General features: G+C 39.4%; 1 protein-coding gene across 2 annotated transcripts; it reads left to right on the top strand.

The window, feature by feature from the left end:
- The first annotated feature begins 22,775 nt into the window (after window positions 1–22,775).
- On the top strand, window positions 22,776–69,005 carry nr4a3 (nuclear receptor subfamily 4, group A, member 3). 2 transcript variants are annotated; one of them, XM_062062901.1, is made up of 8 exons: window positions 22,776–23,016; window positions 26,297–26,449; window positions 33,685–34,526; window positions 40,659–40,788; window positions 45,624–45,787; window positions 45,868–46,067; window positions 59,807–59,985; window positions 67,875–69,005. In XM_062062901.1, the coding sequence occupies exons 3-8, from the start codon at window positions 33,687–33,689 to the stop codon at window positions 68,132–68,134; spliced, it is 1,773 nt and encodes a 590-aa protein (XP_061918885.1). In that variant the 5' UTR covers window positions 22,776–23,016; window positions 26,297–26,449; window positions 33,685–33,686; the 3' UTR covers window positions 68,135–69,005. The 2 variants fall into 2 exon arrangements, with proteins under 2 accessions (XP_061918885.1, XP_061918884.1); XM_062062900.1 differs by lacking the exon at window positions 22,776–23,016 and adding an exon at window positions 26,738–26,819 and having other exon boundaries at window positions 26,321–26,449.
- Window positions 69,006–72,089: the final 3,084 nt, after the last annotated feature.

Below are 72,089 nucleotides of genomic sequence, written 5' to 3'. Positions count from 1 at the left end.
AGGGGAACATTATTACCTCCACCAAGACATGGAGGATTAGGATGGGGCATAACATGCATGGCAAGAACACATACATTTTTACTACACCTCCCACCAATTATAAATCCTAACTCCCACCTTTCACAATATGAATCAACAGAACAACTTAGAATAAATCAAAAAGTTTCCGTCACGTAGTGTTGTATTATGACGTGTGTAAAATGTGTCTTGGAATGTGCTCTACCAAGTTTGAAATGTATGTATAAGCAAGATGTCTGCGTAAAAGTATTAGTCATCCAGGTCACAGTAACCCGTGAAGATTAAGCAACAAGGCAAATGGATTTCTTCTAGTTAACTGAAGACTATTTAACAAGTATTTTCTCTAATTCAAACAAACCAACCAGTGTATTTTCAAAAAAGAAAGCTTTTAAAACGTACAAATTGGCGATTGGTCAAGGTTTGTGTTGTTGAGGGGGAAAACATAAAATTATTTGCAGATCATTACAATGGTCTTTTAATGAAGAAACAAAGAGACATTGTTAATACCCGTGAAAGTGGACCTCCTGACTTCCAATGTTGATCAGCTGCACGTTCAATTCTATTTTAAGCATGCGGTCATAATCTCTTTTTACTCACAGGTCTGGTGGAATAAAGGAGCAAGATAATCTGGATTATACGTCACCCATTGTGAGGTCAATGACGAGGAAACAGAACTCCAGGTGAAAGGACAAACAATTAGCACAAGCAAAGTAGGAAAAGGTGCTCCATCAACACATTCTATGGACAGGGAGCCATGCGTTTATCTCCAGTAGACTTGACTATTGTTATGGTCTTCTGACAGGACTCCCTCAAAGAAGCATTTAACTGCTGCAGCTTGTGTTCTGATAAGAACAAAAAGATCAGAGCATATTCCCCGAGCTCGAAAGAATTTACACTGGCTCCCAGTCAGCTATTGGATAGACATTGACTACTTTTACACTGCAAGCCAAAGTGTACCAAATCAGATTGATTCGAAATCTGTTTTTTTCCAGCTGACCGTTTTATTTTACAAGTAAAATGTGATCTTTATCAGACTGCAGTATGAACGTGCACAGGCCCAAAAGTGGCCTTAATATGGCCTCGACATCACTTGCATGTGCAGTTGGATAAAGTGAAAACAAAGGAAGTTGGTTGGTTTGTGCTAAAATAAAATAAAAATTCCTAACTAAACCGTCAATATAATTAAAGTGCAAATGCTTCACCACTTTAGTCATATTTTTTGCGCTTAAGATCTGACTTGTCCAGGGTGTACCCCGCCTTCCGCCTGAATGCAGCTGAGATAGGCTCCAGCACCCCACGCGACCCCAAAAGGGACAAGCGGTAGAAAATAGATGGATGGATGGATGGATGGATCTCCAAACTTCTTCTGTTTGAGATTGTCATTTGTGCCACTAGGGGTGAAAAAGTGTATTACCACTGAGTACCGCTGCAACCAAGATAGGGACCACAGCTGAGGAACAGGTATTTTTTGGAGGCCCATTAAGAGGCACTGGCAGCCCAATAAATAGTAGTACAAGAGGTTAGTTCCAAAATATAAAGGAATTGTGCATTTTGTGATAAAAGCATGACATTTGGTACACTTATAGCCAAAGGCATTCTCAAAAGATTTGGATGTGGAGCCATCATGAATTTTCAACATGGCGCCCATGGCAGCCATTTTTCAAAATGTCCGCCAGCAACAACTGTTTTCTTATGAATGATGGATTTAATATGATATTTCAGACTTATTTACCATTCATACTACTTGGTAAATGTGTTTCGGATAGTGGAACATTTTCATTGAAAATTCAAAATGGCCGCCAACTGTTTAGATATGGATGATCTCTATGTTTAATTATACATTTATCTTGATGCAGAATTTGAATTGGGAACTTTGGAATTTCTAAGAATCTTCTTTCTATCTCCAAATACTCATGTTAAGCAAGGGAAACCTAGGGTCTATCCCAGGGAAGACTAGTCACACTCGCCTTCACAGACACAAAGGACTGTGCACTGTAAGTGGGATATTTTGCACTTACACTGCCCAACACAACCCTTCTTGCATTTGCATGAGACAAGTTCATAACTTGACTGGCCTGCATCTGGTAAGCATGTCCAGAAGGGTTCATAGTCCCCCTCAGGTGACTTTGACCAGCCCCATTCGCACGGTGAAGGTAGTTCTGGTGTTGACACCAGGACTGTACCCCACACGTGCCCTCCTTTGTATACAGCTCTCTTAAAGGCCTACTGAAATGATTTTTTTTTATTTAAACGGGAATAGTAGATCCATTATATGTGTCATACTTGATCATTTCGCGATATTGCCATATTTTTGCTGAAAGGATTTAGTAGAGAAAATCGAGGATAAAGTTCGCAACTTTTGCTCGTTGATAAAAAAGCCTTGCCTGTACCGGAAGTAGCGTGACGTCACAGGAGGTAATATTCCTCACAATTTTCCTTTGTTTACAATGGAGAGAGAGAGATTCGGAGCGACAAAGCGACGATTACCCCATTAATTTGAGCAAGGATGAAAGATTCGTGGATGAGGAACGTTAGAGTGAAGAACTAGAGGCAGTGCAGGACGTATCTTTTTTCGCTCTGACCGTAACTTAGGTACAAGCTGGCTCATTGGATTCCACACTCTCTCCTTTTTCTATTGTGGATCACGGATTTGTATTTTAAACCACCTCAGATACTATATCCTCTTGAAAATGAGAGTCGAGCACGCGAAATGGACATTCACAGTGACTTTTATCTCCACGACAATACATCGGTGACACACTTAGCTACTGAGCTAACGTGATAGCATCGTTCTCAAATGCAGATAGAAACAAAATACATAAATCCCTGACTGGAAGGATAGACAGAAGATCAACAATACTATTAAACCATGGACATGTAACTACACGGTTAATAGTTCTCAGCCTGGTAAAGCTTAACAATGCTGTTGCTAACAACGCTAAGGCTAACTTAGCAACCGGACCTCACAGAGCTATGATAAAAACATTAGCGCTCCACCTACGCCAGCCAGCCCTCATCTGCTCATCAACACCCGTGCTCACCTGCGTTCCAGCGATCGACGGCGCGACGAAGAACTTCATCCGTGGGTTTGGCGGCTAGCATCGGCTAGGCGTCTGCTATCAGGGTAAGTAGTCCTTGTTGTGTTGCTACAGCCAGCCGCTAATACACCGATCCCACCTACACATTTCTTCTTTAAAGTCTTCATTGTTTATTAAACAAATTGCAAAAGATTCACCAACACAGATGTCCAGAATACTGTGGAATTTTGTCGAAGAAAACAGAGCTCTGTGTATTGTGTCCAAACACTTCCGTGGACCTTGCGACGTCACGCGCATACGTCATCCTCCAAAGGCGTTTTGAACCGGAAGTTCCCCAGGAAATTTAAAATGTCACTTTATAAGTTAACCCGGCCGTATTGGCATATGTTGCAATGTTAAGATTTCATCATTGATATATAAACTATCATACTGCGTGGTCGCTAGTAGTGGGTTTCAGTAGGCCTTTAACATGCTCTTCTATGGCAGCCTTGGTAGGGGGGATTGTTTGCACATTGTGCCTCTTTGCAAATAACTTCCTCCTTGCCGTATTGATTTCTGTACATGTGCTGGTTCGGTCATAGACTAACATAACAAACCTCTCAATTGTGGCCATTACCTCCTGTGGTATGTCATCTGGGGCTGAAGACACTTTCAACAGGGCATGTGTAAGTTCTGGAAGCACAGACCATACAGCCCATGCAGTCTTTTTCCCATGGCCAACAAAGCTTGACACAGTGTCACAACCCGTCAATGCATGGAACACTGGTAGTGCACATGCTTTCTCGGGCCCGAGCCCTGCTGCAATTTCATGGGCTGCCAAATATCGAAAATTCTTACCAGTACCGAAAGCCAACCAAAGCTCATCCTCTGGTTGTAGAGTCTGAGCCACTGCCACAGCCAGCACCACAACATCAGTATCAACTGTTTGAATCATAATTTAGTGGTGGCTGTTTCTGGCTGCATGGGCTACGTGCAATAACATGCGACTATCCGCTTCCTCATGCGTGCAAGGAGCAATCAATGCCCTATCTGGGAGAGGTGGTTTGCTAAGGACTTCCATGTCACTTGTGATGACAAGCTGTTTATCCTCCAGCACAAACCATCTGAGCAGAGCCTCCGAGAGAAAGGCAAACAACTCAGTCTTATTGCTGTCAACTCTAAGAAAGTTTTGCCAGTTCCTGGGAATGGCTGCATCACCTACCACACGTCTCTGAATTCCAGTGCCACGCTTTGCTCTCGTAGCAGCTTTCAGAGAGTCAGACAAGTAGTGGTCCCACACCAGATCAAGCCTGGACACAGTTTCAAACTTTCTGGTCAGATTTTTAACCATTTCTGAGTTAGAAGGAAGCTTCTGGCCAATTGTAAAGTTCCAAATTTGAATTCTGCACAAAGAAAAGGAAATAAATAAAAAATAATACTGGTTTGACACCTGGATCACCCATATCAGACAGTCATAAAAGTGATGGCTGCAATCTTGAAGATGTCAGCCATCTTGGATATTTAATGACACATTTAGATTATCCAAAAGACATTTACCAAGTACTATGTATGGTAAATAAGTCTGAAACATCATACTATATCCATCATTCATAAGCGAACAATTGTTACTGACAGCCATTTTGAAAGATGGCTGCCATGGGCGCCATTTTGAAAATTCATGATGGCTCCACATCCAAATCTTTTGAGAATGCCTTTGGCTATAAGTGTACCAAATGCCATGCTTTTATCACAAAACGCACGATCGTTCTGGTTACCAGCTGCACTATAGCCCCACCCCATGGTTAAGAAACTCTAGTGTAGAGGAAGGAGGCAGATGATTAAAAACATCTGCAGGGGGGGAACGAAGAAAATTGCAAAAAGGAAAGTGATCGTGCTGCGCACACGAATGACGTAGCTCGACCAAAGGTTAAAAGTCGCAAACAGGTCGCATTGCCTTATAGACTGCAGCCATATTTGAAAAGATAAGATTCCAAACGGATTCAGACTACCTCCTAATGTGGCCCAAATCTGATGCGAAAATATCCGATTTGAAGCACTTTGGAGCCCAACTCATCACAGGGCCAACACAGACAGACGGACAATCGTTCACACTCACATTCACACACCACGGACAATTTTTCTGTGTTGCCAATCAGCCTTTACCAGCTCCTCATGTATTTTTAAGTGTTAAATTTAGTTTGTGTTATACATATATTACAGTGTACTGTTTGTCTTATTTTCTAATAATTATACAGTGGCGATACTGTAAAAATATTCACCAAACCGTTTTTCAGGTTAAACATTACAGTTAACAATAGGCAGCTAATCTTGTTGCTACTCCATCTTTACTGCAACAATCTCAAGTTAACTTTTGGCAGAGCAACTTTTTTATGGACTTAATCTCCAACCCCTGCCTCATCAATAACACATCGCCGCACTGGCAAGCCTTTAAATGCAAACAATGTCGAATAAGAACAGCTGGAAGTGGCATCGGACTCGAACAGTGGAGATGAACTCTTTTGATGCACTTAATCTTCGACATCAATAACAGAGATTTGACGTGATCGAAGTGGAATGACAACGCAAACACAAAATGCTAACATCACAGCTAATGGTCGTACTTACGACTGTGAAGTTGACCAGCTTTGTGCAGAACAATTTATGCCTGTGGTTTCAGCACCCACAGCCCAGTTCTAAAATAAAGGAATTACTCAATATGTGACAAAGTATTTCCACGTTGTTGTCGAGTTTTAGTGGCTAGGCAACGCAATGGCAGTAACATTCGGTCAATCTACTTACTGTAAGTGCAGAACAAACTCAAGGCTAAACTCTGTACAAACTCAAGGCAACTAAATTGGGTAAAACGTGCGTAAAGGTGATTATATGGGTTTTATTAGCCTCTGTTATGATTTGCATTGCTGCAGTAGTTGTGACCCCACGACGTGGCTACGGGACATGACGTGCGTGTAAAAAAAAAGTAATGACAAAACAAACACTCGGGACTAATGCAGCAGGGAAGTGCAAAGGGAAGTTTAACAAAGCTTGACAACATGTAAACAAACAATTACAATGAAACAGTGATCCAGCCCTGTGTGAGGGGCTGGATCACAAACATGCCTGATTGGCAACCCAGAACAGGTGCCCAGATTGCCAATCAGAGACAGGTGAAGGAGGCAGCGCTCAGGCCCGAGGAGTGGTGGAGCCAGACAGGAAGTTGAACACAAATAAGAGCGCTAAACGGGAAAGAACACACCAAAGTAGGAAATACAGAACAAAGTCAGACCAGACGTGACAGGTCCTGACCATAAAATTGTTAAACAATTGTCCTGAAAGGGTCATAAACAGTTTCTGTAAATATTCAATTAATTTAACAAAATCATTACCGGTCACACTTAAATGCGCTAAACAAGGGTAAATAAAACTGCCTTGCCTTTCCTATATGACACTAGATGACCTAAACATGCTTCTAAAAACAAGAACTTAAGCAGGGTCAAGCTTGTAACTTTAACATGCAAATACTAAAGTCCTCTGACAAAATAAAGCAACCATTTTATAAGGACTTGCCTTGTGTGACCCAGAACATTCTTTACACATTATGGTAGGAGAAAGAGTACAGGACCAACCAAAGAAGAACATGTGATGTATGCCTGTAGGACATGTTTTGGTCAAAAAACACAAGGGGTAGTGTAACCAAATTGAGAAAATTAGTTTGCTAGAAAACATTATGTTTATAATAGCTGTCCATGTCGAAATGTATCAATGTATGCACAAATTTGACCATTGTTACATCGGTTAAGTGTGCCCCAGTGGCACGTGATGTTGTAATTGACCGTGGTAAAAGTAAGCTTATCACAGACTCATACACAGCGTCTCACAAACAAGTCATGTCAAATTCGTGGAATGTGGATTTCCGCAACTTCCAATCCACACTTTAATGGCAGATATTCTTTATGGCTTATGGGGTGAATCTGGGTCGTCTGGCCAGTGGACAAGAAGGACTTTTTTCGCGTTTGTTCAGGCACGTGCAGCATGCTGATGATGAAAAACAGATTCATGGTACCATAGACTATTAAAAAAATATTCTATTTATAGGTTTCCCTGGCTGTCATTGTACTGGCTGTATTTGCATTCCACCCTTACGTACTGGTTTGTATTAATCATTTACTTGGGTTTGGATTGTTTCTGCTTATCCGTCTCTTGTTGCTGTATGTCATATGTATGTGTATGCTTGTTAGAAGGGGTAAAATAGAGTTTCTCAGTAGAATTTTCCAGTGCATGTAAAAAAAAAAAGCGCTATCTGCACATACGGCATAAACACTCAAAAGAGATACCAAGTCCACCTGGCAATTGTTTGCCTACACAGGTAGTATGAAGAGTCGTACCAATGGTGGGACTGAACCTGTGTGTAAGGGTAACCCACATTGTTAAAGAGCCACGCTAATGCTAAAACATTGGAACTTATTTCATAGCTTTGGACCTAGAATTTATGTCGACAGGTAGATTCCTCCCAAAATAAACAGAAGTAATTTAGGCTTGTTTTCTAAAGGATTTCAGCACATTTTGGAACGCCCACTTTTACATGCCTACATCAGCCTGCTGACATCCCCTATAGAAAACTGGAGGTCATTTCATATTGTGTTGTATGTGTTTTTGTAGCATCTTCATTATTAATCACCATATGAATGATCAAATGTCTGCCAGATGCATTGTTGCAGGTTGTAGCAGTACAACTAAAGAAGACCATCCCGCATACATTTCCAAATGATGGCAATATGAGGAAAGTATGGACCTCTTCGCTCAAAATGGCAAGAACCAAACGAGAGGAAAGTAATTGGCTGCGATCATTTCATGATCCTGACTTTGAAGAAAAGAATAAGCGTTTTGGTCAGAGTTTGAATGGAAAAAATGGAAAAGACTAAAGCCAAATGCAATCCCCAAATCAGGAGTACCCTCAAGGGTAGAAAGACTGAGTCAGAACCTGCAGAAAAACAGAAAAAGAGGAGCAGAAACAAGAGAGAAAAAAGTAAGCCTCTAGTAAGTTATTTTGCGTCCTCTTCTACTGATGTTGTCCTAAAGATGCTTGAGGAAATGCTAAAAAAGCATGAGGAAACAGGCTATGGTGTCTATGAAGGAGATGGCAGAGCAAGAAGTACGAAAATGAAGATTATTTTATATTTATTTTTTGCTCATAATATTAACCATATCAGTTTAGAAGTAATAATGGACAAAGGCGACAAAAACATGCAATTAAGTGATGAAAATAATAGTTTTGTCCTTAGCCACACTATCTATGAGGTGAAATGGGCTTCGGTTCTGTGGATGATGTCACACCAAGAGGGAGCGGCAAAATCGAGTCTGCCGATGGTCTACCAATTACTCCAAAACTAATTGATAATATGCGAAATGACTGCCAGATTCATTTTCAGGAGCAAAAAATACATTAAGCAAACCTGTCCGTGAAATTTCGGTCATCTGGACGCTATGGAGGATTTCAGTTTAACTTCTCTTGTCGTTGCTATAGTTAATAACAATTGTTGCTAAATATTTTGTATGTCAAAACTGATATTATGCATCTAATACTAGATACTGTGTGGTATTTGTGAAAATACACAGTTGCAGCAGTATTCAGTTTTGCGTATTCTGTGTAAAAGAGGTGAATAAAAGCTGGATCTACTGTTAAGGCTCAGATTCGGTTGTTTTGCAAGTTCCATAGGAGTAGAGTATAGTGTGGTTACTGGTTTTATTTTACAAACTTCATTTATAATTTTATACCTTTGGCTTGATGGGGCTCCTTTTTTGGTTTATTGTGTCATGCGTTTGAGTGCCTTCTGTTTGGAAACAAGAGAAGATGGATGTAGCTTCTGGTAGATCTGGTAGCTTCTATCATGCTTGTGCCCTGCCATCCAAAGGTAGTGTTTTGTGTTATGTTTTCATATGTTGTGCAATTATACCTTGTGCTTCTGTTGACGTTAAAGAACAACATTTGTCCCAAACATACAATATTGGTTTCACTGCCGGCCTGCGTTGATTTTGCTTTGTTTGTGCTATAACTTCTAAAATGTTGTTTAACTTAAATTGTGCGGATTATTTTTGGTTACTTATGCTGTCATCAATTACTTGACATGTCTTCATTAAAGGCCTACTGAAATGAAATTGTTTTATTTAAACGGGGATAGCAGATCCATTCTATGTGTCGTACTTGATCATTTCGCGATATTGTCATCGTTTTGCTGAAAGGATTTAGTAGAGAACATCGACGATAAAGTTTGCAACTTTTGGTCGCTGATAAAAAAAAGCCTTGCCTGTACCGGAAGTAGCGTGACGTCACAGGTTGAAGGGCTCCTCACATTTCACCATTGTTTACACCAGCAACGAGAGCGATTCGGACCGAGAAAGCGACGATTACCCCATTAATTTGAGCGGGGATGAAAGATCCGTGGATGAGGAACGTGAGAGTGAAGGACTAGAGTGCAGTGCAGGACGTATCTTTTTTCGCTCTGCCCGTAACTTAGGTACAAAGGCTCATTGGATTCCACACTTTCTCCTTTTTCTATTGTGGATCACGGATTTGTATTTTAAACCACCTCGGATACTATATCCTCTTGAAAATGAGAGTCGAGAACGCGAAATGGACATTCACAGTGACTTTTATCTCCACGACAATACATCGGTGAAGCACTTTAGCTACGGAGCTAACGTGATAGCATCGTGCTTAAATGCAGATAGAAACAAAAGAAATAAGCCCCTGACTGGAAGGATAGACAGAAGATCAACAATACTACTATCAGGAGACACCGAACCAAACACTGGACCTGTAACCACACGGTTAATGCTGTGCCGCCTGTCGAAGCCTAGCAATGCTGTTGCTAACGACGCCATTGAAGCTAACTTAGCTACGGGACCTCATCAGAGCTATGATAAGAACATTAGCGCTCCACCTACGCCAGCCCTCATCTGCTCATCAACACCCATGCTCACCTGTGTTCCAGCGATCGGCGGCGTGACAAAGGACTTCACCCGATCATCGATGCGGTCGGCGGCTAGCGTCGGATAGCGCATCTGCTATCCAACTTAAAGTCCTCCTGGTTGTGTTGCTGCAGCCGACCGCTAATACACCGATCCCACTTACAGATTTCTTCTTTAAAGTCTTCATTGTTTATTAAACAAATTGCAAAAGATTCACCAACACAGATGTCCAGAATACTGTGGAATTTTGCGATGAAAACAGAGCTGTTTGTATTGGGATACAATGTGTCCCAATACTTCCGGTTCAACCATTGACGTCACGCGCAAACGTCATCATACCTACACGTTTTCAACCGGAAGTTTCCCGGGAAATTTAAAATTACACTTTATAAGTTCACCCGGCCGTATTGGCATGTGTTGCAATGTTAAGATTTCATCATTGATGTATAAACTATCAGACTGCGTGGTCGGTAGTAGTGGGTTTCAGTAGGCCTTTAAGCGCACATATTCAAGTGAGCGTGAGTGCCGTGGGTTGTAAATTTGTAAACTTACAAACAACTGAAGAAGCAACCACATTACAGTTGTTCTATGACTCGGATATGCAATTGTGCCGTGCCTTGGCTCACCTCTTTCAATCATGCCAAAGTAGGGGATTTGTACTTAACTTGAGCTCCCACGCTGGGGCCTCCCCTACTCTTCTAGAAAAACATTGTTTTTGTTTGTTTTGCAGCAGCAGCAGCAGCATGCTTTTTGAATTTTCTCTTCAACCTTAAATGTTTATTCTCTCACTGAACTAAACTTTTGCCTTAGAAATAACCAACAGGTTAAAAAATATGTTTTTCTTTATTTTTGCAAGCTTTTACTTTGAAACCCCCTGCTCTAACATGCTAGTTTTCAGTTGTACAGCTTATAGGTCCCTAAAAAAAGGGGTTTTACAGGAGATCTTCGGTTTACGTCGTATCGCGGTTATGACATAAAACGTAGTTACAACCTAGGCAGTTTAGTTCATAAATATGAACCTTGCTCCAGAACAAGTTATGTACGAATATGAAGTTGTGTGTAGTAACACTGAGGAAGAATAAAGTCGCTTTTGTTCTTGAACGTTAACTTTTTGCTATGGGTGTCAAAATTAACACGTGTTTTGTGATTAATTACAAAAAAATTATCGCATTAATCATATACACACTTAGATTAATCATGCAATGTTTATTTTGCCTGTACAAGCTCTTTTACCTTAACCCCTATACAGTTACCGTAATTTCCGGACTATAAGCCACTACTTTTTCCCCTCGTTCTGGTCCCTGCAGCTTATACAATGGTGCGGCTTATTTACGGCCTGTTCTTCTCCGACACCGACAAAGAGGATTTCGGTGGTTTTAGTACGCAGGAGGAAGACGATGACACAATGATTAAAGACTGACTTTTCATATACCGGTAGGCTGGTTATTTTGATAACGTACAGGCGAGCACTTTGTATTACTTTGCACCGTTGTATTATTTGTACTCTGCACGAATGCTGTTCGCCATGTCAAAGATGTGAAAGTTTGATTGAATGATTGAAAGATTTATTGTTAATAAATGGGACGCTTTGCGTTCCCAAACAGTCATCTCTGTCCCGACAATCCCCTCCGTGGTAGCAGGAACCCCTATATACTACGCTAATTACACATCAAAACCCTGCGGCTTATAGTCGGGTGCGGCTTATATATGGAGCAATCTGTCTTTTCCCCTAAATTTAGCTGGTGCGGCTTATAGTCAGGTGCGGCTTATAGTCCGGAAATTACGGTAGATCAGATCAATGCATAAATCAGTACAAAAATTAGTGAGGAGACCCCGACTGGTGTACTCGCTGGTAAATCCAACCATCCATTGTTTACTGCTTGTCCCTTTCTAGGTCGCGGAGCCTATCTCAGCTGCATTCGAGCAGTAGTTGGGGTACACCCTGGACAAGTCGCCACCTCATCACAGGGCCAACACAGATAGACAGACAACATTCAAACTCACATTCAGACACCAGTGCCAATTTAGTGTTGCCAATCAACCTATCCCCAGGTGCATGTCTTTGGAGGTGGGAGGAAACCGGAGTAACCGGAGGGAACCCACGCAGTCACGGGGAGAACATGCAAACTCCACGCAGAAAGATCCCGAGTCCAGGATCGAACCCAGGACCTTCGTATTGTACTAACCCCTGTCCCACCGTGCTGCCCCGACCTAGGCAGTTTAGTTCATAAATATGAGCCTTGCTCCAGAACAAGTTATGTACGAATATGAAGTTGTGTGTAGTAACACTGAGGAAGAATAAAGTCACTTTTGTTTTTTAACGTTAACTTTTTGGTATGGCTGTCAAAATTAAAGTTCACTGATGTGATTAATTACAAAAAAATTATCGCATTCATCATATACACACTTAAATTAATCATGCAATTTATTTTGCCCGTACAAGCTAATTTACCTTAACCCCTATACAGTTAGATCAGATCAATGCATAAATCAGTACAAAAATGAGTGAGGAGACTCCGACTGGTGTACTCGCTGAAATTTCACTCCAAAATAAAGCATGAAATATTTTTTTAAATGTAAGTACCACTGATAGTCACACACACACTAGGTGTGGTGAAATTACTCTCTGCATTTGACCCACACCCATAGCCTGGGAGGTGAGGGGAGCAGTGAGCAGCAACCGCGCTCGGGAATCATTTTGGTGATTTAACCCCCAATTCTAACCCTTGATGCCGAGTGTCAAGCAGGGAGGTAATGGGTCCCATTTTTATAGTCTTTGGTATGACTCGGCCAGGGTTTGAACTCAGGGTGGACACTCTAACCACAAGGCCACTGAGTAGGCTAGATAAAAATAAAAATTTAGATAAAACTAGTTCCAAGTTTTATGCAAACAAATTAAATACATTTAAGTAAAACATATAAAAACGTTAAGCAAACTTTAATTATGCAAGCGAGTAATCACCTGTGATTAATTATGATTAATCCAAATTAGATGCTTTAAAATGTAATATCGGAAATCATCGGTATCGGTTTCAAGAAGTACAATTTATGACTTTTTAAAACGCCGCTGTACGGAGTGGTACACGGACTTAGGGAGAAGTACAGAGCAGTTGCGTCTCCCAGTCATACTTGCCAACCCTCCCAATTTTACCGGGAGACTCACGAATTTCAATGCCCCTCCCGAAAATCTCCCGTGGCAACCATTCTCCCAAATTTCTCCAGATTTCCACCCAGACAACAATATTGGGGACGTGCCTTAAAGGCACTGCCTTTGCGTGCCGGCCCATTCACATAATATTTACGGTTTTTCACACACACAAGTGAATGCAAGCATACTTGGTCAACAGCCATACAGGTCACACTGAGGGTGGCCGTATTAAGAACTTTAACACTCTTACAAATATGCGCCACACTGTGAACCCACATTAAACAAGAATGACAAACACATTTCGGGAGAACATCCGCAACGTAACACAACATAAACACAACAAAACAAATACCCAGAAACAATGTTCCCTTTAATTGTTCATGTGTCTGAGCAAACACAAAAACTCCCTGAGCATTCAGTGGAGCACATGTGAGCAACATCACACGTGGCAATACCAGCAGCACACCTGTCTCAAACCAATCTTTTATAATAACACTCAAATGAGAGGAGTCATATTCATGAGATTATTTTGTAATATTAGTGATTTGGCCCACTTGTAATGAAAATAAAAGAAATATTGTTTTTCATAAGCTATGGATTAGTATTGTACAATATGTCTGGGTGGGGGTCCTGCTTTGGAAATCATTTGTACCCCTCTCAGAGATCACATTTAGTTCCCCTTAAACATCCTCATGTTGCACAATGAAATGTAAGCATAGGATGAAGTGTGCATTCCTGTAACTTTCTCTACTAACAGCATTCCATGATTAATATAAATAAATTAACATTAATAATAAATGACAGTAGAATAAGCACACATATGACTGAGGAGTCATAGTGTAACTTTGTGTGGTGTTTGACTTGTCCGACTTTTTGTGTGGCCATAAACGCACCAGTGGCTTAGTGGTATGCGTGTTGGTGACAGATGACAAGTTGGTTTTGGCCTGGTTTGTACGGCAGAAAATGACTAGTTTTTCGAGATAGAAGTTTTTTACTCATGTTTTTGGTGTGGTTATGGCCGAATACAAACAGTTTTGCTCAATAAAGTGATCGATATAATTCCTGTCCTCGAAGCATCTCGATAGACGTTACAATAATTGAACGGTGTTCAATTGGACGGCGTTGACGAACACCGTTAGGGCCGCTTGTTGTCACTGTCACTCAGAGAGTTGCATTGCAAAATTACACAGAATAAATGTGTTTATTTTGTTTAGAATTCAGATGGGATTTGATTTGGTGCGCGGCACATATTTGCTGTGCGCAGAGGACGCTTGAGCAGTGCGCAATTGCGCAGACGCGCACCTTCGAGGGAACGTTGCCCAGAACCCCTTGCAGCACTAACTCTTCCGGGACACTACAATATACACCCCCCCCCCCCCCCCAACCCCCCAACCTCCTCATGCTCTCTCAGGGAGAGCATGTCCCAAATTCCAAGCTGCTTGAGGCATGTTAAAAAAAAAATAATGCACTTTGTGACTTCAATAATAAATAAGGCAGTGCCATGTTGGCATTTTTTTCCATAACTTGAGTTGATTTATTTTGGAAAACCTTGTTACATTGTTTAATGCTTCCAGCAGGACATCACAACAAAATTAGGCATAATAATGTGTTAATTCCACGACTGTATGTATCAGTATCGGTTGATATCGGAATCGGTAATTAAGAGTTGGACAATATCGGCAAAAAAGCCATTATCGGACATCTCTAATCCAAATTCCAAAATGTGATTAATCTGATGAAAAAAGAAGCATTTGACAGCCATACTTTTTGCCTTCCATTACGTCTCTCACTAGACAACTTCCCAATGAAATATTTTGAATGTATTTTGTACTTCATCTTTCATGTTACTGTGTTTTCTTAATGTGTCCCGTTCTGACTTAAATGGATTTATCTTCTCCGAACATGCATTACCTCATTTAAGTGAAAACAGTTTGTAGTGTTTTGTGTTTTAAAGGTTTAACGCTGAAAATAATTTGTAGATAATATTTGGTGTTCCACAGAACTGTACAGCAAGAATGCTTATATCTGCAGCCTGTAGAAGATTTCCATTGGAGTTGTTGACAAGGCACCATGTTGATGCTCAGCTATGTGCCTCAAGCTTGAGACTTCTCCTCTCCTCATTACTCTGAGGCGGCTTCGGCTGGTGGTCGTTCACAAACCTGCCGAGTGTGTCTGCCTGGCTAACGGAGCCGCGTTCCCAACACTTATCTCGTGGTTCCTCCCCTGGACAGCCGCTGTGCTTTTTAATCTCACTAATTGTGTTTACTCTGAATAATGGCGGCGGCGGCGGCGTCACGTCAGCTGACTGTGTAAAGAAGCCACTTTAAGAAGCGGTATCCCGTATCAACCTCGGGTCGAGTGAAGAACGGGGACACGCTGCAAGGCTAAAAATACCTGTCTACGACTATATTTGGCTTGGCTCGATCACAATTGCTGCCGCTGAAATAGTAGCGCCCGCCCCGGTACAATGAATGGACTCCCTTTCAACCTCCAGCCTCCGTCTGCCAGCTGCTAAAATTAGCAACAAAGCTTGCGTCAATCACGAGCCTCAGTGCGTCAAGGCTTTCCCCGCCCACCCGTGCCTGTCATTGGCCAAAATTAGGAGTTGTCGGAATAATACGCGCCTCCTGATTGGCTGCTTGGGATCTTTTTTTTTTGCTCCATACAGGGGGGGACATTTAATTTTGTGGTTGTCGTCTCCGCCGAATGAGATATATCACCCTGCATAGGTTTGGTTACATTTATACAGGGGTGTCCAAAGTGCGGCCCGGGGGCCATTTGCGGCCCGCAGTTAATTGTTTACCGGCCCGCCACACATTCTGGAAATACTATTGTAAAAATAAAAAATAACATTAAAAAAAGTGGAATGAGGTGAAATCTAACGAGAAAAAGTTGCAATGTTGACACAAAAGCTGCCATGCAGGCTGTTTTTTTTTTTCTATTGTCTTTCTTCATTTTTCTTTTTTTTGCCGTTGCTCAAAAAAAAAAAAAAAAAAATCCATGTTATAATTAATTTTTTTCAGGGCTCCAATTACTTCAAATATTTCACTTTAAAATGTTTTATGTGGTAAATATTGCATATATTGTGTAGTAGCCATATAAAAACATCAACGTTTTCTTTGACAAAAGCGCATAAAACAAACAAAATAATAGTTCCAGCATAAAATCGACAGATATATCTGAAGTTGATCTCGTAACTTAAGTGTTGAAAGTAAAAGAAAAACCTAATAAAAATGTATCACTTTATGAGTGGGGCACCTTTTGGATCCCAAATATATTTAGTGATATTTGATTTATCTTTTCACTGTGATTACTCAAAAATATGAAAGAATTCAAATCAATGGTGCCTGCATTATTGATCTTTTAGGGCTCTAATTACTAAATACTGCATATTTCAGTTTTACTATAAAAAAACTAAGTTGTTTTTGACAGTTAAGCCAAAAAAAAATGTTTTTAATTTGTAATACTTTATATCAACTACAAGTTGCTATAGAGATTTACTGTAAGCGTTAAATAGTTTAAAAAAAATAATAATCTGACTTATTTTTAACATTTTAATGACTGAGACCCTTTATGGTCCCCGGGACCCCTAACGGTAAAATAAATAAAAAATGCATATATTTTGGTATGGTTTGAAAATGAAAAATATCAAAATGGCCCCCACATGCTTTAATTTTTCCATGTGCGGCCCTCAGTGGAAAAAGTTTGGACACCCCTGGGTTACAAGCTCTACAGCAGACCTGGGCAAGTTAAGTCCCGGGGGCCACATGCGGCCCGTTAAGCTTTTCAATCTGGCCCGCAGGACATTCCCCCCAATTTTTTTCCTGATATTTAAGATCCATATTTACCCTTCGCGTTCATATTTCGCTGTGTTTGTTGCACTTTTGTTGCTTGATTGTAAAATATGTGGATGGAGAGGGGGTGTGACGTTCATATGTTGTCAATATTCAGTGTTCTATCCTTCATAGTTAATGTTGTAAATCCCACATTATTTATTTTCATGTACATTCTGGGTGTCTCATTCAGTAAAAAAATTCTAAATTCCATTCCGTTTTTTAAGGCGGTCGGTCGTAACGTTTTTAGCATTCAATCAGACATTATTGTGAGGTTTTGTATTAGTGATCCTAAAAATCTGATATAATTTTTTAGATCATTAAGATGGAAACTGTAGCTGCCGTTATGATGTATAGTGATGTTTTCAAATTACCGTAAGTATTGAACTATACAAAGTATTTCAATGGTTGGAATCTGCGCTTTTGCATGATATGTTGTCAATATTCATTGTTTTATCGTTCGTACTTAATATTGTAAATCATGCATTCTTTATTTTCATGTACATTCTGCGTGTGTCATTCAGAAAAAAAGGGAAAATACCCTTCTGTTTTTTTTTAAGCAGTCTGTCATAATCTTTTTAGCATTCAATCAGACGTTATTGTGAGGTTTTGTATTAGTGTTCCTAAAAATAGATATACCGGCCCCCAGACATATTTTTTTCTCTAAATTTGGCCCCTCGTGTCAAAATAATTATCCAGACCTGTTCTACAGGGTCACATTTTTAACTGCATCATCCATCCATCCATTTCTACCACATGTCCTTTTTCAGTCATATCATAAACATCAAAACATCAGGAAACAAGCAATACGTTTGAGATGGACAAATATTGAATAATAGGAATGCATTGATTTTTTTTTAAGGACAGCAAAGGTGTTTTTTTTAAATAAAAAAGGCATTTATTTTCATCCTCCATCCATTTCCTACCGCTTGTCCCGTTCGGGGGCCAACACAGATAGACAGACACATTTATTTGTATTTATTTAATTTTACTTAGAAGTCATATCGGGGTTTAAGTGAAAACAAATGAAAACCAAAATGAAACCAAATTATCAAGCTTTCTAAATAGGGGAACTTGAAAGAAATACATAGAACATAATTGATTGATTGATTGATTGATTGATTGATTGATTGATTGATTGATTGATTGATTGATTGATAATGTGACAAATAGGGCTGGGGGATATGGCAAAAAAAAAAGTCTATCACGATATAAGTGTTTTATTTCAGTCTATATTGATAATTATTGATATGTTTTATGACCTATGGAAAATAAGAACTAGGAGAAAAATATAGTAACTATAGACATTTTGATTTCAAACGTAACCTTCCTCTGATTATAATCCCCTCAGCTATCAAGGCAGAAATGAAAGGAAATGTCAACACAACCTTGGAAAATACTCAATCAATGTAAACCAAATTCTCAAATTACATTGAATACTTACAAATAACCTCTTAAAATGAAGGTGCAAAAATAAGGAATATTTAAGAAATGCTTAAGAAAATGTATGAAATAGTGCAAATTGTGAAAATGTGAACATAGAAATTAGTATTTTGTACAGGTTTGGTGCCGGTTTAGTGCCGGGAAGTTACGGCTGTGCTCTAAAGGGTGAGCGCGGCTAAGGTGGTGTGGTAGTACCGGTCTTGGTGGGGACGAGTGCCTTGCATAATTTACGGACCACATTGGTCTGACTACGGTCCTTTGGAAAAAAAATCCAAAAAACTGCCATACAGTCCACAATTTATTTGCTCTCTGCAGCACTCATTTTTAGTTTCTTTTCTGACTCAATGCAAAGAATCAACTGCCAGGCAACAAGATGGTGCGACCAAACGTGATAGTTGATGCTGTTACCTGATTGGCTGTTAGCATGTCACTCCCACTGATCAGTGATCACTTCCTGCGTTGCTCGGTTACCAAAGAACGAGCTCCTTTAATCCAACTTTTTTTATTGGCATTTTCAAATACAGAGAAAAGTGCAAGTCGAAACAGTACAATTTTAAAGTCAGAAAATTCTTCACACCCTTTCCCTTAAAACCCGAATCCCCACCCACCCTCCCACCCCACTCAGGTCACACCAACAAGGGACATATGGCACAATCATATGACAAGTAAGACGACAAAGACAGATATCCTCACATACACACACACATACGAGGCCAGAGACAGACAAACAGGCTGAAAGGAGAGAAAGGGAGAAAATAAAATTAAAATTAAATTAAATTAAATTAAAATAATAATAATAAATAAAAGGGAGATTATTCCTCATCTGCGTCTGGGGATAAATCAAGAGAGTTGACATACAGCAAGAAAGGACTCCATGAGCTTTCAAAGAACGAGCTCCTTTGTTCATGCAACCAACCTTGCTTCACAACTTCCGCGTTCTTGCGACGAAAAAAAAAAAAAAAAAGACCGTTTTATTGAACTGATTTGAATTGCTATCAATTACCTGTCTCTTGCGATATATATTGATGTCGTTTTATCGCCCAGCCCTAGTGCCAAACCACTCGTGCGTTTTCTTTGCGGTTTTGTCATTTTGTACAACAAGAGGGTTCTGGACCTGCTTTAAAGACACGGCTTTATGATCTTCAATGTTGTTTTTAGGCACCTCCTGCAAAAAACAAATTCTTTAAATTTAAAGCGTTCTAGTAATTTTAGGTCATCGCAAGCCATCCATTCCACAAGTTGAATATTACATACTTACAGTGTCATCAACCTGAAACAAACTTTAGAAGAATAGAATAGAATGGACTTTATTGTCATTATATTTGCATATAATGAGATTAAGGACTCCAATTTAAGGTGCGGTAGTGGGAACAAATATGGGGTAAAAATAAATTACAGAAAAAACTAACAATTGAAATAAACAGACTACTATCCAATACAAATAATAAGCAATCCTGTACAATATACAAAACACTGTAGAAATACAAAATACTGTACACTATACAGAACAGGACAAGAGTACCGGAGTAATAAATAGCAATCAGTGTCGGACGTATTGCACTCGAAGGGTAATATTGCACATTAGGGTATTAGGGTAGGATATTGTATAGGGATTTAAGTTTTGATGTTGTTGTTTCTATTTTTTGACTATTCAGATGGCTTCATTATCAGCCTTTATGTTTTTGTGTTTGTGTGTCAGTGCCTTTCACCACATTAGTGCCAGTGTCCATTCACTGCTCATCTGAAAAGGTCTGATTTGACTTGTATTGGAGAGAACATGTTCAATATCTGAAATCAACATCAAGAACATTATCTTGACTTATGGAGTATACAGAGAAGAACTGCTGGAAACAACATTTATGCATCAAGTGGTGACCGTACTAAGCATCCTTCTTTTTGTTACATTGTAGCACTTTTAGCAAAACAGTGACACCTCCAAATCTGAGACCATGGCTCTCAGATTGGACCCTTTGAGTTCATAGTGAGGCCTTGCTCCAGGAGTTCAAGTCTCTTCTGATCGGGGATGTTTTTCCCAATACGCAGATCACGCACTGTGCATAGAGCCCCGAAAACGCATTACCCACATTACTTCTGCTAGTAAACAGTTGTAATGGGATCAAAGTGAAGTGTCAGGGAGACTATATTGAACAACGTATTTCCTATGGAATCGTTTTAGTACAAAATATGCATCAAAGTAAATTCAAGTTTGAATAAAAAAATTAAAAAAACGTTTCACATAAATAAATACAAAATTTGGAAAATGTTGTTAAGGTCGGGCCCCTAATTTAGCGTTAGGTCGCAGTCCATACACTCAATTATGTCATGAGCTTTGGGAGGCTAGTGGAACAACATTTTCCTTTTCATCTGGAAAGTCTCCCTTGTTTTGAAATGCAAATTTTGACAGGTATGCAAAACCTGTTGGAGGGATTATGTGTCACAGCTGGCCTTGGTGTTCCCCTGGTGGGAATGTACGAGGGAGATTTAGCGTCCTCTTGAAAGGATGAAGTATAACTTATTAGTATTACTTTACAGATATGCTACGTTAGTAGAAGCATTCAAGTCCCGCCTTAAAACTCATTTATATATTCTAGCTTTTAGCAAGACCTCTTTTAGACCGGTTGATCTGCTACTTTTCTGCTATATCCCCACCCCCCACCCCCCTCTCTCTTGCCTGGAGATAATACCCCTTGTACTGTACATTTTTGTGAAAATATAATCTACTCACACCGATACTGATGCCCGTGGTATCAATATTTGAATGATCTATCTCAGTGGCCTAGTGGTTAGAGTGTCCGCCCTGAGATCGGTAGGTTGGAGTTCAAATCCCAGCCAAGGCATACCAAAGACTATAAAAATGGGACCCATTACCTCCCTGCTTGGCACTCAGCATCAAGGGTTGGAATTGGGGGTTAAATCACCAAAATGATTCCCGGGCACGGTGCCGCTGCTGCTCACTGCTCCCCAAGGGGATACATCAAATGCAGAGGACAAATTTCACCACACCTAGTGTGTGTGTGACAATCATTGGTACTTTAACTTTAATCTGCCCAGCCCTAGGGAATGATGAAACCAAGGTATCCCCCAGTAGTTTAGTCACTGAATTGTGTGCATTTATGGCTCACTCACATGCTTTTACAATAATCTTTGTCAATCTCACATAAATGTGTATTTGACCAACCCTTTGTTTACATTCTATACACGGCTGGAATTTGACATTTTTTCCACTATCTGAAATGTGACTTGCCATTTTTGAATGAATTCCTTTTTTGTAAATAGTGGCTTTTGTAATGTGTGTGTGATTGGTTGTCTGTCTATCTCAGGGGTGTCAAAGATGCGGCCCAACAGGTTTTATCCGGCCCGCGGGTTGAGTTTGCTAAGTATAAAAATGAACCTGAAATTTTTGAAAGAAAGAAACAGCTGTTCTAAATGTGTCCACTGGATGACACAATAGCAATTATTTGCATCTTTGTAGATGATACTACATATGTAAAAACAATAAACCACATGATGTTAGTACATCAGCCGAGTAAAATGATCAAACTACATAAATAACATACTGTAATTTGATAATGATATAATTTTTTTATTTGTATCTTAATAGATTGAAAATGAACACCAATGAGTTGACTGATGAACATTATCATATAATTTATTCAGATAATATATAAATGACGACAAATAAAGATAGAATACTATTAACCGCAACATGTAAGTGTAAAAAAAACAACAACAACATTATGATTTGTACAATTTCAGAATGTGCTTGTTCTATGTTTTGAACAAAGAAAACAATCTGAAGTTGTCTTTATTTTTAAGTTATCGTGCCGTGATTTTACCAGTCCGGCCCACTTGGGAGTAGATTTTTCTCCATGTGGCCCCCAATCTAAAATGAGTTTGACACCCCTGTTCTATCTGTTGGCCCTGCAATGACGTCTTGTCCAGGGTGTACCCAAAGCACCTGGGATAAACTCCAGCCCCCCAACTCCGCGACCCGGACAGGGATAAGCGGTAGTAAAAAGGGATGGATGGGTGGCTTCTAAGAAATACAGGAAGTGACAGGCAAGCCCGACCGCCTATCGGATCTCCCTGCGTGTCAGCGAAGTCTTCCCCATGTAACTGCAACCATCAAACCAACCGGTCCTGGCTGCCTCCCTCGCTCTGCTCCTCTGCGAGAAAGTGAGAGAGTTTTACTCGGTGACGTCACCTAACCCATGGCGTCACATTGACGTAGCGAATACCAGGCGCTCTAGTGGAGGCTGAGCCCACATAAAATGCACTATTTGACTGTCTCCCTTCAGACGGCGCGCATAAACAAACTGCACACTTTGCAAAGTGGCGATATCGGCTTGACGGGGGACGACACCCAGCCTCTCACGACCCACTCCAGTCCTCTTATTTCTCCTTTCGAAAACCACTTTCACTTACAACAAAAAAGAAGCAGAAAGGAAACTTTTTTTTCTACAGTGTTACTTTTTTTTGGTTTTTTGTTTTTTTACATATTCAACATTTCTCGGTGATTATTGCGGACGGGGGAAAAGGATATTTGATGCGAGCTTGTCATCGCAAGTAAAGACGGAACTGCCACAGCAAAGTAAGTCACTTATCAATGAATAACATCTTAATATTATTATTACTAACAATAATAATAGTGAATTTCACACTTTTATACGCTCTCATTCTGACGCTCGAATGTGGTTGTCATGGAAATGAGATGTCGCATCTTTAAAATATCACTTATGGTCCTTTTTCGCTGACTTTTCTATCTTAATCAGTCCTTTTTTTAAATCCCCACGCAAGTTTAGTTCCACTTTTACTTTCTCGGACAGTCACGCACGTGCACTTTACACCACTTTTCTGCACTTTTTTTTGCTGGAAAAGATGTGCAGTTCCCCGGCTTTATTGTTGCTGGAGAGGTGTGGGTGTGGGTGTGGGTGTGGGTGTGGGTAGGGGGGACCGCTCCAGGGTGCGTGTTTAGTACTTCCTTCGCGGCTCTCTTGGTTACCGGCACCCCCCCAAAAAAAAGAAAAAAAAAAGATGATACTTGTTTATAATCAATTTTAATGAAACTAAAGTACATTCAATAGTACTTTTTTAGTGAGGGTACGTCACGAGCAGGTGCAGATTCAAATGGAGGGGGAATAAAATCACGTTGTTATTATATTTCTTATTTTATTTTGTATTCCATCCATCCATCCATATTCCCCTGGGGGTACTTGAAGGTATGCCAAGGGGTATGTGAGATTTTTTTTTTTTTAATGTCTGTCAATAAGAACTGTGAAAAGAAATGCAACAATGCAATATTCAGTGTTGACAGCTAGATTTTTTTGTGGACATGTTCCATAAATATTGATGTTAAAGATTTCTGTTTTTGTGAAGAAATCTTTATAATTAAGTTCATAAATCCAGATGGATCTCTATTACAATCCCCAAAGAGGACACTTTAAGTTGATGAGTACTTCTATGTGTAGAAAGCTTTATTTATAATTTAATCACTTGTTTATTTTTCAACAAGTTTTTAGTTGTTTTTTTTTGTTTTTTTTCCAAATAGTTCAAGAAAGACCACATCAAATGAACAATATTTTGCACTGTTGTACAATTTAATAAATCAGAAACTGATGACATAGTGCTGTATTTTACTTCTTTATCTCTTTTTTTTTTTCAACCAAAAATGCTTTGCTCTGATTGGGGGGTACTTGAATTAAAAAAATGTTCACAGGGGATACATCACTGAAAAAAGGTTGAGAACCACTGTTCTACATGATCAACTCTACAAGCACACCAACATTAATATAAGTCTAATATCGTATTCGAGCGTTTAATATTGCAACTTTTTCTCATCCCAATATGGCTCTAAGCCCCCTTCAAGGCGCTTAACTTTATGTAAAGAACAGCGGTGCCCAAAATGCGGCTCGCGGGCCACGTTGTTCTATTTCACCCGCCAACATGTCATGCATGTTCATACTCTCTTAAACTTGCATGTCCAACAAGTTGCCATATATCAAGCGTGATGACCTCCTCTACTTTAAACCAGGGGTGTCCAAACTTTTTTCCACTGAGGGCCGCGCACGGAAAAATTAAAGCATGTAGGGGCCATTTTGATATTTTTCATTTTCAAACCATAACAAAATATATGCATTTTTTTTTTTATTTTACCTTTAGGGGTCCCGGTGACCATAAAGGGTCTCAGTCATTAAAATGTTAAAAATAAGTCAGATTATAATTTTTTTTTAATTATTTAACGCTTACAGTAAATCTCTATATCAACTTCAAGTTGATATAAAGTAATACAAATTAAAAAAAATGTTTTATGGCTTTTCTGTCAAAAACAACTTAGTTTTTTTATAGTAAAACTGAAATATGCAGTATTTAGTAATTAGAGCCCTACAAGATCAATAATGCAAGACACCATTGATTTTGATTATTTCATATTTTTAAATAATCACAGTGAAAAGATAAATAAAAAATCACTAAATATATTTGGGATCCAAAAGGTGCCCCACTCATAAAGTGATACAATTTTATTAGGTTTTTCTTTTACTTTCAACACTTACTGTAAGTTACGAGATCAACTTCAGATATATATGTCGATTTTATGCTGGAACTATTATTTTGTTTGTTTTATGCGCTTTTGTCAAAGAAAATGTTGATGTTTTATATGGCTACTACACAATATATGCAATATTTACCACATAAAACATTTTAAAGTGAAATATTTGAAGTAATTGGAGCCCTGAAAATAATTCATTATAACATGGATTTTTTTGTAATTATTTTTTTTTTTTGAGCAATGGCAAAAAAAGAAAAATGAAGAAAGACAAAAGAAAAAAAAACAGCCTGCATTGCAGCTTTTGTGTCAACATTGCAACTTTTTCTTGTTAGATTTCACCTCATTCCACTTTTTTTAATGTTCTTTTTTATTTTTACAATAGTATTTCCAGAATGTGTGGCTGGCCGGTAAACAATTAACTGCGGGCCGCAAATGGCCCCGGGGCCGCACTTTGGACACCCCTGCTTTAAACCATGGGGTTGAACTACTCACTTCATGTGCAGCTGCATGCTTAAAGTCACATTCTCACTTTGGCCCTTGGAGGGCAAAAAGTTTGGGCACCCCTGGTATAGAACTAGGATCCATACTATTTTAGCTGCAGGGCACAAATGGCCCCCACAAGCCACTTTTTAGACACCGCTAATCTATTTGGACGCCTAAAGTGTCCATAAATCCTCATTTAGTGCATTTAATTGCAGTGTTGATGCTTAAAAAACTCATAAAAGTATTCATGCTCACGTATAAGGTGACCTATCCAAGAAATGCTTGGCGAGAGGGCGCCTGAATGTGTGCGTGTGTGACAGACAGGGGGCGCTGTGCAACCTTGAAATCCAGCGTGCATTGCGCGTCCGGCTGCAGTGAGAGGCAGCTGGAGGCGCACCGTGCACCGGAGCTCCTTCTGCTGCGTGCATGACTAGCACGCACATATAGAAATATACATATATGCGTACATGTGTCCCCCAAAAAATACGATTCTAGGTTGATGCTGGATGAAGTCACAGCAGAAGAAGACCTGCGTGGCGAGCAGACGCGATGACCTGCAGGCTTTTATAAAAGTCCTCACTTGTTTGGGTTTGTATTCTTTTCCAGCTTTTTATGCAAGCTTTAATAATAGAAGTTTGAAAACTTTTTTTTTTTGGTTTGCAATGTGATTTTTGGAATTGTGCGCGCGTTTTTTCCCCCTACTGTTTATTTAAGCGCAGTTCTAAAACTGCACCCACGCCAACATTTTAACTCCTGTCAATAAAAATGTCAAATTAGGATATAAGCGCAACGTGCATGTTTGGACTATTTAACCAGAAAGATATCTCGATCCCCCCCGCAGACACAGGTTCGGAAAAGAGCTCCGAGTCCCGGCGATTGGACCCTTACCCTGCCGAGCCCTGCCCGCTCCAGGATCAGCCCCGTCCCGACCGGAGCCACGCAAGCCTTCACGCCCGGACACCCAGCACCATTCAGCGCGAAGCTCTCTCACCAGGTAAGCAAAACTTTTGGATGTCTTCCTCCCAGCACCCCCCTTGCTCTGTCTTGATTTACAATATGTATGCCTTCAGAATAAAATACCACCCTTTATCATACATATGTATATGTATGCATTTTTACTCTCATTGTCTGCTTTGCATGAGTGTTTGTGTGTGTTTTATTTTCTGTGTTAAACCTCGCAATTCAACTGCAAACAACCCCCCCCCCCCTTCAAAAAAAAAAAGTGGTGTTTAATTGTGTTGTATTGATGTGTGCAACCTCCATGTTTTTATGTATTTGTTAGATCTATGGCATTGTGACAATGAACAATCGCACTCAGTTATTGGAACAGCTGCAGTTTGTCCAGTTGAAATGCACACCTCGAGGTTAGAGACTGTCTATACCTTCACGCTATCACACTGCTGCACAACTTGTGTGTCGCTTGGGTTGTCTATCCTCTTGCTTACCCCCACACACACACACTACACACACACACACACTCACATGCATGCAAGTGCAAAACAACCCAATATCTGAGTGTGGTGTTGGAGTGTCAAAGGTGTTTCTTTACATTTGCTTCTATAGTCGTGTGTGTGTTTGTGTGTGAGTGAAGGCACCAAATTGAAGCCCAAAGCAGAATGAAGCAGTTTTACTGGTTCTCCCTGAGATGCTGGCGTATGTTTTTGACAGAATAATCATATGCGGGTTGATGTTTACATCCTTAACACCACCCTGACCAGCAGGAATGTGTGTATTTGCATACACACACGGACACACATGTGTCTAGTTTATACTTACTGTAAGCACCTGACTAACAATCAGTTAAAAGTAAACTGTCTTGTTTTTAGTTTGTATAGATAAGACCATAAAGCGATGTGACAGGTGCAGCACTTGTACGCACAATCCACCTGAGGCTCGACCTTCTGGCACAATTCTTCGCCAGCCTTTCCTCCTATTTGTTTTTTGCGGTACTAAACAACACACTCTGCACCACAAGCCTCACATTTTGCCACAAATATATTTTCCTTGCATGTGAATTACTTTGGTAAACATCATTTTTTACATTATTCTTAAGTTAGTAGACAAATTTCCCCATAATAAATATTGGTAATGTTATAAATGGCATCACAGTGCATGACATGACTGCACACAATTCATCATGTCCGAAAAGGAATAGTAAGAAGCGGAACTTATTTAATTCTACACCTTTTCCATGTTGCAATTACAGTATCAGTTTACAAATATGTTTTTTAGCAAACAATTGTAAAAAGAAGTCAAGCCCTGTCAGGGTTTGTCTATCACTGAAATGGCTTATTTTTTACGTTACCATTTAGCCTTGCCTGGCCCGGGAATCAAACCCTAACCTTCTGCCATGAAAGGCACAACCAGGGATACTAAACCGTATAGTAATATTGCACGCAGTAAATATTCTTCATGAACCCGTTTAATGTGTTGCCATTGCATTTTTCCTCTGTTGCCTTTTCCCTTGTGGCTGTATTTACATAAAAGTATCATTTTTTTTTTTAAAAAGCTAAAGAAAAAGCACACTTGTAGTGTAGGTATTTGTTTATATTTGTTTGGCTCAAGACCTATTGTTAATATTGTATTGTCATATTAATAACATTCAAATTGAAAAAAATCGCCAGAAACATTAATTGAAATGTATGTTTTACTCTGAAAAAAATCTTCATTGTAAAGTCCCAGCAAATTGCTAGTGCATTACTTTTTGCAGTTTACAGTATTTTACTGGGAAATAAAGGATAGCGTCATTTTTTGTGATGTTGCAGTACATTTTTACTGTAAATAAATACTGTTAGATGCAGTGAGAAATGTTTACATTGTATGTTCATAATGATTTGGAGTGCATGAGAAAGTGGAAAGGAAAATGTGCCTTTCACGACACCAGCAGCAACACAACCAATGTATACACTAAATATTGTTATGCAAGGTACTAAGTTCTAAGTGACTCCGAGGACATTATAAGCGTATGCTTCTTCCTGCTCCTTTACGGACACACATCATGTTTCTTTTTTTTTTTTTAATGTGCTTTTAATATCACTACTGTTTTTGTAGTTGACAATATTGTATTGGCGATGCTTTTTTGTTTGAATTGTGTAGATATTTTTTTTTGGTTTGTTGTGTTCGAAATTAATTAACGCAAAAAAAAAAAAAAAAAAAAAACATTACAACGGTGAGGAGCAAACTGCTCAGTCAGCAACAATAGCGCCGATGTAAACAACAGCACTACAAGTGTAACACAAATTGCAGAGGTAGACCAAGCGGCTGGATGCTGACCACCTTATGCAGCTACTGTCATTCATCTAAAAAAAATTTTAAAAGTACATCAGGAGGTTGCCTACAGCCACAGCTTTTTTTGACTAGGGGAGTTAATTGCAGTTCATTAAATATAGTCGTTAATTGGAGCATTTTCAATTTTTAGAAGTTGTAGCTTGACTTGGTTCGTCATCTTATTGAATATGTTTCGTTTCATATATTGAGACAAGTTTTTAGGTATGCTAGATGGCATTCGACCTTCTTGCCATAAGTGAAAGCTAAAACATTGTCTAAGAATTTTTTTTTCTTTTAAAAAAAAAATCATTTATTCATTTATTTCAAGCAATTACACTAAAAAAAAATACAAGGTAGACAACAGATAATAATATAAATTAATATAATGCAAAAGGTAATGTACAGTATGTAAGCATGATGATCCAGTTTTGCCTGAAAAGTAGTGAAGAAGATAACATATTTAATCCCACCCTCAGTTCTCCAATCAGTGATTAATACATTGAGTTTTACTCTTACTTTGTTTAAGGATTATAATACAAATGTTGTATCGTGGTGGCATTACCACCGGTACCAATAATTATTACACTGTAACAATAATCTGTATCATAAATGTAGGAACATAGCTACAAAGAAACCAAACATATGTTTTGTGTATATCTGCACTCCCTCTTGAAAAGGGCTTCCAGGTCATCTTGCTCTTGACCTTTGGCGTCTCTTAGGGAACATAAAGACATTTTCAATATAGATATAAAACTACTGAAGCTATCTACCCGCATCATTAACTGTGTGTGTGTGCATGTGTGTGTGTGTGTGTGTGTGTGTGTGTGTGTGTGTGTGTGTGTGTGTGTGTGTGTGTGTGTGTGTGTGTGTGTGTGTGTGTGTGTGTGTGTGTGTGTGTGTGTGTGTGTGTGTGTGTGTGTGTGTGAGTCATACTTTTTAAAAACAAAAAAATGTCCTTCAGGAATAATGTCTGTTAAAGACTGTGCCCACTTCCTCTGTGATTAACACTGATGTCGGGTGTCACAACTCTGATCCTTTTGTGTCTTTAAATAAGTGACATTTAAGTGGCCTTTCCAACGTGGAGTTAAAGTTGTGTAAGTGGATGCAAGTGTCTGTGAGTGCTTTACCCACAGCACGCCTCATACTTCCCCTATTTGACTGCACAAACATGACGCGCCGCCAAACGGGGGCTATTACGGCAGAGAGTGTGCATGCATGCGGGCGTCTGTGGCAGTGTGTTGACTGTTCACGCTCATTCACACACACACACACACACACACACACACACACACACTCGCACACACACACACACACGCACGCCGTATGACGTAAAAGAGGTTTGATAAGAGAATGACTATGTCCGGATTAAATCAAGAGGATGACTGGTCTCTGCAGTGGGACTTTGCTTTACTGTGTGTGTGTGTGTGTGTGTGTGTGTGTGTGTGTGTGTGTGTGTGTGTGTGTGTGTGTGTGTGTGTGTGTGTGTGTGTGTGTGTGTGTGTGTGTGTGTGTGTGTGTGTGTGCGTGTTCTTGTACTCCTACCCTTCTTGAGACATCAACAAGGAAAAGTAGCTTCCATATGAGAACCGGTGAACAAGTTAGGACATAAATCCTGGTCCCAATACGGAAAACCACTGCATCTAATAGAGAATGTCTCATTTGCACCCCTCGTGGTGATATCTATCAAAATTAGGGTGGTTCCTAATTTTGCCAAGTAAAATTCCGATTATTATTGTAATATTGTTAACATTTTAAAGTTGCCTTAAAAAATTGTGACTTTTGTCGAGTAAAATTACGACTCTTTTCTTAAGATTGCCAAAATTTTAAGCTTTTCTTGGAAAATTGCGACTGTTATTGAGTCAAATTCCAACTTTTATCATAACATTGCCGAAATGTTCAGTTTTTCTTGTAAAATTTTGACTTGCGTTGACTAAAATTACGAATTTTATTATAATACTGCCAAAATTCTAAGTTCCATCCATCAGATTTCCTACCTCTTGTCCCTCTTTGGGGTTGTTTTCTTGTGAAATTCAAACTAATTTTTCACAACAAACTTTTTTATATTTGCATAGTATACATTATCCATCCATCCATTTTCTACCGCTTATTCCCTTCGGGGTCGCGGGGGGCGCTGGAGCCTATCTCAGCTACAATCGGGCGGAGGGCAGGGTACACCCTGGACAAGTCGCCACCTCATCACAGGGCCAACACAGATAGACAGACAACATTCACACTCACATTCACACACTAGGGCCAATTTAGTGTTGCCAATCAACCTATCCCCAGGTGCATGTCTTTGGAGGTGGGAGGAGCCAGAGTACCCGGAGGGAACCCACGCAGTCACGGGGAGAACATGCAAACTCCACACGGAAAGATCCAGAGGCCGGGATTGAACTCACGACTACTCAGGACCTTCGTATTGTGAGGCAGACGCACTAACCCCTCTGCCACCGTGCTGCCCTAGTATATATTATATATATTATTAATGTTGTAAACACACATTTTATATATCTAGAAAGGGTGGTCTCAAGAAGGTCTCAAGAAGGTAACAAATACAAGAATGTGTGTGTGTGTGTGTGTGTGTGTGTGTGAGTGTGTGTGTGTGTGTGTGTGTGTGTGTGTGTGTGTGTGTGTGTGTGTGTGTGTGTGTGTGTGTGTGCGTGCGTGCGTGCGTGTGTGTGTGTGTGTGTGTGTGTGTGTGTGTGTGTGTGTGTGTGTGTGTGTGTGTGTGTGTGTGTGTGTGCAAGCATCCAGCACCACCATGGGGTTCCATTATTATTTGATGAAATCTGCTTTGCCATCTGACTAACCCACGCACACAGAGGACACAAAGTTGCAGGGCTTTCTTGAACTTGACTAATTCTAGGTGGAGAATCAGCATTGTGTGCTCCATGGCAGTAGCATCCCCCCCCCCAGCAACCCCGCAACCCCTACACCCAAACCCCGCCAAACCCAAACCCACCCAACCTCCACAATGCAAAGATTTGTTCTAACTAAACTGTGCATTCCTAAGATGCGTTCACACTTTGGTCGGGTCAAAAACAAACTCTGGTGCTGCTGGTGTGGTTCGTTTGGTCCAAACCGTTGCATACCAAACAACTGGGCCGAGACCGGCGTCAACTCCGGTGCACTTGGGTGCACTTTAACACGAGCCAAAGACACGCATTGGTGTTGAAATCCAGGGCCACCCCTCCCAGTAAGCAGATCACACACCTATTTTACATGAGAATGTAAAATATCAATGAAGGAAAGGGCAAAGGTATTCGTAGCCCCTTTCTGCTCCGTCACCGAAAAAATTTTAACTTTCTCCCATGGGGTAAATTCTGTAAAATAAACATTCTAGGTTCGGTCCCCAGCAGGGTTTCACATTCATGATACATTTGCGATGATGCAATAAAAGAACACATTACTGAACAATTCAATATGTTTTAGTTCAAAGCATACGTCAAATTTAAATCAAGTAAATAAGATAAAAATCGTTTCCCATTCACACAAATAAAAAAGTGTGGAAACATTTTTGTCATTCTGTTCTGCTTAGGGCGACAATTGAGCAATTATGTTGTTGAGATGACAGCAAAAATCCTGCAGAAATGAGAAATATGTGGAAGTGATGTTTTTCAGCTCGATGGCACTCTTCTAAAGTATATTTTAGAAGTTTTTTTGTGAAATCTAAGCTGGTTGGACAACCAAACAAACTAAAGATGATGAACTCATGAGAAAAGTCCTCAACATTTTGTAGGAGAACAACAACAAGTCTGGAATCGTAAACATTCAACGTTACATTTGACACTTGCATTTATTTTCATAAATCGTATTCATTTTCATTCTCATTTACTTTCTTAACCTACCGTATTTTTCGGACTATAAGTCGCAGTTTTTTTCATAGTTTGGCCGGGGGTGCGACTTATACTCAGGAGCAATTTATGTGTGAAATTATTAACACATTACCGTAAAATATCAAATAATATTATTTAGCTCATTCACGTAAGAGACTAGACGTATAAGATTTCATGGGATTTAGCGATTAGGAGTGACAGATTGTTTGGTAAACGTATAGCATGTTCTATATGTTATAGTTATTTGAATGACTCTTACCATAATATGTTACATTAACATACCAGGCACGTTCTCAGTTGGTTATTTATGCGTCATATAACGTACACTTATTCAGCCTGTTGTTCACTATTCTTTATTTATTTTAAATTGCCTTTCAAATGTCTATTCTTGGTGTTGGGTTTTATCAAATAAATTTCCCCAAAAAATGCGACTTATACTCCAGTGCGACTTATATATGTTTTTTCCCTTCTTTATTATGCATTTTCGGCCGGTGCGACTTATACTCCAGGGCGACTTATACTCCGAAAAATACGGTATTTACTTTATTTGTATTCATGAACACTTTTTTTTATGTCCTTTTCTTTCATCACAGTAAAAGCTGTCCATGTTCTTCTTTTCTCTACCTGCAGACAGAAGTAATTAATCACTGAGACATGAAGAAAAGGGGTAGGATTAAATAAGCTCGGCTTCTTCCTACTCCTTTTCGGACATGTTGAATTGTTCAACCGTGATGTGAAAAAAGAAAGAAACAAACCCACAATTATATTTGACCCAGCCATAGGACATTGGACATTAGGACATGTGCCAAAGTCCATCCAATTAGGTCCTTACTTTATGCAAATGTGCTTTTGGTGCCGTGACAACGACTAGCACCAAAGAATCTTTTTTAAAAAATGTACCGAACCCCAAGTGTGAACGCAGCCTCTTCAGAGTTGTTAATATTTCATGTGCATGTGCGTCCACAGCTCGTAGAGTCACTTTAGCGTTGCTACTGTGCCGCCATCTTAATTGAGTGATTAACGAGCGGGTCCTCGCCACTAATGACCGTTGGCGTACTAATGTTGTAGAATGGCATCGGTGACACGTGACACTGACCCTCCACGTCTGCTCTGCTTCCCCCGCCAGACATGCCCTGCGTGCAGGCTCAGTACGGGCCCGTGCCCCCAGGCTCCGCCTACTCCGGACAGTCCTTTGGTTACCAGGGCGACAGCTACAGCTCTGACCTAATGACATCCGACTACACCAAGCTGGACCTGGGCGGGGGCGAGATCTCGGCCGCGGCCGCCACCACCTCCCTGCCCAGCTTCAACGTCTTCGTGGAGGGCGGCTACGAGCCCAAGTCGTCCTGCCTCTACCAGATGCCCCCGCACAGGCCCGTCATCAAAAAGGAGGAGGACAGCTACCCGACTGCGCCGCAACTGGAGGCCCTGTCCTCCTCCGCCATGTACTTTAAACAATCTCCCCCTTCCACCCCTACCACTCCCTCCATGCCACCACAGCCCGGCACCTCCTTCCTGTGGGAGGAGCACTCCTTAGCCCCTCCGTCGCATCCCCACTCCATGGGCCCCAACCTGGACACAAGCGGCCTCAAGTCCCCCCGCTTCCCACACTTCTACCAACACTCGCCGCCCCACAGCGGGGGCAGCATAGGAGGCTACGAGGGTCTCTCGGGGGGCCTGGTGCGCACTTCGTCCTCCTCTTCCTCCTCATCGTCCTCAGTCTCCCACGCTCACGGCCCGCCCCTGGATCAGCAGCCCATGTACCAGCTGCACCGCGGGGCGGGGGGCACCAGCCTCACATTCCGCTCTCTGGCTCTCGGCCCCTGTGGGCCCTTGCTCGGGGACAGCCTGCCCTCGCCTCCGCCTCGCGGCCCCCAAGGAGAGGGCACCTGTGCGGTGTGCGGGGACAACGCCGCCTGCCAGCACTATGGCGTCCGCACATGCGAAGGCTGCAAAGGCTTCTTCAAGGTAAAACACAAGCAAACGCACACTCAGCACTTTTTGGCAAACCTGCACTTCATTTAAAGCAAATTGGACTCCAACCACCCCTCCTCTAGACCTCGCACCCCACTCTAAATTATCCCAGGAGTCATTATGAACGCACTGAACACCCACAGGGGTCGTCTCTCCCGGCAACCGAGTGGCCAAAGTGCGTGCACGGTTTTTGTGTGCGTGTGATTTATGTGAGAACACACGCTCTCGCTAAGACAACCGAGACAAAAATCCCTCCACGCTTTCACGCTCAGCCACTCCAGGTGAAATATAGTACCAGTATTTAAGGAAAAGTATTCTCTGCTGCCTTTCTACGTGTTTTCAATCTTACACTTCTACTCTATATGAGTCAGTATAACACATATCCCACGTACCATGTGACCACACACACACTCACACACACACCCACACACACACCTTGCCAGAAGACAGTTTTTAGTCATACTCACTTTTACTTTTTAATGTATAAGACATGCAGGAAGCGCCGCGCGGCAAAATATTTATGGCACTCTCAGTATGATGCAGATGCACACACAATAACGCTGTAATTCATTGAGGGTATATCCAAAGTACGCAAATCCCCCGTAAATATGCAAATTAATTTTAATTTAATACACTGTATTATATTATGCAATTTTATATCTATTTCAGATATTTAATATTATTCTTGTATTTTTTCTAAATTGAGACTTAAGCAGATGGTAGGAATTAATTATCCCTCTTTTCACTTATTTTACCAATTTAAAAACTAATTTAAAACATCATTTATTATAGTTGTATTTAATATGTTGTATCAATTTGATATATTGTTTGTATAATTATTTTTATTAATTTATATAGTTCGGATATAGAATCACAGCAACCGCATACATGCATTTGAATAAATCCTCTGGTTGGTAGGAGTAAATCATATTGTATTTAGTTATTTTACAAATATAAAAAGTAATTTAAAATGTATTAATTTATATTGAATATAGAAGGTCGATGGATGGAGGAATATTTGTATTTAATAAATGTATATATATTCTCTGTATTATTATTAGTTTATTTAGTTTGTCACATTTTTGAATACTCCCTCTTGTTGGTAGGAATGAATGATCAGCATTTTTCAATAACTTTACACATTTAAATTTTTAATTTTTTAAAAATATTTTAATTTAATATATTTGTATACAATCCATTATATTTGTTTGATATATTGTTTGTGTTATCTGTTATTTATTGAGTTGCAAGATTCACAGCAAGCACAGATGTATTTGAATAAACCCTCTGGTTGGAAGCAATAAATTATCCTTGTTTTCAATTAGTTTAACAATTTGTTTTCATTTAGTAATTAATGGAAGCTGGTTGCTGGCCAGGCCGCAGGCTCTCATCTCCCGCTTGCTTTGCACTCTTATTGCAGCAGCCATATATGATAACACACAAACACTTATTAGAAACAACATCATTTAGCACTGCGTGTCATTTGTTCCAGGAATCACATCATCAGCTAAAACATCTCTTCATCAGGCACTCCATTATCATCTTGCTTTTATTGTCCTTTCCTGATTATATTTAATGATACCAGAAGTTACTAGCGTGTTAAATTATTGTTAGTTCATTAGTGCAATTTGAAACACATTTTCAGTGGGAATTCATTTCAGCTTTGAACGCGTTTCCTGTTTTGATATTTTGGGTGGAAAAAATGTGCATCATTTAGATTTTTCCAATCATTTGTTTATAAAAAATAGTAAATAATAAGCAGATTGTTTTTACTTAAAATCTCAAGCATCTGCACTGATGTGTCAATCAAATATTACATTATATTTGCATGCAATAAAGCTCCCATCTTGCACTTGACAGAGAGCTCAGATTGCCCCTGATTAAGAAGCAGAAGATAATCGGGGGAGAGAAAAGAAAAGTCCCTAAAGGCTTTTCATTTAAATGGTGTCTATTAGCACATGTTACATGTCAAGACTCCATCTGCTCCCACAGTGGCCTCAGCATTGCTCATTGAGCTAATCCGCAACATTTGCTTTGTTTTACTTAAAGGAAGTCACCCCCCACACAGCTTGTTTCGCTTTCTGGTGCTTTGCGATCTTATATTATAGAGGAGCGTGCAATACTGAAGCACTGACAGTCATTCAAATCAGTTCCCAGTCAGTTCGACGACAAAGACAAGATCAAGTCAACACTACGCCTCTTTGTCTCCTTTACACACACACACACACACACACACACACACACACACACACACACACACACACACACACACACACACACACACACACACACACACACACACAGTCTTGTTGCCTTATTGAGACCTCCGAAAATTATTTTAATTTTTTAATTAATTTAGGCGCATTTCAATTTCTTACACACACTTGTTATTTCATATGTTGACCAGAGGGGGAGCACTTTTAAAACCGACACACAGTCAATTTGAAAAATCCCTCCTTTTTGGGTCCACCCTCATTTTGATAGATTTCACCACCACAGGTGCAAATGAGATCTCTATTTTTTTTGTTTTTTGTAATGTGCTTAAGGACGATGACAAACGAGTCACGGACCACAGATGGCCCCTGTGCCGCACTTTGGCCAACCCAGCTGTAGAAGCTAACTGTTAATGGCCACTATAGTCTTCGTACCGTAGTGCAATTGTTCATCCTATGGTCACATATGGGACGCGGGTTGTCTTACGTCAGCACCGGAAGTCGTAAAATCAGCTGTTCACCTGGCGTGTTTTTCCGGGGATTAATAGGGAAGTCCTTCTTTCGCTGCCGTCTTGTTTCATCATATATTGCTGCCTTTGCACCTGTCAATGTTTACTTTTGTATGCACATTAAATCAACAAAAAATCCTGACTTTGGAGCAATGATCACAGATTCTAGCATTTAGCTCTCTATTAGATGCAATGGTTTTCCGTATTGGGACCATGATTTCGGTCCTAACTTGTCCTCATATGAAAGGTACTTTTCCTTGTTGATGTCTCCAGAACACACCCACACACACACTAGCTATAAGTACTAATGCACAGGAATAGGTTGCATTCAGATAATTGCATGTATATGCAACTGCACATACAGTAAGTTGGAGGTCCCCCAGGTTACCTGTGCATGATGCGTCACCTAAATAAACACACAAGTGGACAACACTTGCAAACTTAAATTCTAATCACGCCTTGCCGAGCTGACTGCGACGAGAGGGCCGACACGTAAACCACTCATCTGGCATTAGCTCCCCATTACGCGTCAATTCGCCCGCTCGTGCCACAGCATATGAAATAATTGCTGTGCTTTTCCCGGGGGTATATGGACATGTGTGGTGCATAGCTTACTGTATGCTATGGTGTGCCTCTATTGTATTAATAAACAATAGTTTTAGAGATGTTTTTGCATGTACAGTTGCCAATGCACAGCCGTTTAATGCCAGTCAAAGCAAAAATAAGATTTAGAAGTATGCTCACAAAACACCCAATTGGATGTCATTGGGCACTGGTTCATGCATGTTTTTATTCTCAATTAAAACCAATATTTGGCTTTCCGTAACTCTTGCATCACTTCACTATGGTTTGTTCATTTTACGCCATCCGATAAATAAAACACTCATCTCCACAGTCTGCTTTTTTCTACATTTTTGCTGAAAAATAACAAAGTGATACTTCTCAGTGACTCGCTCAAAAACTGGCCTGTGATTTTTTTGATGTTATCTAATGAAAAACACCTATCTCCAGATTCTGCCAGTGACTCCCAGCAGGCACAATACTTTGATACAATGTTGACTAAACATACATATCCTTTAAAACTGACTTTGAAACCACGTCACAAAATAATTGAATTTGTAAATTAAGTTGATGTCTAACGTTGGATCCATGTTGTTGGTTGGAAAATGACCAAATTTCAATGGTCAAATCAACGTCACAACCTGACATTGAATAAACGTTGTCAAAAAGCATGTTTTTTCAACGTTGTATTTCCGTTGTAAAATACAGTTTGAAAATGACCAAAATTCAACTGTAAAATCAACGGCAGAACCCTACTTTGATTACACGTCGTCAAAAAGAATGTTGTTCCAACGTTAGTTTTGAGTTGCTTAACATCAGGACCTAATTCAACAAGTTCTCAACGTTTTTTTAATGTCTTGTGCCTGCTGGGCTTCTTCGTCCCCAAACTACGGCCCGCAGGCTGGATACAGCCCGCCAGCGTCCAAAAATCAGCCCGCGGGAAGTCCCAAGTAGTTAAAAAAAATATATATATATATATATATATATTTATTTATTTTTTTTATTATAATTTTTTAAAATCTGACCTTTCTAATCCATTTTCTACCGCTTGTTACTCTCGGCGTCTCCTAGCCACTCAGGCAAATCATATTGTCTAAAAATGTATTTTCCCATCGTTAGCGTGATATTATCGGCAAAGTGCTTGCTCTTTCAGTCAATTAGTGCGCGGGATATATATATATATATATATATATATATATATATATATATATATATATATATATATATACATATATATATATATATATATATATATATATATATATATATATATATATATATATATATATATATATACTGTATATATACATACATATATATCCACATATATACATGTCTACATATATACATATTTATATCTATATATACATGCATCTCCAGATTTGGGGAGTTTGTTTTTAACATTTAAAGCAACAAAACAACACTATTCAGTGTTTCCTACAATAATTAACCTGATATTACTCAGTTTGATTTACCTGTTATGCAAAACATGTATTTCAAAATTTGACAAAACGCAGCAAAACAAACGGGACTCTCACACTTACTCAGGGATTTGTTCATTTTGAATTAAATCTCCACATTTATTTTTAACTTTTTGTTTTAACCCGATAAAAGGACAGTGTTTTCCAGTGACTCCCACAAAAATTGGCCTGCAATTTACAAATTTTTGTTGACTAATACAAAACCCGTATCTCCACATTTGCAGAAAAGCAACAAAACAAAACTTTTAGGTGACTTACGCAACTGCTCTGTGATTTTGTTCATTTTGAATCATGTTGCTATCCAATGAAAATCGTTTTCTTAGCTTTTCCTTCTTACCACACGAAAAATAAAAACTTAGGTGACTGTCAGTGACTCTCACAAAAATCGGCCCGTGATTTGCAACTTTTTTATTATTTAATACAAAACATGATCTTAGTATTTTGTGAGCTTTTCCTTTTTACAAGATTAAATGTCATTGACACTTGCAAGCGGCGGACAAAACACGTACCTCCAAATTTTCCCAAAAGCAACAAAACAACACTTTTCAGCGACTCTTTTCAAATAATTTTGCAATCCAATGAAAAACATGCATCTCCACATGACTTGAGTTTTTCCCTTTTATTCGCTAAAAAGGCCATTTAAAAAATGTTTGCCTGAGAATTGTTTATTTTCCATTATCTGACAAAAATATGTATCCCCAAATGTGTTTTTTGTTTGTTTTTAAAAGGGAAAAACTTGGCGATACCTGTTTTTATCGCACAGCGTCTTCTGACACCCCCTACTGGTGTTGTTTATAATAAAATGCAGAGACATGTTTTATAACATAACTTTGAATGCCCATGAAAAGACAATGAGTGCCATTTTTGTTGTTGTTCCCCACACGGCCCGTTTCTGATTTCATTTTAATAAGGTCAGTAATAATCGCACGAGCCAGCCGAGGAGAAAACAGCTCCCGCGGGGCCCATTGAGTGCGGCGCGACCCGCGAGGCCCCCGAGGTGCCACGAGCTGACCCCCGAGCTTCACAAACAATCTGATCAGGCAATGCCTCTTTCCTTTCCGCCTGTCTCGCGGGAGCCTCCTCAGCGCGCCGCGTGCACGGCCGCCATTGTCAGGCCCCCGCGCTAATAAAATCGTCGCCCCTGCAGGCGACGCTTGTTGGGGAAATTAATTTCATCTAATTATACTGATGTCAGCGTCGCCTTTCAGCGCGTAATTAAAAAGTGACCTGCGAGCTTCTGCTTTCATTCTTTGCCAGGGAAAGCTGAAATTGAATTAAAGAAGTGAAATATGTGGCGCTTGATTGTGTTTGGAGGCTGATTATTGGAATGTCTGCTCTTCTTTTTTATTTATTTCTCTCCAGCGCACCGTGCAGAAGAACGCCAAGTATGTGTGCCTGGCCAGTAAGAACTGTCCCGTGGACAAAAGGAGACGCAACCGCTGCCAGTACTGCCGCTTCCAGAAGTGTCTGAGTGTGGGCATGGTCAAGGAAGGTAAGTACTTTGTACTATGAGTGTACGCCACTTTATACCCTGCAGTATCAAACACATCTACAAAACCCAAAACCAGTGAAGTTGGCACATTGTATAAATCGTAAATAAAAACAAAATACAATGATTTGCAAATCCTTTTCAACTTATATTCAATTGAATAGACTGCAAAGACAAGATACTTTACGTTCGAACTGGAAAACTTTGTTATTTTTTGCAAATATTAGCTCATTTAGAATTTGATGCCTGCAACATGATTTTAAAAAGCTGGCACAAGTGGCAAAAAAGACTGAGAAAGTTGAGGAATGCTCATCAAACACTTATTTGGAAAACCCCACAGGTGAACAGGCTTATTGAGAACAGGTGGGTGCCATGATTGGGTATAAAAAGCAGCTTTCATGAAATGCTCAGTCATTCACAAACAAGGATGGGGCGAGGGTCACCACTTTGTGAACAAATGCGTGAGCAAATTGTCGAATAGTTTAAGAACAACATTTCTCAACGAGCTATTCCAAGGAATTTAGAGATGTCACCATCTACGGTCCGTAATATCATCAAAAGGTTCAGACAATCTGGAGAAATCACTGCAAGGCCGAAATTGTAAATGCTGAAAGGTACATACAAGTTTTGGAGCAACATATGTGCCATCCAAGCAACGTTATCATGGACGCCCCTGCTTATTTCAGAAAGACAATGCCAAGCTACGTGTTACAACAGCGTGGCTTCATAGTAAAAGAGTGCGGGTACTAGACTGGCCTGCCTGTAGTCCAGACCTGTCTCCCATTGAAAATGTGTGGTGCAATATGAAGCCTAAAATACCACAACGGAGACCCCAGACTGTTGAACAACTTAAGCTGTACATCAAGCAAGAATGGGAAAGAATTCCACTTGAAAAGCTTCAAACATTGGTCTCCCAAACGTTTACTGAGTGTTGTTAAAAGGAAAGGCCATGTAACACAGTGGTAAAACTGTCCCTGTGCCAACTTTTTTGCAATGTGTTACTGCCATTAAATTCTAAGTTAATGATTATTTGCAAAAAAAAATTACCGTTTCTCAGTTCGAACGTTAAATATCTTGTCTTTGCAGTATATTCTATTGAATATAAGTTGAAAAGTATTTGCAAATCATTGTATTCTGTTTTTATTTACGAATTACACAACGTGCCAACTTCACTGGTTTTGGGGTTTGTAGTAGTTTGTTTGTGGTCCGGTCAACATGAATGCACCTCATCACCACCATATCTTAGACTTAGACTAGACTTCCTTTTTAGACTTAGAGAGTCTTATCTTTGAGGGTGCTGGTAATTATCAAGGTTATTTCGAACATTAACAAAACCACATTGAAGATCATCACCATTCAACAAGTCCAAAAAGGAGTAGGTAGAAGCAAAGGTTATTTAATGGGTCAAAACTGCAGTATCAAGTCATTGTACCCCGTTGGGACGTCAGAATAAATGTTTGTAGGCGCAAAAAAAAGCACAAAAAGTCATCTGTCAAATGTGAAACCACATAACGTAGGAGTCAGACTACCCAGGAACAAACCGCAGTAGCCTTGAAGGTACAATGGTGTACTTTTTCTGGGTTCAGGAGAATATTATACAACAATATCGCTGTACTTTGTGGCTTTAAACTGGGGTGTGTTGCCCTTTAAGAGAGTGATGTGAACATAATTAATTTTATATAGCGCTTTTGTGACGCAATGCACTTTTTTTTCTTATTTTTTGTTATATTTTTATTCTTATTTTTGCTTTTTATTTTTATTCTTATTGTAATATTTTTCTATTTTGTTTACATTTATACCCCCATTATTTACTTTCTACTTTTTAAATTTGATGTCAATTCTGTACACTGCTCCTGGAATTTTAATTTTCCTGAGGGAACTCTCCTGAAGGAATCAATAATGTACTATCTATCTATCTATCTATCTATCTATCTATCTATCTATCTATCTATCTATCTATCTATCTATCTATCTATCTATCTATCTATCTATCTATCTATCTATCTATCTTTACATGGAGAAAATCCATTATTTGCATTTAAGCTCCATTTAAACCAGTGTGGCTGGCACTGGGAGCAAGGTGGAATGGCTGAAGCTGGATTCGAACCAGTAACGCACAAGTTTCTGGATGGTCATTTTACCATCTGAGCCACGCCACACTGTCTTGGTGAAGTTTGTTTATCACGGGGCTATTTAAAGTCCAAGGCAAGCAAGCTTCAGAAAAAGAAAGAAAAAACATAATTTTCAAATCTGCTAAGCTAACTTATGTTATGTTTAAAAGGCTAAATGAAGTTTAAATTCCTATGACGAGTGAATAACGAGAGTTTCAGCTGAAAACTACTGTGTCAATTTTTGATTGCTATTTAAAGACTTCGCTTTTTCGTGAAGTTTTTAGTTAATGGACTTTTTTGACTTTTTTCTTTTTGAATATATATTTTAAGCCACTTTTTTCAAGTCCTTTGTATCCTTTTTAATAACAATCAAATTTCATTTAATTGTTGTTTTAAGTCACTTATGTTTTTTTTGTACAGCGCTTTGTGATTTCTATCTGTGAAAAGCGCTTTATAAATAAAATGTACTTACTTACTATACGATGGGAGCCGTTTAGGCAGCAGGACCTATTCAGCAGGTTGTTTTCACATAGTGAAACTTTATGAATAATTATGAATTCACAATAATTAGCGATAAAACAATTATTAAAATGAACAAATTACCACCACAACCACACCTCACATATTGTGTCAACTTTTAATTACTAGACTATAGCAGCCCATTTAGGCAGCAAAGTGTATTTGGCAGGTTGTTGCCCCATAATAAAACTGTATAAACAAGTATGAAATAATGATAAACAGGCATGAAGTACACAAATGACTACCACTGATTCACATATTGTGTCACCTTTTGAACATACGATGGCAGCCCATTTAGGCAGCAACACCTATTTGGCCAGAAATAAAAACGCATCAAGTATACAAATTTACACCACTAATACACATACCATGTCAACTTTTGATTACTACATTATGGCATCCCGTTTAGGCAGCAAGGTGTATTTGACTGGTTGTTGCCCCATAATAAAACTTAAACAAGAAGTAAGAAATATTAATGAAAACGCATTAAGTAGACAAATTAACACCACTGATACACATATCTTGTCAACTTTTGATCACTATACTATGGCAGCCCATAATAAAACTTAAAAACAAGAAAGAAATATAATCAAACACACATCAATTAAACAAATCAACAGCACTGATACACATAGTGGGTAGACTTTTGATTAATATATTATGGCAGCTCGTTTAGGCAGCATAGCATATTGCCGCATAGTACAATTTTATAAACAATATATGAATTGATAATGATTAATAATAAAAAGAAAATTGCAGTGACTAAATAAAGTAACATCCCAACCACACATGGTGCGTCAACTTTTGATCATTATACGATGGCAGCCTGTTTAGGGAGCATAGCATATTGCCACATAGTAAAACTTTATAAACAATATATGATTTAATAACGATTAATAGTAGAAAAATGCAGTGACTAAACAAAATAACAACCTGACCACACATGTTGCATCAACTTTTGATCATTATTTTATTGCGGCCTGTTTAGGCAGCACAGCATATTGCCGCATAGTACAACTTTATAAACAATATATGAATTAATAATGATTGATAATAAAAAGAAAATTGCAGTGATTAAATAAAGTAGCATCTCGACCACACATGGTGTGTCAACCTTTGATCATTATACGATTGCGGCCTGTTTAGGCAGCATAGCATATTGCCGCATAGTACAACTTTATAAACAACTATGAATTAATAATGATTAATAATAAAAAGAAAATTGCAGTGACTAAATAAAGTAACATCCCGACCACACATGGTGTGTCAACCTTTGATCATTATACGATGGCGGCCTGTTTAGGCAGCATAGCATATTGCCGCATAGTACAACTTTATAAACAACTATGAATTAATAATGATTAATAATAAAAAGAAAATTGCAGTGACTAAACAAAGTAACAACCCGACCCCACAAAGCGCGTCAACTTTTTATCATTTTACAATGGCAGCCTGTTTAGGCAGCATAGCGAATTTGGCTGGTTGCTGTCACATGTGACAAAGTTTCACTATGCATAGGGAAACTTTGTCAATAACTCTGAACCACTAATAATTATTAATGATGAAGTACATCAAGTAAACACATTGACACTGGTGACACACATACTGTATCAACCTTTGATTACTGCACTATGGTAGTCCATTTATATTGAGACAGTTGTGTTCACACTGCAAAACTTTATTAATAAGTATGAATTGATAATAGAAAAAACAGCCTAACACTACTGACACACACACAGTGCTGACTTCTGATTTGTATACTACAGGAGCCCGTTCAGGCAGCAAGACATTTTCAGCTGTGAAACTTTATAGACTTTAAATGAATTATTGATAAGTTTAGTAATGACAAATATGACTTTGATGCTTCAAGGCAACCTCGGTGAGGGAAAAACATGGACTTAAAAAGACAATGCAGACTAGAAGCCCACAAGGGAGTTAAAACCGGAAGAAACCAAGATGGAGTCTTATGTTTCTGCCTCCTTTGACAGCATGCATTACTCCCATAGGACAAGGTGCAAACACCCACACCTGTCTCTTACATCAACAAGTCACAACTCCAGTGCCACCTGCTGGCTGATCACCTCTGGTGTGGGAATGCTGTGCAGCATGCTTCCTCTCACTGCTGGGAGAAACTGACAAAACCTCTCGTCTTTTAGGGCAGAGCTTCATTGGTACTATTATTCACGCGTGCATGTTGTGTCTCCACAGTGGTGCGCACCGATAGCTTGAAGGGGCGTCGTGGTCGTTTGCCCTCCAAACCAAAGAGCCCCCTGCAGACAGAGGTGGCCCCTCCCTCTCCGCCCCTCAGCCTGGTCTCCGCTCTGCTGCGGGCTTATTCCCACTGCACGCCCCATGACCTTGACTACAGCCAGGTAGCTTTCCTGGGATAGAAAAATGTATCCGGTCAGAAGCTCCTTATGTGTCCTTATTTCTTCTTCTCTGCGTCCCACAGTTCAGTGCTGCCGACCCCCCGTCGTCTTCCTCGGACGCCGAGCAGATCCACCTTTTCTACCGGCTCCTCACCATTTCGATGGAGACCACGCGGTGCTGGGCTGAACGACTGCCGGGGTTCTCCGAGCTCCTGCGGGACGATCAGAACCTGCTAATAGATTCCGCCTTCTTGGAGCTGTTTGTATTGCGATTGGCTCATAGGTGAGGAAGATGCACACACCGTTATATTTATTTACTTGAATTACTGGCAAACATCCATCCGTTCCTGCTGGCTGGAGCCCATCCCAGCCCACTAAGGCCGAAAGGCACCCTGTCATTCACAGTACAAGTGCAAACGCATGAAATCCAGCTATGTGAACCACTACACTCACAATGATGTAGTATAGGCAGTAGGAGTGTTTTGAAAAAGTTTCATTATAATTATCATACCAAATAATGCATTGCGAGAATTGGTTTGAATTGAGAATCGATTCTGAATCAAATCCTCACCTCAGGAATTGGAAAGGGATCCAATCCTTGGGCGCCCAAAGATTCACACCCCTAAGAGGCAGTATAGTAAACATAGTACTGGTTACAAGTGGCACTTAGACCATTTTTTTGCCGCGCCACACTTGTGTGCCGTTAGCTATTGTCTGTTGTGCTTTGGGAAATTATGCAACTTCACCTAATTCAGGGGTCGGCAACTAGCGGCTCTAGAGCCGCATGCGGCTCTTTAGCGCCGCCCTAGTGGCTCTCTGGAACTTTTTCAAAAATGTATGAAAAATGGAAAAAGATGAGGGGAAAAAATATATTTTTTGTTTTAATATGGTTTCTGTAGGAGGACACACATGACACAAACCTCCCTAATTGTTATAAAGCACACTGTTTTTATATATGCGCTTCATATATGCTTCACTGATTCGAGTATTTGGCGAGCGCCGTTTTGTCCTACTAATTTTGGCGGTCCTTGAACTCACCGTAGTTTGTTTACATGTATAACTTTCTCTGACTTTCTAGGACGTGTTTTTTGCCACTTCTTTTTCTGTCTCAATTTGTCCACCAAAGTTTTAACGTTGTGCATGAATGCACAAAGGTGAGTTTTGTTGATGTTATTGACTTGTGTGGAGTGCTAATCAGGCATATTTGGTCACTGCATGACTGCAAGCTAATCGATGCTAACATGCTATTTAGGCTAGCTGTATGTACATATTGCATCATTATGCCTCATTTGTAGGTATATTTGAGGTCATTTAGTTTCCTTTAAGTCCTCTTAATTAAATTTATATCTCATGACACATGTGATATGGCTTTTAATTTTTTGTTTTTTGTTTTTGTATTTTTGGTCCAATATGGCTCTTTCAACATTTTGGGTTGCCGACCCCTGACCTAAGTGGTCCAAAAAATATTTTTTGCAAATCACTAATTATAATCTGCAAATAATGTGCCGTTGCTTAGTGTCGGTGCTGTGTAAAACTCGGCGTAACCGCGTAATACTCCATGTCAGTAGGTGACAGCAGGTAGTTAATTGCTTTGTAAAAGTCGGAATGTGTCGGGTGAGACGAGGATGGTCTGTTGTGATCCCAATATGTAGACCACAGTGGGAGGCAACGTGCAGATAAAAAAAAGTATGTAATGCTTATACAAAAAATGAACAAAAAGGAAAGGGAAAGGAAAAGGCAATGGCTATGGCTATGCAAAACAAAAGTAAAACTGAACTGGCTACAAAGTAAACAGAAATAGAATGCTGGATGACAGCAAAAACTTACGGCGTCTACAAAGTACATCTGTACATGACATGACAATCAACAATGTCCACACAAAGAAGGATAGCAACAACGTAAATAGTCTTGCTTGCTAACACAAAGCAGGTGCGCGGAATAGTGCTCAATGGAAGACATGAAACTGCTACAGGAAAACAGCAACAAAACAGGAAGGGCCACCAAAATAACAGCGCAAGACAAGAACTAAAGCACTACACACAGGAAAACACTAACAAACTCAAAATAAGGCACGACGACCTGGTGGAGTTTCATTTTTTAATGTTTTCTGCTGGTGGTGTGCCTCCAGATTTTTTTATATAAAAAAATGTGCCTTGCCTCAAAAAAGGTTGAAAAACACTGACCGAGACAGTATCTCAATCAATCAATCAATCAAAGTTTATTTATATAACACTTAATCACAAGTGTCTCAAAGGGCCGCACAATCCGACAACGACATCCTCTGCTCAGATCCCACATCTGCTGCCTCACCCTTGCTCAGGAGGGATGTTGTTGGATTACTATTACATGTTTGCCTGTTTAGCTGCGTGTTGCCACCTAGGGAAACTGTATACGAATGATATTATTATATCATGATAATTGGCCAGCGTGGCGCTGATGGTAGAGTCAGCAACTTCAGGGTTCCAGGTTCGATTCCAGCTTCTGCCATACTAGTCTCTGCCGCTCTGTCCTTAGGCAAGACACTTCACTCACCTTGCTCCCAGTGCCACCCACACTGGTTGAAATGTAGCTTAAATGTAGACAATGGGTTTTACTATGTAAAGCACTTTGAGTCTCTCGAGAGAAAAAGCGCTATTTAAATATAATTCACTTCACATATTTAATAAAACATTTTTTTTAAATTTCACTGTAACACCACTGACACACATACAGAGTCTGCTTTTGATCATCTGGCAGTCTGTTCAGTATATTCAGTGGCTTTTTGCTACATAGTGAATCTTTGTAAATCAGCATGGAGGAATTGTTACAAATTAATTACAAAAATGCATCAAGTCAACAAATGTAGAAGTTGACACCACTGACACACATACAGTGTTGTCGTTTCATTAGTGTGCTTTGACAGCCCGTTCAAGCGGCACAGTATTCGGCAGCTTGTGGCTACATAATGAAACTTTATTAACGCTGTAGGTATGGAATAATTGTAATTAATTACAAAAGTACATCAATTCAAAAGATTTACAGGTTAACACCACTGACACGCATACTGGGTTGTTGTTTGATTAGTACACTTTGACGGGCCGTTTAAGCGGCATGATATTCGGCCGCTTGTTGCCACGTAGTGAAACTTCATGAACAGGTATGGATTAATAGCAATTCATTACAAACAAACTATCAAGTCAACAGATTTACAGATTAACACCACTGACACGCACGCATACTATGTTGTTGTTTGATTATAGTTTGATCATAGTCATTCACATTGACGTCCCACTGGGGTGAGTTTTTCCTTGCCCGTATGTGGGCTCTGTACCGAGGATGTCGTTGTGGCTTGTGCAGCCCTTTGAGACACTTGTGATTTAGGGCTATATAAATAAACATTGATTGATTGATTGATTGATTGAGTGATTAGTATACTTTCACACCTATTTAGGCCCCTTTAGGTTATCCAGGGTAAATCCCACCTAACCGTATTGTTGTCCACACACACACAATGGTCGTTTAAGACCCTCCCCTCCTACATCCACCGGCGCAACGCGACCTAGTACGCATGCGCGGAAAATGTGCACGTTATAGTCACCTCCAGTGTTGCTTTGTGTGCAAGTTCTTAAATTTAATTTAACTTATCTGAACAATATCCAGTGCTGTGGTATATATATTAACTGGAATCCAGTGTGCTGTGGGGCCCTATTGTAGTGAATCACACCTGAGCCATCATAAATTAATCAAATCTTTAATGGACATGTGGAAGTAAACAATGTGACAAAGAACATTTTACATCAATCAATCTAGGGATCTAGATATCTGGTCAGGACACTCCTCACTATTTTGCCTTCACCTTCATTGTCCATTTGTCTTTGGTGACCTTATATACTCTGGACCTAGACATTGAGTCCACAACATACATGGCGGACAATAATACAGTCTGCTTTGCCAGTCCAAAAGCTTTCGCCGTTTTCCGTAGTCTTCCCTCGACTGCCAAGTAATACAAAGCACACGCTACCTTTTTTATCACATCTACGGGAGCCCGCATTCTCGTTGTCTCTCCTTCGACAAATGGACAATATTTTTCACTAAGTAGAATCACAGCTGACCTGGACATTTGAAAGTTCTCTTGCCGTCTGAGAAGTGTTGTATCCCAAATAGCTGCAATCGCTTTCTCTTAAGGTATTCATTAGAGATGATAAATGCTTTAAAATGTAATATCAGAAATTGTCGGTATCGGTTATAAAAAGTAAAATTAATGACTTTTTAAAACACCGCTGTATGGAGCGGTACATATCTGGTAAAACACGGACGTAGGACTCTGGACTGAAACTGTGTGCCTTCATTGTTTTTGTAGCTGTTGTTTTGAGGCATGTTTAAAAAAAAATAAAAATAATGCACTTGGTGAAAGTCAAAGTATAGTATTTCCCATAGTTGTAGGGGGTATCAGGATTATCTCAGGGAGAGCATGTCCCAAATTCCAAGCTGTTTTGAGGCATGTTAAAAAAAAATGCACTTTGTGACTTCAATAATAAATATGGCAGGGCCATGTTGGCACTTTTTTCCATAACTGGAGTTGAAGTTGTTTTCTTATTTTGGAAAACCTTGTTTTTGATTGATTGATTGAAACTTGTGTTAATAGATTGCACAGTACAGTACATATTCCGTACAATTGACCACTAAATGGTAACACCCGAATAAGTTTTTCAACTTGTTTAAGTTGGGGTCCACGTTAATCAATTCATGGTAAAGTTACATTGTTTAATGCATCCAGCGGGGCATCACAACAAAATTAGGCATAATAATGTGTTAATTCCACGACTGTATATATCGGTATCAGTTGATATCGGAATCAGTAATTAAGAGTTGGACAATATCGGAGTATCGGATATCTGCAAAGAAGCCATTATCGGACATCTCTAGTATTCATGTGTGATTTCCACAAGCGTCTGTACAGACGGAAGGAGAAACACGGGCATATCTGGATGACTCGCCTCCATCTTTCCAGTGGTTTCCGCCGAGTTACGAAACCGCTTAGGCTAAATACTAGAGATGTCGATAAATGCTTTAAAATGTAATATTGGAAATTATCGGTATCGGATTTTTTATTATCGGTATCGGGTTTTTTTATTTTTTATTAAATCAACATAAAAAACATAATATACACATACAATTAGTGCACCAACCCAAAAAACCTCCCTCCCCCATTTACACTCATTCACACTCATTCATACAAAAGGGTTGTTTCTTTCTGTTGTTAATATTCTGGTTCCTACATTATATATCAATATGTATCAATACAGTCTGCAAGGGATACAGTCCGTAAGCACACATGATTGTGCGTGCTGCTGGTCCACTAATAGTACTAACCTTTAACAGTTAATTTTACTCATTTTCATTCATTACTAGTTTCTATGTAACTGTTTTTATATTGTTTTACTTTCCTTTTTATTCAAGAAAATGTTTTTAATTTATTTATCTTATTTTATTTTAAAACATTTTTTAAAAAGGACCTTATCTTCACCATACCTGGTTGTCCAAATTAAGCATAATAATGTGTTAATTCCACGACTGTATATATCGATATCGGTTGATATCGGTATCGGTATATAAAGAGTTGGACAATATCGGAATATCGGATATCGGCAAAAAGCCATTATCCCTACTAAAAACCTATTCGTTTAAGGAGTTATCCGGCTTAATGTAGACAGGGCCTTAGGCCGCATAGCTTATTCGGCTGCTTGTTGCCACAGAGGGAAATTTTATGAACAGGTATGCATTAATAGCAATTAATTACAAAAAAAAAAACGATCAAGTCAACAGATTTACAGATTAACACCACTCACACACACACTGCATACTTGCCAACCTTGAGACCGCCAAATTCGGGAGATGGGGGGGCTGAGGTGGGGGTGAGTGGGGTTTAGTGGTAGCGGGGGTGTATATTGTAGTGTCCCGGAAGAGTTAGTGCTGCAAGGGGTTCTGGCTATTTGTTCCGTTGTGTTTATGTTGTGTTACGGTGCGGATGTTCTCCCGAAATGTGTTTGTCATTCTTGTTTGGTGTGGGTTCACAGTGTGGCGCATATTTGTAACAGTGTTAAAGTTGTTTATACGGCTACCCTCAGTGTGACCTGTATGGCTGTTGATCAAGTATGTCTTGCATTCACTGTGTGTGTAAAAGCCGCATATATTATGTGACTTCGCTGTTTGTATGGAGGAAAAGCGGACGTGACGACAGGTTGTAGAGGACGCTAAAGGCAGTGCCTTTAAGGCAGGGGTGTCCAAAGTGCGGCCCGGGGGCCATTTGCGGCCCGCAGCTAATCGTTTACCGGCCCGCCACACATTGTGGAAATTCTATTGCAAAAATAAAAAATAAAACATTGCAATGTTGACACAAAGCTGCCATGAAGGCTGTTTTTTTTCTTTTGTCTATCTTTCTTTTTCTTTTTTTGGCCATTGCTCAAAAAAAACAAAAAAAACCTATGTTATAATGAATTATTGACCTATTCTAGGCTCCAATTACTTCAAATTTTTCACTTTAAAATGTTTTATGTGGAAAATATTGCATATGTTGTGTGGTTGCCATTTAAATACATCAATGTTTTCTTTGACAAAAGACCATAAAACAAACAAAATAATAGTTCAAACGTAAAATGGACAGATATATCTGAAGTTGATCTCGTAACTTAAGTGTTGAAAGTTAAAAAAAAAACAGTATAAATGTATCACTTTATGGGTGGGAGACCTTTTGGATCCCAACAATATTTAGTGGGATTTTATTTATATTTTCTCTGTGATTGCTCAAAAATAATAATGAATTAAAATCAATGGTGTCCTGCATTATTGATCTTTTAGAGCTCTAATTACTATATACTGCATATTTCAGTTTTACTATAAAAAAATAAAAAAATAAGTTGTCTTTTTTTACTTTTTTTTACCTTTTTGGTCCCCGGGAGCCCTAAAGGTATAAAAACAAAATCCATATATTTTGTTATGGTTTGAAAATGAAAAATATCAAAATGGCCCCCGCATGCTTTAATTTCTCCGTGTGCGGCCCTCAGTGGGAAAAGTTTGGACACCCCTGCTTTAAGGCATGCCCCCAATATTGTTGTCCGGGTGGAAATCGGGAGAAATTCGGTAGAATGGTTGCCCCGGGAGATTTTCGGGAGGGGCACTGAAATTCGGGAGTCTCCCGGGAAAATCGGGAGGGTTGGCAAGTATGACATACTGTGTTGTCGATTCATTAGTATACCGGTAATATACATCAGGGAGTATTCTGTTCTCCGACAGTTTGAAAACCCCTGACACAAAACATTTCGTTTGTTACATTTTCATATGCCTTTTTCCTCCGTAATTGGCAGAAACAAGTCTGCTGCAGTTACCAAATATGGTTCCCTTGCCCCCCCCCTGATCAAGGAGTTAACATTTGTTTCATGTGTAAGAGGACAGCAGGCTTTCTGAAAGGCTTGCCTGTAATGTACAGTACAGCATGTACTCTAAGTGTGTTGCTGTATCTCCTCTGTAGGAGGAGCGCAGCTGAGTAATTGGCCATATGAAGAGAATTATGAATGGAGTCGCTGGCTATGACAGCAGCTACACCCACGGAGTTCCACTTTTCTGGATGTGTGACGCACAAGCGGGCTGTGTGTTTGCGTGTGTGTGTGTGTGTGTGTGTGTGTGTGTGTGTGTGTGTGTGTTTGTGTGTGTGTGTGTGTGTGTGTGAATGTGTGTGTGTGTGTGTGCGTGCGTGCGTGCGTGCGTGCGTGCGTGTGTGTGTGTGTGTGTGTGTGTGTGTGTGTGTGTGTGTGTGTGTGTGTGTGTGTGTGTGTGTGTGTGTGTGTGTGTGTGCTGTGAATTGACAAGATCAATTCCCTCTGAAAAAGACAAGTCATCTGAGATGTATGTTAGCAGGAAATTCATGCTCAATCCAAGATAAAGTCCCCATGCAGCGTCCAGCACAGGGAGTATGTGTGTGTTGCGGTGCCATTACGACTCCCCCAGGGCCGTCTGCGCCTCAGCATCGCCCCGGGTTACCGCTCGGCTCCAGCAAGGCATGCGGCAGCTTCAATTTATGGAGAGAAGCGGGGCTCGGGCCGACAAGCTCGTCCTTTTGTCCCGGCTGTCGTCTTTAGGGCCAAAAAAACAACACCGTCAGACACACTTACTCACCCCAGCATGCTGGTGATGTACAACTTTGCTCTCCTAGTCGGTCCAGGTGCAGGGTGGGTAGGCGATGGGCGGTGGCGTCACAGCTCCAGCAGGGGAAGGAAAGCTCAGGCTGGGACTGTGAGTCACCCCCAAACACCCGACTCATGCACACACCATGCAGCCCCGTTTTATACTCGGTGCGGCCCTGCTCGCGTTGACCCTGTGTTGAACTCAATGCCTCCCAGACCCCCCCCCATTCCCACCTTACGTGTGTATGTTCGTCAGAGTGTGTGTGCACACTGTGTGTGTAAGAGTAAATTTACTCCATTTTCCTGGGCCCGCCGTTGCTGTAAGCACCCCCGTCACCAAACACTTTCAGTGGTTATGGGTGGGTTGCCGTGGCGATCCCGTCGTCAGGGGGGAGTGGAATGCATGGCAGAAATCCAGCTGTTTATATAACGTGATTGTCGACGGCTGCTTGGGTACCAGCGCGTCACATCTGCGCATTGTTTGGAGTCTGCTTTGATATGCGACACACTGCGGGGTTATTTTTTATTGCCATTTCTTTACGTGAATGCGCTGAATTTAAAGGGCCCATGTCTTATTATTCCTCCACAAGTCTATGTTAGAAGTGTGTTCTAGCATTGATGCCGCAACGTAGACAGTTTAAAAGTGCTTTTATTAAGCCCGACTGGGAACAGGCCGCTTTATGTGTCTGTAGCTTTTAATGCTAATGTTTGTCCACTTCTGTGTCCATGAAGCGCACTTTATCCACTTTCTGACTTTACACTGTAACTCTGCACTTATTCAACGTAAAACAGTAGTACCTCAACTTAGTTGGTTCAGTGGTACTTGTGTCTCAAATCAACGTCGCCCACTGAAATGAATCGAAATCAATGAATTGGTGCAAATCCGCAATTTCAACATGAGAAACAAGCTTCTAAATATAAATATGATATGAAAAACAAAACAACAGAATGTACTACAAACAACTGCAATAGTTTTACAAAGTCTTATAATAATGATTTGCAGAATTTACCTTGGAGAGTTCTGCGGTATCTCCTCCCAGCTGCTCCTCGGTCAAACACACCATCAGGAGCTTTTACATATTTTCATTGATAAATATCCCCTGCTTAGATATTATTTAGCGTTCTTGACTGGCATCCAAGTTAGCTAGCGACACGCTCGATAATGCTTTTTTTAGGATTTCTTTCTTTAATTCAATGAATATCATCCACTTCTTCTTCTCAGCACTGTCCCTACTCTCACTTTCTACCTTCCCATCGTTGGAAAATTTAAGTCGATCTCTATCTATTAGCTAATGCTATCAAGTAAGAGCAGATGTTTTGGTCGGATCTTACGGGGTTCACTGTGGCATTCGCTACGCCAATTAATGGCGGAGATGTTTGTTACTCAAATTTTTGCCTGCAACTTAAAGCATAACAGCTTTTATTTCAAAACATTTTTCACATTTTTGAACTGTTAAGTTGTATATATACTGTACAGGCCAAAAGTTTGGACACACCTTCTCATTCATTGCGTTTTCTTTATTTTCATGACTATTTACGTTGTAGATTGTCACTGAAGGCATCAAAACTCTGAATGAACACATGTGGAGTTATGCACTTAACAAAAAAAGGTGAAATAACTGAAGAAACTAGAATATAAAACGTGTTTTCAGTTATTTCATCTTTTTTTGTTAAGTTCATAACTCCAACATGTGTTCATTCATAGTTTTGAGGCCTTCAGTGACAATCTACAATGTAAATAGTCATGAAAATAAAGAAAACACATTGAATGAGAAGGTGTGTCCTTTTGGCCTGTACTATATATATATATATATATATATATATATATATATATATATATATATATATATATATATATATATATATATATATATATATATATATATATATATATATATATATATATATATATATATATATATATATATATATAATATATATACAGTATATATATATATATACTGTATATATAAATGTATAAATATATAAATATATGTATATATATATATATATATATATATATATATATATATACACATATATGTATATATATATTTATACATTTATATATATATATATATATATATATATATATATATATATATATATATATATATATTTACATATATTTATATATATATATGTATATATATATATTTTTTTATTTTTTATTTTTTTTTATTTTTACATCATACGTCAATATATCACATATCACATAAAACAACGTAACTTTAAGCATTGCATTACATTCGCATTTGAACAGCAACAACAACATGCTAGGTTAGCCTACTTGCTGACCTAAAGCAGAATGATCAAACTTGCGGTTTCCACGTTTGTAATTGACTGGCAGACGGTTGCAGGTGTTTTAAAAAATATATTTTAACAAAAACTTACATTTAATTTCGAGATGTCCAGTAGGAAATGATGGTCGTCATCCAGCCAGGTAGTATTATGTCCATGAGTAAGGAGGTGCTATTAAAGGGATCAGCCTTCCTAAGCCAGAACTATAAATTGAACCACAAAGTAAAATGTAGAATAAAAATGTCTTATTTACACTACAGCATGTTGAAAGAAAATATTATGGGATCTCAACTAAGCACTTTTTTTTCAACCCGGCTCTTCCATCTGTCTTCCCTTTATTTCAGCTTCTAGTTATTTCAGGCTGTTAATAGGAAGGGAGCATGCTGTTTAGTCAGGCACTCATAAAGACGACTTTATGATCCTCGCTGTCTCCATCTCTGCTGCTTGGTTCTCAGTTGTTAGTGGAAGCCTTTTCATTCCCTCATTAAGACATATTTCCATCGCACGCAGCAGCCCAAGCCAAGGTACTTTAACTTTAAAGCCATGCCTGTTTAGGCGATATGCCTCTTGATCAATTATATTTGCCGGAAGGAGATGTTTGAAAAGACATTGACTTGGTGTTTGATGTGTGTCCAAACTGTATGTGCTGCATCCTCACTTTTCAGGAGTAATCTGTTCCAAAAGGTTTAGACGAAGACTGAAGACATCCACAATAAATAATGTAAATACAATTAAAAAAACACATACATATTTGTAGTTTTACATGCAGAGGGAGGACAATGTGAAATACATATACATGTACTTTTATTGACAACTACTGTTGGTGAAGACGGCAGTGTAGAGGGAGGAGGGGAGTGAAGATTTACATTTGTACTTTGTGATGAGTTCTTTACTATCTCTCATTATGTATCATATTCTCATCTAGCAACTCATCTTCTCATCTAGATTCTCTGTTTTCTCATATAGCATATCATATTCTCGTCTAGCATCTCATATTTTCATCTCGCCTCTCATAATCTCATCCAGCATATCATATTCTCATTCAGCATCTGATTATATCATCTGGCATCTCATATTCTCATCTATCATCTCATCGTCTCATCTCGCATCTCATGTTCTCATCTAGCATCTCATATTCTCAATCAGCATCTCATATTCTCATCTGTCATCTCATATCCTCAACTATCATCTCATCAAGCATCTCATCCTCCCATCAAGTATTACATTTTATCTAGCATCTCATCTACTCATCTGTCATCTCATGGTCTTACCTAGCATTTAAATTTCTCTTCTAGCATCTCGTTTTCTCTTTCAGCATCTCATGTTCTCATTCAGAACATCATTTTCTAATCTGGAAGCTCATCTTCTCAACTAGCATCTCATCTTCGCATCTGGCGTCTCTTGTTTTCATGTAGCATTGCAATTTCTCATCTAGCACATCATATTCTCATTCAGCATCTCATGTTCTAATATGTGATCTCATCTAACACTTAATTTGCTCATTCAGCATCTCATGTTCTAAAATGTCATCTCATCTTCTCATTTAACACTTAATTTGCTCATTCATCATCTCATCTTCTCATCTCGCATGTCATGTTCTCATATTTCATCACATCTTCTCATCTGGCATCTCACATTATGATCGGGCATCTCATATCTCACCTTTTCATCCAACATCTTATATTTTCATTCAGCATCTCATATTCTCATTGAGCAACTCATCTTATCCTGTAGTATCTCACCTTCTCATCCAACATCTTATATTCTCATTCAGTATCTCACATTCTCATCTGGCATCTCACGTTCTCATTTAGCACTGCATTTTCTCATCAAACATCTCATATTCTCATCACGCATCTCACCTTCTCATCTTGCAATTTATACTCTCACTTAGCCTTTAATTTTGTCAACGACCATCCCACCATCTCATCGGCCATTTACTTTTCTAATGTAGTATCTAATTTTCTCATCTAGCATTTAATTATCTCATTCAGCATCTCATGTTCTCATATGTCATCTCATTTTCTCATCCAACACTTCATTTGCTCATTCATCATCTCATCTTCTCATCTAACACTTCATTTGCTCATTCATCATCTCATCTTCTCATCTAACACTTCATTTGCTCATTCATCATCTCATCTTCTCATCTCGCATGTCATGTTCTCATGTGTCATCTCATCTTCTCATCCAACACTTCATTTGCTCATTCATCATCTCATCTTCTCATCTAACACTTTATTTGCTCATTCATCATCTCATCTTTTCATCTCGCATGTCATGTTCTCACGTGTCATCGCATCTTCTCATCTGGCATCTCACATTATCATCGGGCATCTCATATCTCACCTTTTCATCCAACATCTTATATTTTCTTTCAGCATCTCATATTCTCATTGAGCATCTCATCTTATCCTGTAGTATCCCATCTTCTCATCCAACATCTTATATTCTCATTCAGTATCTCACATTCTCATCTGGCATCTCACGTTCTCATTTAGCATTGCATTTTCTCATCAAACATCTCATAATCTCCTCACGCATCTCATCTTCTCATCTTGCAATTTATACTCTCACTTAGCCTTTAATTTTGTCAACGACCATACCACCATCTCACCGGCCATTTAATTTTCTAATGTAGTATCTAATTTTCTCATCTAGCCTTTAATTATCTCATTCAGCATCTCATGTTCTCATATGTCATCTCATCTTCTCATTCAACACTTCATTTGCTCATTCATCATCTCATCTTCTCATCTAACACTTCATTTGCTCATTCATCATCTCATCTTCTCATCTCGCATGTCATGTTCTCATGTGTCATCGCATCTTCTCATCTGGCATCTCACATTATCATCAGGCATCTCATATTTAAAGTTAAAGTTAAAGTACCAATGATAGTCACACACACACTAGGTGTGGTGAAATGTGTCCTCTGCATTTGACATATCCCCTTGTTCACCCCCTGGGAGGTGAGGGGAGCAGTGAGCAGCAGCATCTCACCTTTTCATCCAACATCTTATATTTTCATTCAGCATCTCATATTCTCATCTTCTCATCTCATCTTCTCATCTGGTATCTCATCTTCTCATCCAACACCTTATATTCTCATTCAGCATCGCATAGTCTCATCTGGCATCTCACGTTCTCATTTAGCATTGCATTTTCTCATCAAACATCTCATATTCTCATCTCGCAATTCATCTTCTCATCTTGCAATTTATACTCTCATTTAGCGTTTAATTTTGTCAACGAGCATCTCATCATCTCATCTGGCATTTTATTTTCTAATGTAGTAACGCATTTTCACATCTAGCATTGCATTATCTCATCTGGCATCTCATTTTCTCATCTGGCATCTGGTGTATTGAATTCTGGCAACTGCACCATGGTGGCTTATTTTGCAGTCGTACTCCTCGAACAGAAGTACACATTCTTTATGCAGGCACTAGTTTGTAACTTAGGCGTAATGTTTGGCCCTACAACAACGGAACATTTTTGGCATACAAAAATGAATAAAAGAGAGAGCCCTGAACTAAGCATTTCTTCTCTTGTTTGCCAGGTCGACGCTGTCTGAGGACAAACTGGTGTTCTGTAACGGTTTGGTGCTGCACAGGTTCCAGTGCCTTCGTGGGTTTGGAGAGTGGCTCGACTCCATTCGGGACTTTTCCAACCATCTCCAGAGCCTCAACCTGGATGCGTCCGCCTTCGCCTGCCTGGCCGCGCTCGTCCTGCTCACAGGTAAACAAAGACTATTGAGGTGTGTGTGGCTGATTGAATGTGACGGTGATCAGGTGCATGCATGCACTCACCGACATACATTCAGGGTAGATACACGTGTTCCAGCACATTTCTGCTGCTGCTAACAAGAACCCGATACCCACCAGCACCTGGTGCACCTGCTTCACACCTGCCCCTTTAATCAATGTGGACGTGTGAAACAGGCAGCAGAAAAGGCATGACCAAGATAGAAGAACAGGAAGTTTGCCGTCTATCAGTGAATGGCCGAAATAATAAACAATAAAATGTGGTTAAGTGTAACACGTTACAAAGGAATCGGATGGGATTTCACACAGAGTCATGGTCCGTGTTAAATTTGCTGTGCAAGCAAAATGTGCGCAGCAGTCGTGTTGACAGTAACAGTAAAAAAAATAGGGCATATATTCAGTTAGTACAAAAACTACAAAGACCAAGAAAAGAAAGCCTTAATTTTTTTGGTGAGGATCTGGATAAGGGTGAGTTTTAGTCCCATCCAAAGATAGAGGGGAACACAAACTTTTGCACAGTCCGTATGCCACATTTGCTAAGATAGTTTTGCCTATTGTAAACATGATATTATTTGAAAGCTCATCATAAAAGTCATAATCAAATCCCAAAATTCAGAAGTGTGGACAAAAAGTATTGCACACAAATAAAACCACTGTTGCCAACAGGCACCCTCTAGAAAACTTTAAATGTGTCCTCATATCACGCTAAAATCAATAAGTCACATTGGAAAAGGGAGAAAAAAAACATTATACCACTTTAACAAATGTGTATTTTGCATTAAGATTTTTAAGATCTTTTTTTTTACTTTTTCAAGAAAACAAATGCATGAAGTCGCATTTTTTTTAGAATATCGTTTGTTTTTTTTAAGTTCAAGAATTAAAACAAAAACAAATCTTACATTTTTCAGAATTTGTTTTTAATTTTATTTAAGATTTTTTTTTAATTTAAATCATTTTTAAGACATTTTTTTAAAGAAAGTTATTTTTGTTTGTTTGTTTTTTACTAAAACGTTATCTATTTTTGAGGGCAAACCTATTCCAGTCAAGAAAAAAAAAATTCCAGTAAGAAATATATCTTTATCATGATATATAAAGTCAGATTTTTTACCCAAAAATTATTAAAGATACCTTTTTTTGGTAGAACTTTTTTTTAAGAGCAAAAAAGTCCTACACTCCCTGAAATTTTCTTTTAATGATCTTCTGTTGTTGGACAAATCAATGCTTAGTTTAGGTCATTTTGTCCTTTATTGGACAAAGGACCATATTTGGTAATTTGAATAAAAATGGAGCCCACTCTTATAATTATAATAGAGGACAGTCTTGCATATTCTCTAAGCCAGTGATTCTCAAACTGTGGTACACATACCAAACGCCAAATAATCACTCACTAAAATATTCAAACACAGTGTTACTGTTCAAACAGTGTGTAACGTTACAGTGGCCAAAAATAAAGATAGCTTTTTTTGGTAGAAAAACAATATTTTTTATGAGCAACCCTTTTTATGATCTTCTGTTGCTGGACAAATCAATGCTTAGTTTAGGTCATGTTGTCCTTTATTGGACAAATAACCATATTTGGTAATTTGAGTGAAAATGAAGCCCACACTTTTAATTATAATAGAGGACAGTCTTGCATATTCTCTAAGCCAGTGATTCTCAAACTGTGGTGCACATACCAAACGCCAAGTAATCACTTATTAAAATATTCAAACACAGTGTTACTGTTCAAACAGTGTGTAACGTTACAGTGGCCAAAAATAAAGATAGCTTTTTTTGGTAGAAAAACAATATTTTTTATGAGCAACCCTTTTTATGATCTTCTGTTGCTGGACAAATCAATGCTTAGTTTAGGTCATGTTGTCCTTTATTGGACAAATAACCATATTTGGTCATTTGAGTGAAAATGAAGCCCACACTTTTAATTATAATAGAGGACAGTCTTGCATATTCTCTAAGCCAGTGATTCTCAAACTGTGGTACACATACCAAACGCCAAGTAATCACTTATTAAAATATTCAAACACAGTGTTACTGTTCAAACAGTGTGTAACATTACAGTTGCCAAAAATATACTTGTTGAATAAAAACTCTGCCTCGTTTTAATGGATATTTAGGCCTACTGCGCTTTAAATTTGTCCTCATATCACACTAAAATCAATAAGTCGCATTGGAAAAGGGGGAAAAAAACATTATACCACATTAACAATTTTGTATATAAGCATTAAGAAATAAGTCATATATTTTGTCGGGCAAAAAAAAATCATCTGAGATTTTTTTTTTTCAAAGTCAAACTTTTAAAAAAAATCAAATTTTTAAAGATGTTTTTTTTTTTTTTTTAAAGAAAAAATGAATGAAGTCTGCCTCGTTTAATGAATACTTAGGCCTACTGCGCTACTGTATTTTAATGTTGGTCATTATGGTGGCCCTTGCAGAGCCAAGTGTTTTCTGAGGTGGTACTTGGTAGAAAAAAGTTGGAGAACCACTGCTCTAATTGACTAGTTTATGGATTATTATGATGGTCGTTATTAGAGATGCAGTGATTAGGAAAATGTCCTTAAATGCCCCAAATTTCAGGGTAAAAGGTGACATCCACGGAAATATCATAAGCGAGTCTGTACAAACGCCTCCCCTTGTCGTTGCTGAATTTCTTTACCTCCACCGGCGCCTTGGTTTCCTCTCTCTAAAGCCCCCCAACACAAGCTCCTCTCTCTGGGGGAGCACTTAACTCTGCGCCTCATCGACCAGCCCACCACGGCGCTGCGCTCTGCGCTGGTGTCTCAGTGCCACCTCGCTAGCGCACACAAGCGCACCGCCAGAGCAACCAGGCCATCGACCACTGCAGAGTGGCCCGCGTAGAAAGGCGGCCATCGATTCCCCCCTCGCTACCGGGGCGAGTTAGTAAGTAAGAGGTCTGAAAGGCACATTGAAAGGAGGGCTGGAGTGAGCGACAAACAAAAGAGCCACATAAACAAACAATAAATAGGCTTAACATAATGGATATCTCAAAGTGGTCCCGGCCGCGGCCTCCCTGCAGGGCCCGGGTGTGTGTATGTCAGTGTGTATGTCAGTGTGTGTGTGTGTGTGTGTGTGTGTTGTGGGTGTACACCCTGTGCTCAGCAGAATGACTTAGTGTCACATTAAGCCCCGTTCGGGTGCCGCTGGAGTTGCTATGGGCAGCAGTGTGTTTGTGTGCATGCGCGCGTGTGCCTCTAATCTCATTTGGCGGCTCACAGGGCCGAATAATCAGCTAATTGTCGAGCACTTTTGTCTTTGCCCGTGTCTTCAATCGTAGCGAGCATGAGTGTGTGTGTGTGTGTGTGTGTGTGTGTGTGTGTGTGTGTGTGTGTGTGTGTGTGTGTGTGTGTGTGTGTGTGTGTGTGTGTGTGTGTGTGTGTGTGTGTGTGTGTGTGTGTGTGTGTGTGCAAGTGAACGTCTCTATGTATCCATTGTGTGCAGTGGGCTTATTAGGTTAGGCTGTGTATTGATCTGTAGTGAGTGAGACAAGTTAAAGCCTGTTAAGAACTTAAGCCATACAGGCTAATGAGGTGCAATTCAATAGACGAAGACGTTGCAATTGCTCTTTCTGCTCAACAAGCCAATGGTGGCTGCAGAAGGAACGGAATATTCGCTGGAAATTTGCAAAAACTTTTCATACCGATTTGTCGACTGGAATTGTACAGGAAATTCGGGGTCGTTCAAACAGGGGTGTCAAATACATTTTAGATCGGGGGCCACATGGAGAAAAATCTACTCCCGGCACGGCACGATAACTTAAAAATAAAGACAACTTCTGATTGTTTTCTTTGTTTAAAAATAGAACAAGCACAAATGTACAAATCATAATGTTGTTGGGGTTTTTTTTACACTTACATGTTGCGGTTAATAATTTATTTGTTTTTATTTATATTTTCCAAATAAATTATTATGTGATAATGTTCATCAGTCATCATAATTTTCAATTTATTAAGATACATTTTTTTTAATCAAAATCAAATTACAGGATGTTATTTATGTAGTTTGATCATTTTTCTCGACTGATGTACTAACATCATGTGGTTTATTTTGTACATATGTAGCATCATCTTCAAAGATACAAATAATTGCTATTGGCACATCCAGTGGACACATTTACAACAGCTGTTTATTCAATCAAAAATTCCAGGTACATTTTTATACTTAGCAAACTCATCCCCCTGGCCGGATAAATCCTGTTCGCGGGCCTGATCCAGCCCTCGGGCTGTACGTTTGACACCCCTGCTCTACATGAATGTGGATTTGGATCAATTGGGCAGTTTCAATTGGAAGTAGCCGTTTTTGGTCATTTTTTATACAAACTCTATAATGTTCATTTAGATCAGGGGTCGGCAAGCCAAATTGTTGAAAGAGCCATATTGGCCCAAAAATACAAAATAAAATATGTCTGGCGCTGCAAAAAATTAAAAGTCTTATATAAGTGTTATAATGAAGGCAACACATGATGTAAGTGTCAATATTAGCCTACTATCAAAAAGACAAAGTGTCGCAGGCTGACGTAAATCTTTGTTCACAGAAATGTTGACATTTTAATATTTATTCTACACATTTTTACAACATTGGAAAACATTAGTACAACTTCTCAGAGGGTGAGATAACTCCTGGAAATGATTGTCTTAGAATGGCCAAAGGTATAGATGTGTGTGTCCAAGTTAAAGGAAACGGCAGGCTGTCTTCTTCTAATGGATTTATGACAATTTTTGCAAGCTGGGTAATGTTTGCTGTGGTCTGGAACAACATGGCGCACAAACAACTATCAGAAATGCAGCCAATATTACATAAAGATAATTTGTCATGAGACAAAGAAACAAGGCATAATGATGCAATATGTACGTACAGCTAGTCTAAATAGCATGTTAGCATCGATTAGCTTGCATTCATGCAGTGACCAAATATCCCTGATTAGCACTCTACACAAGTCAATAACATCAACAAAGCTCACCTTTGTGCATTCACGCACAGTATAAAATTTTTGGTGGACAAAATGAGACGGAGAAGGAGTGGCATAAAACACGTCTTTCTGTGGCAGCGTTGGAGAAAGTTGTGTGTGTAAACAAACTACGATGAGTTCAAGGACCGCCAAAATTAGTAAGACAAAACGGTGCTTGCCATATACTTCCATCAGTGAAGCATGTATAATATAAAGAGTGGGATTTCTAACAATTAGGAATGTTTGTGTCATGATTGTCCTCCTACAGAAACTATATTAAAACAAAAAATATTATTTTTCCCTCATCTTTTTCCATTTTCACACATTTTTGAAAAATCCCCCAGGGAGCTACTAGGACGGCTCTAAAGTCACAGGTTGCTGACCCCCGAGTTAGATGAATAAACATTATGTTTTGTCATAATGTTCTTGGGCTGTTTAGTTGAGTTATCGCGGAACTATTCAGTTGGACATGTTCGACATTAATGTAACTCTTTGCAAACTTTACGTGGCTGCTAGGGGGCGCTAACTTTCCAAAGTTTTGTAAGTATTTTATCCCGCGCTCATGCTCGGAGCATGCATGCACACCCCACATAACGCTAAGGATAGGTACAGAAGTCTGTGTTTTCATAGGTACCGACTGAAGTCCGGCGGTAGTACTGCGTATCGATTCACGTTAAATCAAACAGTGCCATATTCCGTTACTTTTGTTGCACTTGACGTCACTGGCTCAACATTGAAACAAGCAGTAAAACACTCAGAGCAAACTCAGCCGGCGTGCCCCTAGGTAATGTTGCAGTTTTCCATACCAAAACAGCAAAAACAAGGCGCCAAAAAGTGCTAGAAGGATCCACTTTTCAAAATGCGCTAGCTCGATGCTAGTTTACTTTGGATTTGCCATAGACATGCTACCGATTAGCATTAGTGATTTTACATGGTGACTTTGCAAGCAAGCGGCATCTAACAATGCAAGTAATTGGGATTCATCTATTTAACCTGTGAAGTCCTCTAAAACATCCAACAATGTGTACAGTATTTTGGTCATTTTAAGCATGACCCCAACTTTTTTCCTGGGTGCACTGATTTCACAGAGCGCATAGCAACTAACGCTACTTCTGTCAACACTAACAACATAGAGAGCATGTTCTGTGTTTGCTACTATAAGTTGTGCAGACTTCACGAGAGTCAACAAGGACTACTTTCGGACAAATGATCATCCAGAACCTTACATTTTTGAGCCTGAATATAAGGAGGATGATCTCTGAGTTTTAGAAGCTGATTGAAAAACAGATCCAGCTGTAGTGAAACACTAAACCGTCATGTAGCAGTAATGTTAAATGTTTAACGTTTCATCAACAAAAAAACAACTAAAGCCGTCACTTACAATGACGGATGGGATGGTTGTATCGTTCAGCGCAAGACGTGTGCTCCCTGTTTAGCTAGTAAATTCAGTATGATCACCACCCCTTAGATAAAAAATGCTGGCAGCAAACAAGCAACTTGACAGATCTTCCTAGGGATGTCATTGTGTCCGAGTTTAGAGCCAGGAGCCACTGATTCAATCGGCTTGGGTTTTTAAGCTGCTAGCGTGTAGAATATCTAGCTTTTTTTAGCTGAAAAGCGATTCAGCAGCAGCAACTCCAGTAGCTATCATTACCTCCCTGCTCTTGATGGCAGCCTGAGGCATGTAAGCGAGGCGCTGTGTCACTACGCCAGAAAAGTAGTTCCTCTGTGTTAGCTGCTACATAAACAATGTTGTTATTACTTGGTTAATGTGCAAGTCACGGAATGATAACCGTGCTAACCGTGCTATTGTTGGCGTTTTTTGGGATGTTTTTAGAGGGCTTTTTTGGAAAAAAAGTATAACTTCCCTTTACCTGCCTTGTTAGCCGCCTCGTGCTAGCAGTTTTTTTTTTACTATATGTTTTATTTCAAGCATTTTTTTTTAAATAAAAATATTGGGTTTTTTTAGATTAGATTAAGTCCATACTTTTTCTAGAAAAAAAAGTTATTCTTTGAAGAAGTCTTTTTTTCTTTTCAAGATAATCTTAATGAAGTATAAAGTCATATTGTTGAGATTTATATGTATATTTTTTAAGAAATGTGTTTTGGTAGAGTAAAAATATTTATTAAATTAGTTATTAGCAAATAAAGTCATAGTTTTAGAGCAAAAAGTCCTCCACCCCCTGAAATTGGTGATTGGAACCCTGTTTATAATATCCAGAAAAGTAGTTCCTCTGTGTTGTTTTCTACAATAACAATGTCGCTATAACTTACTTGGTTATTATGCAGGTCACAGCATGTAAATAAAGCATTGTTGGTGGTTTTTGAGGGTTTTATTAGTGAAATAGGTGAATCCCCATTACCTGCATTGTTAGCTGCCTCTTGCTGTCAGGTTTTTTTTTTTACAATTCACAGAAAAAGGAAAGACATCTGTGTTCTTGTCTCACATACGGATTGTGGATGATGGGTGAAATTCCAGAACAAAAATGCAGTTTTTATTTTAAGCGTTTTTTTTTAAAAAATGTAAATGCAAAAACAGTGGGGTAATTTACACAGACTATAATACAATAAATATATATTTTGAGTAATGATGAAGAAATAAAATAAAAATAAGATAATAGGAGCAAAAAAACAAAAAATATACCTTCTATTGAAAGCTTAGCTAGTTTTAATGTGGATTCATGAGAGTTAAGAAGAAGTTGTGAAATTACAGCCTTGTCATTATTACCATTTTTGTAATGGTATGTGACGTGCTTGAAATCTTGTTTTTGCTGCAGGATGTTCTTTTTTCACAACCACAATATCATGTGAATTCCCTCACATTGTTGTTTATTCTAATGAATGTGTGTGTTTCTTATCAATGGTTTGCCATTTGCTGAATAATTCTCTGTCCTCCACAGAGCAAGTCCCTGGCCTGAAAGACTCTAAGCGTGTGGAGGAGCTTCAGAACAAAGTGAGCTGCTGTCTCAGAGACCACCTGGGCTGCGGACCCTCATCATCGTCAAAGGCGGCGCCCGCCCTGAGTCGTATTCTGGGCTTAAGGGCGGAGCTGCGTTCCCAGAGGACTCAGGGCCTTCAGAGGATCTTCTACCTGAAGCTGGAGGACCTGGTGCCACCTCCGCCTTTGATTGACAGGTTTCTGGACACTGTGCCTTACTAATGGCGGACGGGTGGTGAGGACAGACTCACTTTGCTATGTGATGCCAACAGGACAAGCATGTAAAGAGACACAGAAAAAATGCTTGGCCACGTCTGACTTTTTGCTGTGTGGCAGTCCTGTTTAGATGTACACTGGCCTGCTTCTCTGGCGGGCGGACATTTTTTAAAGTCATGACAGGAGCATTGCATACACATGTCAGCGTCGACACATTTCAATAACGCAGGAAGCGAGTTGTTTGATTCCAAGTGCAATTTTTGACTGCTTTCTTATTTTAGGAAGCTTAAGGAGTGGTTTCATTTCAAACTCTAAATGATTTGTCTGACATTGTCAGTCTAGCTGTGGAAGAGAGAAGAAAGAATGCTTTAGAAGAGAAAACTGGTGCACTAACGATTGATGACTGCTCACTCAGACTTGAACGGCTTTTTTTCAAATGTTGCTAATTTGTATGGCGCCTCGCCTATGCTCCTGAGAAACCAGCGTCCACTGCAGTGGACATTTATTTATATTTTTTTCTGCATAACAGATTTTTCATTGTAAGTTTGACTAAAGAAATAGAGCAAAAAGAAATGTCCTCTGCAGAGGACGCTGGTTCTCAGCAGGGTATTGAGATCAGAGGAGACAGAAAGAAGCTTGTGAAGCACTTACACCCTGCAAAAGGCGAGAAGCACCGACACACACCCACAGGGCAGGGTGCTCGACAACATAGATCCACGGGCCAAACATTCCGCAGTCTTTTTCTAGTTCTGTTGTGTGAGCGTGTGTGTGTGTGTGTGTGTGTGTGTGTGTGTGTGTGTGTGTGTGTGTGTGTGGGTGTGTGTGTGTGTGTGTGTGTGTGTGTGTGTGTGTGTGTGTGTGTGTGTGTGTGTGTGTGTGTGTGTGTGTGTGTGTGTGTGTGTGTGTGTGTGTGAACGCTTAGAGAAGCCAGCATCTTCTGCATGGTGTGTTTTAAAGCGGTCAAAGACCAGCTCGCCTCATGTGTCTCAAACCCCCTACAAAAAAAAACCCTCACACACTCACGGCAGCGGTGATATTTAAAAAGAAAAAAAATAGAAAAAAAAGAAAGAAAAAAAGCAAATTCTATAGATATATAAATATATAAATATATAAAAACTAATATTTTGAAGTGTTTTTAGCTTTTTTTAAATATTGTGGTACGACTTGTGCATTGTTTTCAAAAAGAAGAGAAACAAAAAAAAAACAGAGAAAAAGTTGCTGTTTTTTTTCTTTTTTTAATGTCCTTTTTTGGTTGAGTTTCCTGTTCGACTTTTTCATTCTCTTTTGGTTCACTGGATTTTCTGTTCAGCACTTTGAAATCATAAACTAGTTCTGATTATTCTGGCTCCTGTCTTGTTTTTATTATCGTACTTGACCTCAACGCAATTCATTAAAGGTGTTTCATGACACCCTTCTCTTTTTTTAAATCACATTGGAGAAATAAAATACTCCATAATAGATTCCACATTTAACAGCCTTCTCCCTGACCACGCCTACTCTGTTTTGATTGGTTAATTGGTCAAGCCTCAGGGCAGCATAAAGACGCGCCCTCTTGAAGCGGCTACATGCTAGCAATTGTCAGTTAACAGTTCAGAAGTATTGGATGTATGGATATGGTTATGATTTATTTGTTTCAGACATGTCGACAAATTACAAAACCCAAAACCAGTGAAGTTGGCACGTTGTGTAAACCGTAAATAAAAACAGAATACAATGATTTGCAAATCCTTTTCAACCTATATTCAATTGAATAGACTGCAAAGACAAAATAGGTAACGTTCGAACTGGAAAACGTTGTTATTTTTTGCAAATAAAAACGTGCAACATGTTTCAAAAAAGCTGGCATAAGTGGCAAACAATACTGAGTAAGTTGAGGAATGCTCATCAAACACTTATTTGGAACATCCCACAGGTGAACAGGCTAATTGGGAACAGGTGGGTGCCATGATTGGGTATAAAAGCAGCTTCCATGAAATGCTCAGTCATTCACAAACAAGGATGGGGCGAGGGTCACCACTTTGTCAACAAATGTGTGAGCAAATTGTTTAAGAACAACATTTCTCAACGAGCTATTGCAAGGATTTTAGGGATTTCACCATCTACAGTCCATAATATCATCAAATAGTTCAGAAAATCTGGAGAAATCACTGCACTTAAAGGCCTACTGAAATGAATTTTTTTTATTTAAACGGGGATAGCAGATCTATTCTATGTGTCATACTTGATAATTTCGCGATATTGCCATATTTTTGCTGAAAGGATTTAGTATAGAACAACGACGATAAAGATTGCAACTTTTGGTATCTGATAAAAAAAAAGCCTTGCCCCTACCGGAAGTAGCGTGACGTAGTCAGTTGAACATATACGCAAAGTTCCCTATTGTTTACAATGATGGCCGCATGAAGTGAGAGAGATTCGGACCGAGAAAGCGACAATTTCCCCATTAATTTGAGCGAGAATGAAAGATTTGTGGATGAGTAAAGTGCAAGTGAAGGACTAGTGGGGAGTTGAAGCTATTCAGATAGGGAAGATGCTGTGAGAGCCGGGGGTGACCTGATATTCAGCTGGGAATGACTACAACAGTAAAAAAACACAAGACATATATATACTCTATTAGCCACAACACAACCAGGCTTATATTTAATATGCCACAAATTAATCCTGCATAAAAACACCTGCGTGTTTGTTACGCTAGCTCCTAGCTCCTCTGCTAGCTCCTAGCTCCATAGAACACGCCAATACAATTCAAACACCTGATCAACACACACAATCACTCAGCCCAAAAGACCCTTCACCTAACCCAAGGTTCATAAAGCTTATATATTTTTAAAAAGTTACGTACATACGCAAAAAAAAGTTGCGCACATACGGTCAAGCGATCAAATGTTTAGAAGCCAAAGCCGCATACTCACAGTAGCACGTCTGCGCCTTTGTCATCCAAATCAAAGTAATCCTGGTAAGAGTCTGTGTTGTCCCAGTTCTCTACAGGCGTCTGTGTATCGAAGTCAAAAGTCCTCCTGGTTAGAGTCTCTGTTATCCGAGTTCTTCCATCTTGACTGCATCTTTCGGGAATGTAAACAAAGAAGCGCCGGCTGTGTACTGTTGTTGCTGACTACGTTCGAAAAATACGTCCATTTCGCACCGACAACTTTCTTCTTTGCTTGCTCAGCTTCCTTCTCCATAATGCAATGAACATGATTGCAACAGATTCACGAACACAGATGTCCAGAATACTTTGGAATTATGAAATGAAAACAGAGCTTTTTCGTATTGGCTTCAATGTGGAAGGCATACCCGTGTTCGCCGGGCCACGTCACGCGCATACGTCATCCTCAGAGGCGTTTCGAACCGGAAGTTTAGCGGCAAATTTAAAATGTCACTTTATAAGTTAACCCGGCCGTATTGGCATGTGTTATAATGTTAAGATTTCATCATTGATATATAAACTATCAGACTGCGTGGTCGGTAGTAGTGGGTTTCAGTAGGCCTTTAAGCGATGATATTACTCACCTTCGATCCCTCAGGCGGTACTGCATCAAAAAGCGACAAAGGTGTGTAAAGGATATCACCACATGGGCTCAGGAACATTTCAGAAACCCACTGTCAGTAACTACAGTTGGTCGCTACATCTGTAAGTGCAAGTTAAAACTCTACTGTGCTAATCGAAAGCCATTTATCAACAGCACCCAGAAACGCCGCCGGCTTCGCTGGGCCCGAGCTCATCTAAGATGGACTGATGCAAAGTGGAAAAGTGTTCTGTGGTCTCACAAGTCCACATTTCAAATTGTTTTTGGAAACTGTGGACGTTGTGTCCTCCAGAACAAAGAGGAAAAGAACCATCCGGATTGTTATAGGCGCAAAGTTGAAAAGCCAGCATCTGTGATGGTATGGGGGTGTATTAGTGCCCAAAGCATGGGTAACTTACACATCTGCGAAGGCACCATTAATGCTGAAAGGTACA

Source organism: Entelurus aequoreus, linkage group LG11, assembly GCF_033978785.1.
Source record: "Entelurus aequoreus isolate RoL-2023_Sb linkage group LG11, RoL_Eaeq_v1.1, whole genome shotgun sequence".
Taxonomy (NCBI): Eukaryota; Metazoa; Chordata; class Actinopteri; order Syngnathiformes; family Syngnathidae; genus Entelurus; species Entelurus aequoreus.
This window is presented reverse-complemented; position numbering and strand designations above follow the sequence as displayed.

What these genes read in the sequence shown, in the direction of transcription:
- nr4a3 (XM_062062900.1), top strand. Translation starts at nt 26,756, where the DNA reads ATGAACAATCGCACTCAGTTATTGGAACAGCTGCAGTTTGTCCAGTTG. An exon ending in GTTGAAATGCACACCTCGAG is followed by an intron (nt 26,820 to 33,684) that starts GTTAGAGACTGT and finishes TTCCCCCGCCAG; the next exon opens with ACATGCCCTGCGTGCAGGCT. An exon ending in TGTGGGCATGGTCAAGGAAG is followed by an intron (nt 40,789 to 45,623) that starts GTAAGTACTTTG and finishes GTGTCTCCACAG; the next exon opens with TGGTGCGCACCGATAGCTTG.